This window comes from Canis lupus, chromosome 1, assembly GCF_003254725.2.
Source record: "Canis lupus dingo isolate Sandy chromosome 1, ASM325472v2, whole genome shotgun sequence".
NCBI classification, from domain to species: Eukaryota; Metazoa; Chordata; class Mammalia; order Carnivora; family Canidae; genus Canis; species Canis lupus.
The window spans coordinates 104,795,415-104,867,503 of NC_064243.1; the positions used below are offsets into that span (position 1 = coordinate 104,795,415).

Consider the following 72,089-nt stretch of genomic DNA (forward strand, 5'->3'; position numbering starts at 1 on the left):
CAGGTGAATTCATAGCTTTCTCTGATGCCTCTAAGATGTGAGGGCTCTGACTATCCTTGCCCCCACTGGCCTGGAACATGCCTGGGTGGTAGAGGTTAGGGATGGTACAGGCCTGGACTGGGCTCAGAAGAGGTGACTTGGGGCATGGGGTCAAAGCTACACATCAGGACTGGTGTCTTCCTGGGTCACTCGGGGCATCTGTTTGGATCCAAGAGAAGTGTACTGGGGAGAAGCTGAAGAGCCAGGACAGTCCCCAGACCAGATCACTGAAAACTCAGCTGGGAGATTTAGAAGAGGCTAAATCTTGCTTTCTTTGGAGGGTTCTGGCAAGTCTGGATAGCAACCTGAGGAGACTTCTTACCCGGTGCCTGGATACTGAGTTTGGAGTTCTGGCCACAATTTCCTGTGGCAGGCTGAGGGATAGCTTTTGAGTCCACATGAGGACACTTGGCTTGTGCCTGCGGGTTACATCCACAACCCAGGGCCAGTGTCTTCCTGGCGGACTGGGGAAGATCAGGTGAGAATACATCAAGCCTGCTGGCTGCCCACTTGGTAGAGAGAGGCAGGCCCCTCTCTCTACCAAGAGTGAGAGTGGAGCTCTTTAGGCCTTGGCAGGGCGAGTCCACCTCGTATCTTTGGGCGGGTTTCCAAGTACTAATTTTAGGGGCTTCACTGAGAGGACGTGTAGGGCAGAACGAATGCATATCAGGTGTCTTGTCGGGTGGCTGACTTGTGGGGACCGGGCCCAGAACAGATCGCTTCTTATTCGTTTGGATGGGCATTGGCCTGGTGGGGCGCTGTGGGAGAAGAAAGCTCCTATTAGACTCGGCAGGAGTCAGAACCAACAACAGTACTCCACACCAGACTGACACATTTAGCCGTATCATAATAGAAACCATGGAAATCAAAAAAAAAAAAAAAAAAAAAAAAAAAAAAAAAAAAAAAAAAAAAAAAAAGAAACCATGGAAATCAGAAGCACTGGGGTTCAAAGGCAAAAGAGCAGACTAATATAATAAATAGGGAGGAATAATATGCATTAGGATTTTCAGAAGGGAAAAAAGGGGGCAGCCTGGGTGGCTTAGCTGTTTAGCGCCACCTTTGGCCCAGGGCGTGACCCTGGAGACCCAGGATGGAGTCCCACGTCAGGCTCCCTGCATGGAGCCTGCTTCCCTCTGCCTCTCTCTGTCTCTCTCTGTCTCATGAATAAATAAATAAAATCTTTAAAAATAAAAAAAGGAAAAAAAGGAGCATAAACAGCACATACAAAACTAAATGTCACAGGTAAAGATGTGCAGTCATTGCACATTTGCAGAGATAAGCTCCTCCGAGATGGTCAGAGGAGACAATACCCATCTGGTTTTTGTTGCCTATCAGATACGACAATAAAATTTTCCTTATCTTGGGGCGCCTGGGTGGCTTAAGATGGTTAAGTATCTGCCTCCAGCTCAGGTTATGATCCTGGAGTCCTGGGATCGAACCCCCCCCAACCCAGTCTTCTTGCTCAGCAGGAAGCCTGCTTGTCCCTCTCCCTCGGCCCCTCACCCTACTTGTGCTCTCTCTCTATCTGTCAAATAAATAAATTCTTTTAAAAATCCCCAAAACCTGGGACGTCTGGGTGGCTCAGTGGTTGAGCGTCTGCCTTTGGGTCAGGGCATTATCCCAGAGTCCTAGGACTGAGTCCCGCATGGGGCTTCCTGCATGGAGCCTGCTTCTCCCTCTACCTATGTCTCTGCCTCTCTCTCTCTCTCTCTGTATCTCTCATGAATAAACAAATAAAAATAAAATCTTAAAAAAAAAAAACCCAAACCTTTCCTTATCTTATTTGCTGTTAAGATCCAGGGAACATACGATATGCAGAGTGTAAATGGCAACTATCCTTTTGAAGGGTAATTTGGGAGTATTTACGAAAGTTTAAAAGATGCCTCATCTTGATACGAGATTGCAGAAGGCATTTGATAGAACCCTTCGCCTGTGCACAGAAACGCCTCCGCTAGCTTCTGCCAGTTGACTTGCACCAAACAGAAGAAATATGTATTTCAAATAAAGAAACTGGAATCTGAAAAATACTCAGGACTCCTGAGGCAAGCCTGGCTTTGAACATAATCCCACAGCCCCGAGGAGCACAGAAATGTAGGGAGACACAGAGACACAAGGCAGGGAAGCCGGAGTGAGACTCACCCTCAGGGGGGCAACCCCGTCCATGGGTTCCTTGCAGCGGTTCTGCTGCTTCTGTGGTGGTCTCACAGGTGATGTCTGTGGCAGAGCTTTCCTCTCCTGCTCTTCTTGCCTGCAGAACAGATCCCGTGAACGGTCTGGATGCCCCTGACTTTCCTGCCTACACAGTGACTAGGAGACAAGAACGTTCACAGAGCCCAGTCCTCGCCCTTGTTTTCAGGGGAGGAGCATGGAAACCCCTGTGAACCTTGCAAAGGCAGCTCGTTCCATGACCTCAGAGGCAGTCCCTGCTTGCAGGAACCATCCCCTTCCCTCCAGTGGCTTCAGCCTTAAAAGCTCTCATTCAGACCCTATTGCTTCTCCACCTGCCATGCACAACACCCCCAGACATTCCTGGCCCCACTCCTCAAAACTCCCTCACACTGGAATGAGCCCTGATGTGAAGCCCAGGACTGTACGGAGCACCTACCTACTTCTCTGAGCTTCCCTGTTTGTGCCTGAGATAGCCGTGCCTAGAGAGTAGAGGCAGGGGCCCTGGGCCCTGGGGCTCCACTGCCCAAGAATCGCTCTAACCCCATGAGTCCTCACCTCTGCCTTTGCTCTTTCCTGCTGCCAGTCCCGTGGAAGGACCCTGGGGTCTGGAAGTCCTGAAGCCTCCTGGGTTCCAGGTTTTCATTCCTATTGCAGCCCAAGGGCTGGGGGGCAAGGGCCCCATCCCAACACTTCATGGGGCACATTTTGCTGCTGGCCAGGTGCCCAAAGGCCCCACAGTTCTTGCACTTCACCTGTGGACAGAGGGAGAGAATGCTCAGTGAGTCAGCAGAAATCAGGGGCAGCTGTCAGAGCGCTCAACAGGGAATAAGTTTGCTCCTTGGAGGATCTGAATGGGCCAATCCCCCAGGTTAGGACATCAGAAACAGGCCAGTCTCTGATAAGTCGGAATCCCTGGGTTACAGACACCAGGTTTCTGGGTGTAAGCTCAGTCTTTGGGATCCATGCAGATCCTCTGGTTTTGAAACACTCCAGCTTCCACTTACCCTGGCATCCTCCCCTTTTGGGGAGGAATTCCTTGGTCCTGCGGGTCCCCTCTGTAGCTTCTTCAGGTTCTGAGCCATATGGGATTTTGGGGGCTGCTGGTATATGCAATGACCTGTCATCTGCCTCACATCCTTGGGCTTCTGGTCTTTCTCCCCCAGGGATGGATTGTGGGATGCCCTACTCACAAGAAAAGGACAAAAAAATTATGTAGACATAGAGACAGAAGTCTCTCATACCCCTACTTCTCTGCCTGGATTGGATATTGGAGACTCACTGATCACTTAATGACACCCACAATGATGTGGTCTTCTCACGAACTGATGTCCCATCCTGTGCCACGTTGTGATCTTTTTCCATCATTACTTACTCCCAGAATAGGACACTGCCTGAGAAAAGGCCACTTGGTCTATAAATTGTGAAGTTAGATTTGTAGGCATGGATGCCCGTACAGGTCCTCCCTGAAAACATGAATGTAACTCAGGCAAGTGTCCTGGATTTTTGTCCTGCCTCTCCATCCAAGCTTAAAGCATCTACCCATATTTATCAAAACCAATGAGCAGGCCAACAACTATTGGTTCTTTCCCTACATATTTCCAGAAAACTCACAATTTTCATAGAACATCTTGCTGAGAAAACCTGCCACTTCCTCCGACAAAGGTTTGCAGAGATTTGATGTGAAGCTAATGAACACTTGTGAAACTGCATGCGTGAGCCCCATAACCACATGTGGGTTTTCAGGAGAGGCATGTACGAAGCCACACAGGGACACACAAGCTGAGGATGCTGTGCCAGCTCACATGTACATGCAAAGCTCACAAAGAAAAGCCTGTGTGACTGTAAGGTAGACACAAGTCAGAAGCCTCTGGGACCCACAACTCCACCCCAGAGGGAATCCCCCCATGTCCTACTCACATTACTCCCTGACATTTGTCCCACTTCTCCTCTTGGTCTTCATGTCTTTGAGAGGCTGTGAGAGGCTGGTCAACTGACGACTGATATTTCTTATTGGAGACACAGCGGGCACTTGGATCCTCTCCTGGCATCAGAGGAAACCGTAACAGAGCCTCCACAGCAGCATCAACGACCCATTTCTCTGTCATCAAGTCAATCTGACAGAGAGAAAAGAGAATCAAGACATAAAGTTCTGCACACAAGAGGAAGCCTTCAGATCATGGAATTTAGTGTGCTCTTTCCTCCAATTAAAGAGCAAGTTTGCCAATGACCTCCATGCGGGGGAGCTGTGCTTAGGGAATGCTGGCGGTCCCCAGGTGGAAACTGAGGCCACTGCAGTTGCCTACGCCATGGCCATTGATCACTGCACATCCCTGTAATTGGCCAGCGCCCAAATATCTGCGTTGCCAATCATGGGCTTTTACCTTTGGTCATGGTCATGGGAGGAGAAGCTGACCAGCACTAGACTGGGAAGCCACCTCATTCCTCCACATGACATCTACCCTACCTCTCCCACACTTACATCTCTCTGTGGAATCCCAAACTGCTTTAATAATTCTTTCCCATGCTCCATTGAAAGTCTCTTGGGGTCCATCAGGGTTGGTCTGTCCCAAGGACTCTGTTGCTCTGTATGGGATAGAAAATAAAACCATTGAACTCTGCACATCCCTGGACTTCCCCATGTGCAACACAGCCAGCTCCCACCTCTCTGCCCGCCAGTCTCCCCTTTTACCTTTTGTTCAAACCACACCTATCGTCTTCTACTAGTAACATACAAGTCTAAATGAGAAATAAGGCAATGAATTTTTAAAGAATTTCTCCACACTAACATGTTTTATATACATGAAATACAGTTTCCATAGTTAGAGACCTTATACTGTATACCATAAAACACTTGGAAAAAATGACCATGCAATTGAGTCCAACAAGAAAATTCAATATATTTGAAAACTGAATATTTTATACTCTATAGTTCTTCTTTGTCATAACTGAATGAAAGTAAATGTAACTACATTATTTAACTTCTTTATAAGATTAAGTATGTTCAAACTATTCTCTACATTTCCAGAAATTCTGAAATCAAATTCATCAAAATAAAAAATTAAATTCAAATGAAAATTATAGAGAGGGAAATAAAAGATAAAGCACTTTGTGATAAAGCTTAGGAGCAGGGTAAACCTGGTTCAGGGGGAAATTTCTTAGTCTAAATGGGTATATTATATACAAACATAAAATTTATAGGAAGTGTTCATCTTAAGATATTGCAGAAACTGGAGCAGGAAAACAAATGATTACAAAAGGAAGGAAAAAATGGAATTGGTTTATTAAAAACTAAATGAGATTAGGAGTACTGGCTGGCTCAGTTGGTAGAGCATATAGCTCTTGACCTCAGGATGGTGAATTCAAGCCCCACATAGGATACAAGGTTTACTTTAAATAAATAAATAAATAAATAAATAAATAAATAAATAAATAAATAAATAAATAGGATTTAATGGGAAAGTAGTGTAACTCTTGATCTCAGGGCGGTGAATTCAAGCCCCACATAGGACACAAGGTTTACTATAAACAAACAAACAAATAAATAAAATCTAATGGGAAAATAGAGTATAATACAGTATCTCTTTGAAAACAACAATATATTACCACAGGCTGTCATAAAAAGATAACAAAATTTATCATAATAGATTATATTAGAAGATGGAAAACACCATTTTCTCATAGAAACAGGAAGGAAAGGAATCAAGGAATGGTCTAATCTCAGGGCAAACATACTTGAAAATCTAGAATAAAATACGTTTTTCTTCAAATTTTTAAAAAATATTTTATTTATTTGCGATAGAGAGAGAGGGAAAGAGAGAGAGAGAGAGAGAGAGAGAGAGAGAGAAACCGCAAGTGCACACGATGGTGGAGGGGAGAGGGAGAAGCAGACTCCCTGATGAGGAGGGAGCCTGATGTGAGGCTCCATCTCAGGACTTGGGATCATGGCCTGAGCCGAAAGCAGATGCTTAACTAATTGAGCCACCCAGGTGCCCCTCAAATTTTTTAAAGTAAACTTTGTATCCAATGTGGGGCTGGAACTCCCCACCTCAAGGTGAAGAGTCACATACTGTACTCACTGAGTTAGGAACCCCTCCTCTTCAGATTTTAAATGACCAAAATTGAGTAGTGAGAAAGAATTTCCCAAGTACAAATTAAGGTAGAATAATTCTTGCCTTTCCATTGGACTGAGAGTTTCATAGCTACCGTGCTGCTCTGCATCATTTGTGGGTTCATGATCAGGGTTCTGAATTTCAACCAGCTCCAGTTCTAATGTATATATTGGCATAAAAGATAAATTAATAAATAACTTACAGTTTTTAAAATCTAGGTCTGGGTGATCATTCTCTGTAGTGATCTAAGAGTTAGCAATTGTCTAAAAATTAACATTTTTGATATAATTTTTGAATCAGGCTCTGCCCTAAGAAATTCTATTAAACGGTTTATGAATCTTTACTTCAATCTAAAATGGGGGACTCCTGGGTGGCTCAGTGGTTGAGCATCTGCTTTCAGCTAAGGGTATAATCCCGGGGTCCTGGGATCATGTCCCACATAGGGCTCCCTGCAGGGAGCCTACTTCTCTGCCTATGTCTCTGCCTCTCTCTCTGTGTCTCTCATGAATAAATAAAAAATCTTTTAAAAATTAAAAAAAGAAACCCAAACCCCCAAAATCTAAAATGGCCCCGCTTTCCCTATTTTCTTCTATTTCTGTGAGGGGTAAACAGAGACTCCAAATAGTCACGGAAACTAACCTGTCTGTCGTTGTCCACTCAGATATGTGGATGCTGGGCCCACTCCACTGGGCACAAAGGAGTTTCTGGGATGACTGAGAAGGCCAGGTCTTCCACCCGGCTTTTATAGTGCTCGTAATCTCCAGGAAATCCCCTCCCACTAATGCAATCATCCTAATCTAATCTTGTGTGAGCTTATCTTTGTGTGTGAGCTAATCTTTGCCTGTTTGTCCAGGATTGGAAAGGATGCTTTATTGGAAGAAATGTTTTATTGTTTACATCATCAGCTCTTAACATTGTATCTCATGTATATATATCTGAAACAATACAGTATAATTTGGTCTTTGCCATTCCCAGGGATTTTAAAAAGATAGGCATATAACTATATATTTTTAACAATATACATGATGCTGAAAATGTTTATGCATATATTGCCAATGGGAGACGTTGTGCATGCATGGGGGCATGGGTTATACATGAAATCTATGGATCTCTGCTCAAGATTGCTGTGAGCCAAAAACTTTCCCAAAGAATAAAATCTATTTTAAAAATATATTTACGCATATGCCAACATACTGGCTGATTCGTTCTGCATCTTTCTATGGATGGGATAACTTAGTAACCCTAGGCAAGGAGCTCATTGGAAAACAGGACTTTGAAAACTGAGGTGAAGAATGGCTCTGTTTATCCACAGAATCAGAGCCCAGCTCAGATGCTAAGAATGCCAGTAGAGCCAGGGCCAGATTCTGTGATTGCACAGGTGGTATGCTGCTCTTCAACCCCCAGGAGACCTGGAAGCCAGCAGGCATCCTGGGCCTGGGCAGGAAAGGGAGATGCTTTGCCATGGAGAAGGATTCCAGGATGATTGGGTATGAGGATGGAGTGGATAAAGGAGATGAGTGGAGCTCAGGAGAGTTCTCAGTGAGGACTTTCCCTGGGTGGGGTCTGCATTCCAGTGAGACTCTCCACCCACATGCCTCCTGACTCTCTTAGGACTGGGGAGAGAGGGAAAGCTCTTCACTTGGGAGTCCTTCTGCCAGTGGGTAGGGATGGCATGGGGAAGGGTATATTGATGACTGCATTTCTCAAAACACAGTTATGATTTCTAAGATAATCTCATCTGAAGATGAAGCTCAGAGATTAGGAAGAGAAAGAGGGGGTAGGAGGAGGGGAATGACTGGCTTTCAGGTAAATGTCCCATCCTAGATGGAGTACTGTGTTTTCCTCTACAAATACTGTATTTTTAGGCTTTGAAAACCTTTACTTCTCTACTTCTGATGTTCCTGCCTAATGAGTTTTGAAAATGACTTTGTTCCTTTAATTCTCATTCAAGTGATGGTCAGTTAATTCAAAAAATAAAAATAGATTATTTTTGTGATTTTATGCATTCTGATGAGAAAAGTATTTAGAATGGTTTCCAGTAAATAATAAATGGTAAAATTCTTTGTTTTTGCTCTTCTCAAGACCACTTAAACCCTATTATTTCTCTAAAATTTCTTGATTACAAAGTCATTCATTAAGTCTTTCCTCAGTCTCTTAATTCCTTGTCACTCAGAGTGTGAACTACAGATTAGCAATACAGAATCATCAAAAATCTGAAAATGGAGAATCTTGGGTCCCACTCAGCATCTCCTACATAAATGTCTGCCATTTAACAAGATCTCTATGTAATTATTGTGTACATGAAAATTGGAAAAGTGCATTTCTAAATCACTCTGTTCTCTCCTGAGAAATAGACAACATTTACTATGTATGATTAAAAACCTCTTAGGTACACATGTAGGCGGATAATAGGTAGACAGATGATAGACAATTTGTGTTGCTCCCACACCTGTATGTTTTGTGTTCTCCAAATGTATTGTACTGATAGTAGTTTAACAAATCTCATATTATCTCTTTCCATCAGTATCTAAGACTGAATTAAAGAATTTTATTTTCCAAAAAAAGCTATTTTTTGAGTCAATAAGATCATGCGTGTCAACTGAAACGGTTTATACAAACCTCTCATTTTGCCTTGGGACAAATTAAGAAGTCTTCTCTTGAGTCATTGCCAAATGTGTTTTCATCTCAGGAAATGTTGCCCTTTGGATTTTTATGTCCTGATGAAATTGAAAGTGGAAATGCTGGACTCTGTTTAATCTTAAACCAAGATGGAAACACTATGTTTGGATTTCATCCTTGAGAGCTCTGCTATGCAGAGATACATTGGGACTTTGGGTCAGAAGCCCTATCTATCCCTGTTCTCATCGAAACTTCAGCCCTGCTCACACTGCTTTGTAGAAGGACAATGTTGTAATCTGTTCTGAGAATCCCTGCCTCATGTTGTCTCCTCATCACAAGATAATTTATTATTAAGTGGGAAAAGTTAAATTCTGGCAGCTGAGAGGAGAGTGGTCTCACTTGATTATTCTGTTTTACCCAAATTCTGATTTTTTTTCAAAAAGTGATTCCTCTTAGGCAGTTGGGAAACAGAATGAGGCGCTTCACCCCACACAGGATCTGTGAAGCACTGAGTCCAGCCTCAACTCAGCTAGGGGCACAAGTCTCCTCAGACAAAACATAGCAGTCTTCTGTCTTCAGAAACACATACCTTTGGGTAGAGATGCACTAACAGTGCAGGCTGGAGACAAAAGTCTCAGGCTTGCATCACAGAGGGATGGAACAGTCACAAAGAAATTTCAAGTATAGAGGCTGGAGCAAAAAAAAAAAAAAAGTGGACCCTCCCCACACCCATCCTGGACCCAACTTGACCCCTCCCTCTTCTCCAGTCCTGAGGACTCTCCACTTCCCCTCTTGTCATATCATGCATAGTATTTTGTATGACTATTTATTCTGCATCCGACCCATACACCATAGGGGTCTACCTTCACTCCATGGAAATCTTGGTTTATGATCCCATCCTTTCCACAACCTTAAAGGTCAGGAGATCCATCAAGAGTTTTTGACAAATCTCAGGGATTAATACTCTTCATGATTTTCTCTGTTCTCAACTTAGAGTTCCTCATAAAACCCATCTTTGCCTTCTATCTACACAGACATAGAATTCAGCCCCCAACATCATCAACCCAAAAGAATCCACGTGAAGACCAAATGAATTAGTTAGCCATGTGGCCTTTATTAAAGACTCTGAAAGGGTGGTGGTGGGTGGGGAGTACTACACGTCCAGCAGCAAGTTGTGTAAAGATTTTTCATAGCAGTTGTTTAGCTATGGGCCTCTCCCCACGGGCCTCCTCGCTGTTCTGCCATGAGAGTCCTTGGTTCTTCTCCCCCAACTGTTCAGTGCCTTCACTCATGGCCCCATCTCCTTTGTAATGGGCATTCTCTTGCTCCCGGTATTTTTTTAAAGATTTTATTTTATTATTTATTCATGAGAGACAGAGAGAAAGAGAGAGAGAGAGAGAGGCAGAGATACAGGCAGAGGGAGAAGCAGGCCCCATGCAGGGAGCCTGACGTGGGACTCGATCCCGGGTCTCCAGTATCTATCCCTAGGCTGAAGGCGGGGCTAGACGGCTGAGCCACCCAGGGATCCCTTGCCCCCAGTATTTTGCACTGGTCTTCCATTTATTTTTTTCTTAAAGATTTTATTTATTTACTTGAGAGAGAGAGCACATGCACATGAGCAGGCGGGATGGGTGGAGGGAGAAGCAGACTCCCTGTTGGGCAGGGAACTCTGCTACAGGATTCAGTCTCAGGACCTAGGGATCACAAACCAAGGCAAAGGCAGGTGCTTAACTGACTGCATCCATATGCCCCTGGTTTTCCATTTGCAAAGATTTATTTATTTATTTATTTACTTATTTATTTATTTATTTGAGAGAGAGAGAGAGAGAGAGAGCACACCCAGAGGGAGAGGGAGAAACAGAATCCCCACTGAGCAGGGAGTCTGATGTGGGGCTATATCCTAGGACCCTGGGATCATACTGATCCAAAGGAAGATGCTTAACGGACTGAGCCACCCAGGTGCTCTAGGTCTTCCATTTTTAGAGAACAATTTTCTCCCAAGGTTTTTCTGCATATTGCTCACTAAATTCTTCCTGACTTAAGGATTGAGTGTGTTTTTAGCATTATCCAAACACTTAAGACAGCAATTTTTATAAGTTACTATGTACACGTACATATATATACACACATCTATATATTTCAACATATACATCCCTATAATACATGCATATACATATGTACATATTTGAGATCCTCTGGTAACTATCAAGAATGTGGAGAGTCTTCAATTTTACCCTGCTTGCAAACTAATAGATTAAGATCCCACAGAGTCATGTGCTACCAGGAGGACTCTGACTCCTGGGTTGGAAACAAGGACTTTATTACTCACAGCACAGCAAGAAACGTGAACTTCACTTTTCCAGGAGTTCCTTTGTCTCTCAAGACCTACTGACTGGCCATGCAGAAAGGCTCAGATATATCCTGCGCACACAGTGTGTTCACATCACAGCTGAGGAAACCAATATTTGAAAGGGGTCACCAAATGCAAATGTACCGCATACCGTATCTTTTTAAATATTTTTTTAGAGAGGGAGAGAGAGAGATGGAGGAGAGGGAGAGAGAAGAGAGAGAAACTTAAGCAGGGTCCATGCCCAGAGCAGAACCCGACACAGGGCTTGATTTCATGACCCTGAGATCATGGCCTGATGCAATATCCAGAGTTGAATGTTTAACTGACTGAACCATCAGGAGTCCCATACTCTTAACTTTTGAGGAAGGCTTTATATATTATAAAAAATTATATATTTTCCTGGACAGCAAATAAATCTGCTCCCTGCCATAAAAAAAGAGATACTTTCTTTATTTTCCAAGTTTATTTGCTATATGGTCTAGAATGGAAGCTGTCATTGCCTTCTCCAAAAGTTATCACAGATATGAGAAGGCCAGGGAGCTTTTCAACAATGTCCATCCTTCATTTCTACACTCTCTTGGCTTCTGACTTTCCCATGAGTACATGATCCCACTGATCACTCTGACTAATCTCACCAACAGGGGCTGAGATTAAATCCATTCCATGTTTCTTATGCAGTCTTTAAACATGACCCACTGATGTTCCTCAGGATTCTGGACATGTTCAGCCTTGCAAATTCTGTAAAAAATCAGGGTTTAACTTTGAAGGCCATATGATTATCCTTAATTTTACATCATGACATTTTCAATTGACCTAAGAAAATAATTCCACACACAGACTGATGTATTAGTGATTGCATAGACTCTGCCTGTGCCAGAAAGGAGGGCATCCAGGACACACACAATACCAGACTCCCAACACTCCAACTTTTCCACTTTGTGCCTTAACCTAGGGTAGCAATACTCACATCAATTTTTATACATTGCACATCATGATATGCTTGCTTGTAGGTGGTTGCAAAGTGGGAAGTATAAAGGTAGATTCATAAAGAGACCTGAGTTACTATCATTCTTCCGTATATGAATATGATGGCTGGATACACACACATGCTGCGTAAATGTAATTTTTGAGTGTTGATGGGACTGTGTGAGTCTGTGTGTGTCATCATAAGTGTATATGATTCTAGTTGAGAGTTTGTACATGTGGCTGGGTGTGAGTTTGTGATAGAATGTGTATGTATATGAGTATGTGAGTATATGTGACTGTACATTTTATTTATATGGGGTTGTGCCCATGTGTTTGTATGCATGTGCATTTGTGTGTGTGCTTACACACATATATAGTAGATGTTGCCCACCACTATGGATCTCATCCAGGCTTGGAAATTGAGAATCATTGGATAGTGGACCTGGATAAAATGTAGATTTGTTTGTAGGAAAATCTAAAGAGCTAATGAACTCCTGTGTTATATTTCTTCATGTATTACAAAAGCAACCAGTGCTCATTACTGAAAATACATCAAAAAGTAAGTGTGGAAGACTGTGGTAAACATCCAGTGCATTTGAATTGTGTACTTAGCATTCATTTATTTCATAGAAAAGGAACCATCTGGTGCTTAATCTAGACCTCCACATTGTGCTTGCCTTTGAGTTCCATCTTTCACATTGAAAATCCTCAGCACTAGCTTTTTGCTTGTAATTTAATGACAGTCCACTTCAGAGGTCTGAAGATTAGGAAGACATCATTTTTGGGTGGAAGAATTGTTAGTAAAGCAGATCTAGGGAGACAGCTACTTGCTGCCAGTCCCTCATGCGTCAGACTTCTGAAATTTTCTGTTCCTCTCCACATGAGTCCTGTCTGCCTTCAGGAAAAGAAAACAGCCTCTACCAGTCCCTTTGTAGATATTAACTAGAAACTTATAATTGGTTTTGGTAATTACTAACTTCAGAAAAAAAAGTTCTTCATAAATGTTCTCAGCTCCCCAGCCAGCAGTGTCACTGTTTCTAAAGGTGAGATGATAATTGTACTTCTGATGGGAGGTGAGGTCACAATCACTGCTCCATATCACAGTGTCTTGTGGCTCCCTCCCACAGGCACTAGCTCTTATGACTGTGTCCTGAGCTCACAGTCCAGACAGAGAGATATTTCTAGGGGGCTAGTTTCCACTTCAGTCTGAGAGGCAAATTCTACAAAGTATGGTCGCCTATCAGGAGTAAATGTGGGTAGGTAAGTGATGGTATACAAAAAAAGGATTGTTCTGAGTTTGAAACTGATTCAGTGCCAAAGCCCCACAGGCATGATCTGAGCTAGTAAAGAGAGGTGGGGTCCTACTCATTGTACCAATACCTGCTGGATCCTACTGGACTTAGTGTAATCCACAATGACAATGACTGCTGGTATTAAATACAGTGAAAAGGAAAACTGATTTTTAAGGTAATTAGGGCCTGTAGTTCTTTTGTTGTTGTTTTTTTAAATTATTTTTTATTTTTTATTGGAGTCCAATTTCCCAACATATAGCATAACACCCAGTGCTCATCCCGTCAAGTGCCCCCCTCAGTGCCCATCACCCAGTCACCCCCAACCCCCACCCACCTCCCTTTCCACCACCCCTTGTTCGTTTCCCAGAGTTAGGAGTCTCTCATGTTCTGTCTCCCTGTCTGATATTTCCCACTCATTTTCTCTCCTTTCCCCTTTATTCCTTTTCCCTATTTTTTATATTCCCCAAATGAATGAGACCATATAATGTTTGTCCTTCTCCGATTGACTTATTTCACTCAGCATAATACCCTCCAGTTCCATCCACGTCGAAGCAAATGGTGGGTATTTGTCGTTTCTAATGGCTGAGGAATATTCCATTGTATACATAGACCACATCTTCTGTATCCATCATCTGTCGATGGACACCGAGGCTCCTTCCACAGTTTGGCTATTGTGGACAATGCTGCTATAAACATCAGGGTGCAGGTGTCCCGGCGTTTCACTGCATCTGTATCTTTGGGGTAAATCCCCAGCAGTGCAATTGCTGGGTCATAGGGCAGATCTATTTTTAACTCTTTGAGAAATCTCCACACAGTTTTCCAGAGTGGCTGCACCAGTTCACATTCCCACCAACAATGCAAGAGGGTTCCCCTTTCTCCACATCCTCTCCAACATTTGTTGTTTCCTGCCTTGTTAATTTTTCCCATTCTTACTGGTGTGAGGTGGTATCTCATTGTGGTTTTGATTTGTATTTCCCCGATGGCCAGTGATGCGGAGCATTTCCTCATGTGCTTGTTGGCCATGTCTATGTCTTCCTCTGTGAGATTTCTCTTCATGTTTTTTGCCTATTTCATGATTGGATTGTTTGTTTCTTTGCTTTTGAGTTTAATAAGTTCTTTATAGATCTTGGATACTAGTCCTTTATCTGATATGTCATTTGCAAATATCTTCTCCCATTCTGTAGGTTGTCTTTTAGTTTTGTTGACTGTTTCTTTTGCTGTGCAAAAGCTTCTTATCTTGATGAAGTCCCAATAGTTCGTTTTTGCTTTTGTTTCTCTTGCCTTCATGGATGTATGTTGCAAGAAGTTCCTGTGGCCAAAGGGCCTGTAGTTCTGAAACCAATTGCTTGCAGCCTCCCTTACAGGAATTTGTAGAATTACTAGAGGTGTGCCTGGAATACCTCCATGTTTATATAATAAGGACTAGGATAAATAAATGTGTAGGAATCATGTGATCTTGTGAAGAAACAGTATATCCCAATGACAATTGCTAGAATAGAAAAATTTTCTCTAACTCTGAGTATGATGTGCTTAATGGAGACAGTTGTGTCTCTACTGAAAACATCACTGTCTGTTGATTATGGTGAGATTTTCTCTCTTGAAGCTACTGGAAGCAGCATTGAAGGAAAAAGACAATTTTATAATAATGGGTTTCAGAGAGCAGCTGTTAGGCTCAAATGTATCCTGTGATACTTTCTCTAATATCAATTGCAATTCTGTAAGATCAACTTATGAAGCACACGATATTCTTGTATTAGAGTTTTCAATTTGCATATGTCATGTTTTAATATATTTCAGAAAACTTACCACATGGGTAATAGTTTCTAATCCGGTATTAATAGATAAGTATATGATCTAAAATTACTAATTCTTTAATATTTGCCTTACACTATATTATCCCATATTAGCATTCAATGTCCCATATGTCAGGGCAAGACATGAAATTATGAGGTGTTCTTATACTTTCATCCCTGAAATAAAGTCAAATGCCCCCAAATGTTTTTTTCTTCCTGTTTCCAACCACTATTCTATCTTGCTTTCGTTAAATTCAGCTTATCATGGACAGGTTCCTATATAATACAAAACTGCAATCAGTGCAGCTACATTTTCTTAAATCTCTAAGGCTTTATTCATTCTGATATTGGCTTACAGAATAAACCTTTACAAATCATGAAAAGTTATTACAACAAAAATCATAACGTAATATACTATCTAGCTAAAATAAAATGGTAAGGCTAAAACCAAACTATATAGATTATTCAAAGAACACAACAGCTATCCAGCTTACTTAGCACAATATAGAGGTTAAATGCGCTGTCTTTGCAAAAATTCAGCCAGACTCAAGTCCACACTTTGCCCTCAGTTGGATATGAATTTAAGTAAATCACCTAGTCTGTCTCTCTGTGTTTTCCTTGTCTTTAAAATGAAAGTAATAGTAGTGATGACGCATAGTTTTGTTTAAAAATGGTGAGGTGCCTAGCTGGCTCAGTTGGTTAAGCATCTGACTCTTGATATCGGCTCAGGTCTCAATCTCAGGGTTATGAGTTCAAGCCTTGCGTTAGGTTTCAAACCCAGTGGAGCCTACTTCAAAAAAGAAAAGAGAAAAGAAAAAAAGAAAAAAAGAAAAGAAAAGAAAAGAAAAGAAAAGAAAAGAAAAGAAAAGAAAAGAAAAAAGTAAGCTACTACATGTATGAGCTTCATAGCAATGATCCAATGATTGTTGAGTGCTCTTTAAAGATAATAAACTTAACTCTTGAAAGTCTCTTAGAATTAATTTCTCTTGCTAAACTTTATTAATATATAGTTGATATACTAAAAATCGCACATATTTAATGTATACATTTTGACAAGTTTGGAAATCTGCATACCTCTGTGATAACACCACCACAATCAAGGTACTAAAATATCCATCACTTCCAAAAAATTCCTTGTCTTCCTCTGTATGTGCTCAGAACTCTTAACATAAAATATATCCTCTTTTCATAATTTAAAGTGCACAATACTGTACTACTAGCCATAGTCACTATATTGTACAACAGATCTCTATGACTCTTTCATCTTGTATAACTGAAATCTTATACACATTGCACAACAATGCCCCCCTCCCCCTCCCTCCAGCCTCTGGCAACCAATATTCTATTCTCTGCTTCAATGAATTTGACTTTCAGATTCTTCATATAAGTTAAACCATACAGTATTTAATTAACCCTGTTGTGGTATTCATTTTGCCATATATATGTGTATCAAATCATCATATTGTATACCTTAAACTTACACAATGTTACAGGTCAAGTAGATCTCAATAAAACTGGGAGGAAAAAAGACTCATTGCCCTCATGCTGCTTCCTCAAGATGTTAGAATCCCTTCCATATTGTGGGAGGCTGCCAATTGTTTTGCTTCTTTCTCTTTTTCTTAATTGGAATATTCCTGCCTGGCACTGCAAACCTTGTGCACACTGTGACACCCAGCATGGCAATGAAAGTGGAGTCCTGGCCAAAATGCTTGGGTGCAGAATGGGGCCCATCAATAAGTCCATCTCCCATCCTAAGGCTGGTCCATGAGGTAAGAAGGAATTCAGTTGAAATCTTAAGATGGGGGATCCCTGGGTGGCGCAGCGGTTTGGCGCCTGCCTTTGGCCCAGGGCGCGATCCTGGAGACCCGGAATCGAATCCCACGTCGGGCTCCCGGTGCATGGAGCCTGCTTCTCCCTCTGCCTGTGTCTCTGCCTCTCTCTCTCTCTCTCTCTGTGACTATCATAAATAAATAAGAATTAAAAAATAAAATCTTTAAAAAAAAAAAAAAAAAAAAAAAAAAAAAAAAAAAGAAATCTTAAGATGGAAGACTGGATGGATCCACATGGATGGATTTCATCTCAGATTTCTTGACAGGTGGAGAACTTGTGAGAATAGATCCAGGACAGGACTATGCTTGGGTATGCGGATGGGCATCAACCTCGGTAGGATGTTGTAGAAAAAACACCATTCAAATAAAATATGCTTTACTCCCAATGAAGCATAAAAAGACAACTCAAATAAAGAAAAAAAACCTAGAACCTATGGAAACATTTTACAGTAAAGGAAATGCAAATGGTCATTTCACATATAAAGAGGTATCCATCCTCAATGATGATCGGAGAAAAGTAAATTACAAGATATCATATGTTTGTTGTATCACTGCCAGCTTGTTAAGTTAAAGGTTTGCGAGGGCACCTGAGTGGCTCTGTTAAGTGTCTGACTCTTGATTTTGGCTCAGGTGTTGAGCTCAGGGTCATGAGTTCTAGCCCCACATTGGGTTCCATGCTCGGTGTGAAGCCTACTTGTAAAGAAAGGAAGGAACAGAAGGAAGGAAGGAGGGAAGGAAGGAAGGAAGGAAGGAAGGAAGGAAGGAAGGAAGGAAGGAAGGAAGGGAGGAGAAAGAAAGAGAGAGGGAGAGAAAGAAGAAAGAAAGAAAGAAAGAAAGAAAGAAAGAAAGAAAGAAAGAGAGAAAGAAAGAGAGAAAGAAAGAGAGAAAGAAAGAGAGAAAGAAGAGAAAAAAGAAGTTTGCTGATGTGATCTGTTTCGGAGGTCAGTGGAAATATGCCATTTCATGCATGCATGTAGGGAATATCAATGGTCAATGACTTTTTGAGAGACAATTAGGAAATCTTTATCAAAAGTTGAAAGATGCATATTCTTTGGGCACCTGAGTGGCTCAATCAGTTAAGCACCTGCCCTCAGCTCAGGTCATGATCCTGGGGTCCTGGGATGGAGCTCCACATTGGGCTCTTTGCTCAGCAGGGAGAAGTCTGCTTCTCCCTCTGCCCCTCCTCTCCACTTGGACTCTCTCTCTCTCTCAAATAAATAAATAAAATCTTAAAAATAAAGATGTGTATTCTTGCATATAAGATTCTATCCACTGGAAGACACTTGAAAATGTGTTCAGAAATGACCCCAGAGATGTTAGTGGTGAACATGCAAATAAAAGCACAAAAACAAAGAAAAATAGATGTATATCAGGGATCCCCTTGGGTCATCCTGGACTTTTAAGATAATCCCTCTACATGAGTGATAGAAGTAAAAGAAATCAGGAGGTCTGTGAAGGGCAACAGAACTGGGCAATAGAGGAGGAAATATCCTCCGAGTCACAAGGTTCTATCATTTCCTTCCTTGTTGTTGCTTCTCTGGAAGTCTCCTGGGAATCTTCTGGTATCAAATCATCCTCTGCATCTCTTCTTACTTACTGAAGAAACTATTTTAAGTGTTGGAAGGAAGCTGGGGCTTCCTGTCCTTACCTGGGCCCTGGGAAGCATGGGCACAGTCCTTATTCATTTTTTGGGGTGAGAGAGGCACTAAAGGTCCTATGAACTTTGCCAAGGATTCTTCTTCCCTCATGTCAGATCCAGCCCCCAACTCCAGGCAGCTCTTCGTAGTTTCTTGAGGTACAATGAAGAGATGAAGTACTTCCATGTAGACTCTTTTGCTATTCTGTCCAAGGTATGCAGTTTCAAGATTTCCCTATACATCTCTAGATGTATGACCTAGATGACCCTCCAGGACTACAATGAATGAATGTTTGTCTTTCTTAAGCATTGAAGAAATTTTAACATATATATACTAAATGTTATAACTTTATCTTACATATAAAATATATAAGAATATATAAAATTTCAAATGTATGTTAAATATATAACAAAATGCTTATTACAAAATTTAAAACCACATATTTTTATATATTTACATAACAGAAATTACATTTAGATATATGTCTAAATGTTTATATATTGTTATATTATATATTATCATATATCATTTTGTGCTCCTCAGTGAGGAACCCTGAAAGATATTGAGCTCTTTGTATGTTTCTGTTGCATTTTTCTGCCTGAGCTTGGAGAAGGCTCTGCATGGAGGATAAAGAAAAAGTATCCATGGATTTTAGTTTTTTTTTTAATTTTTATTTACTTATTTATGATAGTCACACAGTGAGAGAGAGAGAGGCAGAGACACAGGCAGAGGGAGAAGCAGGCTCCATGCACCGGGAGCCCGACGTGGGACTCGATCCCGAGGCCCCAGGATCGCGCCCTGGGCCAAAGGCAGGCGCTAAACCGTTGTACCACCCAGGGATCCTGGGTTTTAGTTCTAAGGATAGCTTCAACCACACAGATTCCTCACCTTTGTCTTTGTCCCTTCTGTCAGTCTTCCTAAAATGCCTGAGGTCTGGAATTGCTGAGACTTCCTTTGTCCCAGGCTCTCCTCCTCATCTGAGCTCAAGGGCTGGGAGGCTGGGAGACAAGCCCCCCCCGCCCCGCCTCCATCATGGGACACCTCCTAGTCCTCCCCATGTGTCAAAGGCCTGTCAACAGTCCTTGCACATTATCTATGGGTCGAAGAGGAAGGTGGGCAGTGAGTGAACATCCATCACGGGCAGCTTTCAAAGGTTATACGTCTTGACGTATTTTTTGATTTGGCAATTGGTTTTTCTGGAGGAGACAGAGACATGTGGCCGGTTAACTGTCTGGAAATTCATGATGCAATCAACAACCCATTTTAAATAGGGGCAAATAGGGAAAAGATTAAAAGGTCTTAAGATGATGAGAATGATTCAGCTGTCCTTATCAGCGCAGATTGTGGATGCTGAGCAAATTCCATGGGGCACAATGGAGGATCCATTATTCAAGATAATGGAGGAGGGATGAGGATGAAGGAAAGCTTCCCCCTCCAGCTGGCCTTTATATTGCAGGAGGAGGCCGCTATCAAGCGTTGGCAATAACTTAATCACCTCAACTCAGTCAACTTTGCTTGAAACATCCACACCCTCCCAAGATATAAAGAGATTATTTATTTCCTGTTTACTTTTCCTCTGCATTTTTATTTTACTAACATGTATATCTGATATCAACTATAATTGATAAGTCTCATTTCCAGGCCTTTAATAAATTCTAACATATATGTATATACTGTAAAGAAACTTCAATTCCCCACATCACTGCTAAACCCGGTAATGTCTGTATGTATGTGAAATGGTGGTGGTTTTATTTTCATTTTCTTTATTATCAGCAATACTATATGTAACATAATATTTATCACAGGTTTACTAATTGATTGTCTTTTTGAATTTTTTCCCCAACTAATTGTGGATTATTTCCCTTTCCTTTTAATGGATAGACATTAGTTTTTTCTGGATATATTGTTGCGCGATGTTAATTGCAAGTATGTGCTTCCCTTTTGTAACTGATCTTAAATTATATTTTCAGACAGGAGGTACCAGTTGTAATGATATAGTAAGTAACAGTAATGTAGGAACTTTGTTTAGATAATGGTTCAAAAAAACAAAAAAATGCATTAAAAAAAAACGTGTTGGAGTTATTCAGGAGAATGTGAATATCAACTGAGTATTAGGTGATATTAAGACATTTAAAAATAGGGGCACCTGGCTGGCTCAGTCAGTAGAATGTGTGACTTCTGATCATGGGGTTTTTAAGTTTAAGCCCCACATTGGGTACAGAGATTACTTAAAACCTTTAAAATAAAAATAGGGACTCCTGGGTGGCTCAGCGGTTGAGCTTCTGCCTTTGGCTCAGGGTGTGATCCCAGTGCTGGGATCAAGTCCCACATTGGGCTCCCTGAGAGGAGCCTGCTTCTCCCTCTGCCTCTGTCTCTGTCTCTCTCTGTGTGTCTCTCATGAATAAATAAAATCTTTTAAAAAATAAATTAAAAAATAATTTTGTGTTGTGCTAGTCTAGGAGGCTTTTAAAAAATATATTTTATTGAATTTCGATTTGCCATCATATAGTATAACACCGAGTGCTCATCCCATCAAGTGCCCTCCTTGGAGCCCATCACCCAGTCACCCCATCCCCCACCCAGCTCCCCTTCCACTTCCCCTTGTTCATTTCCCAGAGTTAGGAGTCTCTCATGTTTTGTCATGCCTGGGAGTCTTTTTATTATCTTTTATATCCTTGAGTAATTATTTATTAGAGATCAATCTTATAGCTCACAACTTGATTATTGGAGAAATACAGAATTCTAGGATTTGTATCAAAGTATTCCAACTCCATTTCCCACCCAACCCCCATCACAAAGGAACAGTTTTGAGTGGATCATCTAAGATTGGCAAAATGCTGACATATTTTGGGGCACCTGAGCAACATAGTGATTGAGCATCTGCTTTTGGCTCAGGTGATCCTGGGGTCCTGGGATTGAGTTCCCCATCTAGTTCCCTGCAGGAAGTCTACTTCTCCTTCTGCCTATGTCTCTGCCTCTCTGTCTCTCATGAATAAATAAATAAAATTTTTAAAAAAGATGACATATGTTGAAGTGATCTTAAGTGTAAACAAAGATTCTCTTTATTTTCCTTTATTGTGTGAATGCTTGAAATTTCCATATTAAAAGCTTTAAAGAAGATAAATCAATACTGGGCAACTATCTTCACCATTAATACTTTTTAGTTCATTGCTGCCTTCATTTTTATACAAAGATGTATTCGTCAGATGTACTAATAGGTAAGATTGACGTGTAAATTTTCCTACGGTGATATCCAGTCAGTCCTTAAAGATCTAGGGCATCTTTTGGCAAGATGGGAACATGGGAGAGAAATACTCCACTTGCATAATGGGTCTGATAGACATTTTTTTTTAAGTCTGATTTTCCTGTGACTTACATAGAATGAAATTATCAGTGAGAAGGATACTGAAAACATGTTTTTCACCGATATGGAAGAAACCCTTCTGATGAGCCTACGTAATCCTCTTGCCCTTCCTTGGGCAGCACTCGCTTCTCATTTCACCAGGGAAGAAGCCACAGAATCTAGCAGGGTCTTAAATACTTGTGACTGGGAGTTGGGCCAGAAAAAAGGGAAGAGTCTTCTCCATCTTCTATCCCTCTGCCCCTAGTTTTGCTGTCCTGCTTTTTTGACACCATGACAGGACCCTGCAAAGGACCCTTAGCTGTGTGAGGCTCCGCAGCGGAAGTACAACCCCCAACGTCCCTCCTCTCAGACCAGTCCAGGTTCTGAAAGGTGATAAGAAGATGGAATATTTCCAGCCAATCAGAGCAAGCCACGCCCTTGGGGGGGGGCTATAAAAGGCAGGTCCTAGCAACCAGTCCACAGTTCGGTGTCCGAACGTCACAGAGGGAGGATCGTCCCTGTAGACTTTAAGATGCACTTGGGAATTGAAGGCATAGACGCCCACAGCCCCTCCACGCAACACCCCACAGACCAAACGCCCTGCCAGCAGAACTCTAAAGAAAGAGGCTCAGATGTGGAGGAGAAATCACTCGAAGGAAAAGAGGAGACGTTCTCTTCCCTGTTAAGACAGGGTTGCACCCAAGGGCAAGGTAGGAATCTCGGTGGTTTGTGTATGGGGGCTGGAAGGGGGGGTTAGGGGTCAGGATTTTATTTTGAGATAGGGGATAGGAAGTGTCACCCAGCGCTCAGGGGGGCCTTGGGAAACATGGCAATGAACCCCTGGAACCATATTGTTCTGGTTCACCTTTGACACTGGTTGAACAACCTCGGTTGAGAGAACTGTCCACAAATTAGGATCAGGGATGGACTAGGGAGTTCTGTGGACCTTGCCTGAGGCCAGTCACCTAAATTATTTCCTCCAGGGTCAGAGCCAGAGACAGATGAGGAGAACTCCAAGGAAACTGAGCTTAAAAGACACAGCAGTAGCTCTGGATCAGGTAAGAATTCGTTTTCCTGGGGAGGAGGGACAGGACATGGGTTGACTCAGTCTCAGGGAGACTCAGGGAGACTCTTGCAGACTCTGGATCCTAGGAACAGATGGGGATGTAGTTTTGGTTGCCAGCATTGATCCTTGTGTGTCCAGGATGGACTCGTGTGTCCTGGGTGTCCTGTTGCAGACAGTCACAAAACTCTTTGTCTACAGAATTGGAAGGCTGCTCCAGTTGGGAGGGCTCCAGGAAGAGAAAAATCAGTTCCAGCGACAGCACCTGTGATGGAGCAGGTAGGATCTTGTTTTGGGCTGGGAGGTGTATGGACAGGAAAGCAGGTGAGATATGGAGGGCGTCGGCATGGAGGGGGTTGTTGGGTGGTTGAAACGAGTTAGGAAACTGGAATCAGGGGAGCATTTGGGGACCCATGATGGGCATCAAGGAGATGGGGCCGAACAGAGTAGGAGACTGGTGGAATTCACCCAAGGGAATGGGGGTCTACTCTTGCAAGTCGTTCATCCACATGCTTCCTCTGCAGGGGCCTCTCCAGCAGATGAGGGCAGTGTGACTCCGGGAAAGAAGAAACGGAGGGCGTCTGACCATGGCCGCAGCAGCGAGAGCCAGGGGACCGCGCCCGCCCGCCCCGGGAGACGCTGGGCGCGGGGCTCGGGGCGCAGCAGGCGGGGCAGACACAGCCCTCGGGGAGACCGGCCGCCTCCACTTCGGAAGGCACTGGTGACCACCCTGCGCGCCCTGTCTGAGGCCATCTATCAGGACGTCGCTCAGGTGTGCGAGCTGCAGAAGCATTCCCCGCTGACCTGGGAGGAGCAATTCGGACTCGGGCAGCTCTGGGGGCCTCTGTACTCGGCTTTGCAGACCGTCTACACCATGGCCAACCAGGCGGCCTACGCCTTCCCGGCCGAGAGCTGGCTGCTCCCAGGCCCGCCGCAGGACCCCGGGCCCCAGGTTCCAGCTGCGGATGGACGAGAAGCCCTGGGCTCCCCGGGGGAGAGACGCGGGCCCACCCCTCCCCGGGGCCAGAGCTAGGCTGCCGCAGCTCGCAGCTCGGTTAGGGTCGCAGAGCCGTGCGTGCAGCTCTTGCAGCTCCGGGGGTGAGCACACAATCCTGCTACCGCTCAGAGTCCCAGAAACCAGCAGGGCGTGTTTTAGACACAGGGTGTCAGTAAGTGATAGAACTTGGGGTCCTAGGAAAGGTACTCGAAACATGGACTCAGAACGGGGAGATGATGAAGTTTCAATTTCATGTTAGACATTTTCCTGTATTTTGAGAATCTTAAGACAGCCAAGCGCTATTTTATGAGAACAAAGATCAGGGTGCAATTCATATGTATTTGCGTATTCTAAGTGTAGTGAAGTAAGCATGCTTATTATATCCTCCCCTTTGATCCTGAAAAGGCTGTAAGTCTTCCCATTCCAGGAGTGGAGGCCACAGGCTGGGGTAACATTCTGTGTGGAGAAGATGGCTGTATTTATTGTTCAGTTTGATGAACTCATGGTGAAGTCACCATGTTCAGTTATTTTATATAAAATCTGAGTCAAGATATATTGTTAATGACCATATGTATTTATTCCTACAGCTGGCTCATATTATATGCCTAATTTAAAATTTTCTTCTATTTTATAAATTTCAAGTTATCCTGCTTATGAGAGGATATTAAAACTAATGTAGATACTCATTTTTTATAGATTTTATTTTACATGGTTTCCTATTTGTATTTTACACTGAGATCATGCAGTCTTTCATCAAATAAATATATATAATTTTATGTAAGAAAATAAACATTTTTGGGTATTATGTTTGGTTCATGATTTCCCTATTACAAGTGATGAAATAAAAATGCTTTTCATGTATTCTGTTTATCCAAATGGAGTTTGTCTTATGGCAGGTGTGGGTTAGGAGGCTGCTTTCTTTTTACGTCTACTTTATTTCCACCTTGACTTTTCTCTGCCTCGTAGCTCTTATTATAGGAAGGGAATAGCAGTTAATCATCCCAATGAGTGGGGCAATTCAATGATAGTATATTACAAATCAATTTGAACCCATGACATGGCTTCAAATTATATGAAACAAATGCCCACATATGTACAAAAATTACAATTTGCAAGTTATATTTGGGGGTTGGGGATATAGTTACAAAAGGATCAGAAAAATAAAATTTTATTTTATTTATTTTTTTTTTAGAAAAATAAAATTTTAAATAATTACAACAAAATAAAATATCTGAGAATAAATCCAATAAAAATGTATCAAATGTGTATAAGAAACCATGTAAAATTTCTGAAATATATGAAAATAGACAAAAATAAAATCACATCACTGTTCTTGGGTAGGAAAATTCCATATTATCAAACATCAATCCCTAAGCTAATTATATAAATTTAATTTGGTCCTGATACAGATACCATCAGTTACTCATTGGAGCTAGGCATGTTATTGCAAAAAAAAAAAAAAAAAAAAAAAAAAAAATCTTACAGATGAAAATACAAATAAGGATAGGCAAAAAAAAAATCTGAAAAAAAATGAGGATAAAGTTTTAGTTAGGCAAGATGAATAAAATCCAGAGCTATACAATATGTATAATATTGTACATATAATCACCAGTGTATTGTACACCTAATCCATTAAGATGGTAGGTCTCGTGTTAAGTGTTCTGAAAAATAAAAAAGAGGAAAAAAAGGATAGCTAGCTCTATGAAACATGTTGTTTCCTAAATTATGCAGATCAGTAGAGATAAAAATTCAAAAATAGGTCAAAGTATTTGAGAAAGTTAATAAGCAATAAAATATGGGGGATGACATTATTAATACTTAGGGTTTGGGAACTTGATATTACCATCACAAAGTAAGAAATTGATTTACTCTTCACATCCTATAACAAGGTAAAGATTCAATGAGAAATACAACCATATGGCAAAAAAAAAAAAAGTCTCTTTTCAATATAGACTCTGCCTATTAAATTGAAATAGAAAATATAGGGATGCCTGGGTGGCTCAGTGGTTGAGCCTGCTTCTCCCTATGCCTATGTCTCTGCCTCTCTTTCTATCTTACATGAATAAATAAAATCTTAAAAAAAAAAAGAAATAGAAAATACACACTGACTCATTCCTGCTGCCAGGACAGTGGGCTCCATGTAAATGTCATGGCAGCCAGTACACATGGGAGGGAGGCAACCAGATCCTAAGCTACGGGTTTGTGGTTCTGTGAACTCTCCTCTCCTCAGTACTGCAATAATCATTTCACCTGTCGTGGCAGGGAGAGATCAAGCTTGGGGAACTGAGAATATTGTTAAAAAAAAAATTTTCGCCTCACTTGCCACTTGCCAAAAAACAATTACAAATTCCCAGTTAGCATCTCTTGAGTGCTTGGGAGAGGCTCTCTCTTCCACAAGCCCTGGTGTTAAACAAGTGTTCAGGAGGAGGGCAGAAAATGCTGAGGTCTGATAGGTGAGGGGCTGTTAGTGAAACACCTGAATTTCACTGAATTCTCTGCTTCGCTGAGAAATTCTACTCATAATAGGGTTCTTTTTAAAAATATTCAGATCACTGAGGTGCTGTTATCATTTGAAGTTATAAGCACAGAAATGAAATAAAAGTGCCTGAAAAGGATTTACAGGGTTACAATCAAAGAGAATGAACAGTAATTTACGTTAGGAATCATTGTACTCATTTGCACAAGTCATGGCCAATCTATTTGGAAGTGTAGATAATATGGAAATTTGTTAGGAAAATATGCTTTACTAATATTGATCTTCCTAGTGGTAACAGGAAGTCTAAACAGAAAAGTGTCTACAAAAAGGAAGTTTATGAGACCCTCACAAATGAAAGCACCAGGATCAGATGGTTAACATGGGCAGATTCTAACATTCCTTTAACTTTCATATGAGCCAATACTCATTTAAATAGCATTGGGTTCTTACCACATCTTTCCACAGTTGTGTTTTTGCTGAGTTTTCAGTGTTGAGCTCTGATTGCTTTTATTATAAATCAAGAAACAGGAGGTCAAATTAATCCTTTGTTTTCCCTACACACAAATTCACAATTTGATCCATGCCTACTATCTAATACTCTGCATACCCAAGTCAGAGATTAGAGCCATAATGGTGGACAACTTTTAGTTCACAGACACACAAATACACAAACATTACACACAGAGGCAAACACACATGCCTATGTACAAAATACACTCAAATGCACAGCCATATACCCTCACACGCTTACACACACTCCACAGCAAACTCACACTCATGGACACGTTCATCAAAAATAAGCATACACTCACATTTACACACATCGCCCCCACTCTCCCGTTCCCAGTCCCATGGATGTAATCACATTCATACAGTCAGCATGCACACATGTATCTCAGTAACGTGCTCATATGTGGAAGAATACAAGAACCTCTTGACCTTCACTGGCTGAAAGTGGAAGGAGAGGAGCTCTTTCCACCTTTTTCACTTCTCCCACCCCTGCAACAATCCATGAAGATGATATTTACCATGTGCAACATTTTAAAGTGCTGTGAGCATTGCTGCTGTAGGTCTGGGTAAGCGGGACAGAGTGGAATAGATAGAGCAGGTGGGCAATAGAGCAGGGTACAAATGAGGACAGGGGGAGGGGGTTATAGCGGTGTGCAGAGAGCATGGGAGTATGGAGGAATAGAGGAAAACTTTTCAAAGGTGTGTCATGCTATAATACTTGATAAATACAGATAGTACAGAAAAGTAAGGCGGAGGCTAAAATGAACCCTAAAGTACTGGATCAGAGTCAGGGACATATGAACATATATTTAGCTGTAGATACGCAAGTAGACAGGTAGATAAAGAGAAAACTATGGATATATGTGTAAACAGAGATTTCCTAGGTCAGTCTACTCAGAGGGCCTAATAGCAATGATATGCTAGGAGCAAGGAGTACACCCAGCACCCATATCTCATTTCTTTTCTTTTCTTTTTTTTAAGATTTCATTTATTCATGAGAGACACACAGAGAGAGGCAGAGACATAGAGGAAAAAGCAGGCTCACCATAGCGAGACCGATGCAGGACTCGATCCCAGGACCCCAGAATCATGACCTGAGCCAAAGGCAGACCCTCAACCACTGAGCCACCCCATGTCCCCTCCTATCTCCTTTCTAACACTGCTTGCTAATCAAAGGCTCCTTGGAGATAAGGCTGTTCCATGGCAGGAGCAAGGAGAATACAAGATGAGCCTGAAGGATCTTGCAGTGACAAAACGTTAAGAGTAAGGAAGTGCTCAAAAAACAAAAAACTGGGGGGTGGGACACCTGGGAGGCTCAGGTGGAGGATCTCAGGGTCTTGGGATCAGCCCCACCTCTGGCTCCCTGCTCAGTGGGGAGTCTGCTTCTCCCTCAGCCTCTGCCCCACCCCCACTGTGCTCTCTCTCTCAAACAAACAAACAAACAAACAAATAAATAAAATCTTTTAACAACAACAACAACTGGGGACATATCAAAGGGACATAGTAGCCAAACCTGAAAGGTCTCCTACACCCTGTCACCAACTGTTTGATACCAGTGGGTGGGGGGGTCCTGCAATTCCACATAATTTTTTAAAATTTACTTATTAATGAGAGACACAGAGAGAGAGGTAGAGACACAGGCAGAGGGAGAAGCAGGCATCATGCAGGGAGCCCGATGCAGGACTTGATCCCAGGACCCCGGTATCACTCCCTGAGTTGAAGGCAGACGTTCAACCACTGAGCCACCCAGGTGCCCCCAATTCAATGTAATTCTGACATTATCTGGTTAGTACAGACCCCACAAGTTAAGGGCAAAGTCGTTTCCGAGACTGCCCTCAGTGACAAGCCACCACTCACAAGGCAGGCTTTCCCAAACCTCCAGTGCATCTGCCAGCGAGCTACAGATTCAAGGCTTCCCACAACATGCCCCACCCCCTCCGCCCCCAGTTGGATATTTGCTGGGAAGACTCACAGAACCCCGAAAAATGCTATACCTATGAGGATCCTTGATTAAGTTAATTTGTATATTGGGACCCACAAAACAGAGGTCACCGCAGTGGCCCAACCCACATCACAAATCTAAACCTAAGTCAGCCTGCTCTTCTGTGAAACGCCCAGCAAGGAAACCTCACACACACCAACCAACCACAATCCTCTCTCTCTCTCTCTCTCTCTCTCTCTCATATATAGAACATAGACACACACATTTTTATTATACCATGGCTCCCAATGACCAAAACTAGAACAATTTTTTTAAGCGACCATCAACTTTATTTTTTTTGTATATATATTTTTATTGGAGTTCAATTTGCCAACATCTAGCATAACACCCAGTGCTCATCCTGTCAAGTGCTCCCCTCAGTGCCTGTCACCCAGTCACCCCATAAAACTAGAACAATTTAAGCAACAAAATAAATTACATAGCAGTGAATTATAGCACAAAGTATAAGTCTAAATCAGTTGAAGAAACAAATAAATGAGGGCGAAATGACCCAGCTTCTACACAGAATGGCAAATAATATATGGGGTTACTTAGCTCTCCAGGAAGTGACGCTTAATTCAACACCCCACACCTACCTCCAAGCACCCCCCTTCTTCCACTACACTTGACTGTGGGTTGTGCTTACAGTATCCCAAAGAATAGAGTACAGCAAGGCATGCAGAGTCATTTTTCAGTGGAGAAGCCTAAACACTAACTAACAGATAAAGATTAACATCATCCAAGATAACCCATGTTAACTGCGTGAACCTCTCAGGTGGGATGCTGTGATGAGATGTGATATTCTTCTCCAAACCCATAAACCAAGTCTATCCATGAGAAACACTTCAGACAAATTCAACTTCAGAGGCATTCTAAAATGTATGGGACCAGTACTCTTCACACCTGATGATAAACAAGGAAAGTCTGAGAAAATGTCACAGAGCAGAAAAGACAGGGGGACACAGGATGACTACATATAAGGTAATGTCCTGGACTGGATCCTGACACAGAAAAATGACCATGTTAAAACAGTTGAAATGTAAATAATGTCTGGAGTTTAGGTAATAGTAACATACTAATGTTGGTTCCTTAGTTTTGACAAATGAACTATGGTAAAGTTAAGATGGTAACATTTGGGGTACTATGGGAGAGACATTTTGGAACTCTCCATGTTACCTTTACAAATTTTCTGCAAATCTAAAGTTATTCCAAAACAAAATGTTTACTTTAAAAATTGCAAATGTTTATGATTTAATAAGAGGCTTACATTACAATATTTCTTTTTAAAAATATTTTATTTTGGGGCAGCCTGGATGGCTCAGTGATTTAGTACCATCTTTGGCCCAGGGTGTGATCTTAGAGGCCTGGGATCGGGTCCCGCATTGGGTTCCCTGCATGGGGCCTGCTTCTCCCTCTGCCTGTGTCTCTGCCTCTCTCTCTCTCTCTGTGTGTGTGTCTCTCATGAATAAATAAATAAAATATTTAAAAAATATTTTATTTTTAAGTAATCTCTGTACCCAATGCGGGGCTTGAACTCATGATCCTGAGGTTAAGAGTCGCATGCTCTACCCCCTGAGCCAGTCAGACACCCCTAAAATATTTCTATGTTTGAGTTAATATCCTTTTATTTTTCCTTTCAAGTGTGTCCATTTTGCTCTGGTGGCAATTTCAAAAGTGCTAATACTCCTTGTTAAACCAAAATATATTCATATCTTCAGCTTTAAATTGCTACTCATCTACTGTGCCAAGCTTGACGAAATGCTCCTCCGTAACCGCTGGTATCTTCAAGTTGGAAAAGCAGAAGTCCATTTTGAAGTCCTTTTTGCCAATATCATCAACCGCCATCAAGATTTATCATAGAACAATCTACTTTCTAAACATCCCCAAAGTCTGTTCAATCTCTTCCTACACACTCAGTTTACTGGCTGCCTCCCACCTGCACACTTTGTAAAATTCAGCTGACACATCTTCCTATGTTCCTCTTCATTCTCTGCAGTTTACTCTTCAAATGGTGACTTGAAAATATTTTGATATGCTCATCTTTCTCCGTAAGCATTATCATATTTCAAATGTCCCCAATTTCTCTTAGGATGTAAAGCACAATATTCGCAACACAGCCTTCAAAGCCAGTAATAAGTAAAACCTGATTTTTCCCTCCAGCTTCACCCCAGGCCATTTGCATAAAAAATCAGGACCCCTGCTCCCACTCCCAGTTTCTGGACAGAGTTACCCACATGCTACTCCTTCTTATCCAACTGTCTTTACAATTCCAAGCTCAGGTACATCTTAGGAAAATTTAATATCTCAATTTGAAAGTTACACATTCAAAGATATTTCCAGTATTTTCACATTATTTCAGGACTGTTCTATGGAATCTTAGCTTCTCTACTTTAACCATTAATACAAATGCATATATAAGTACACACATGTTAATTACAAAGGGTCCATGTTCTGTGCTATTGTTATTTACTATTTTATACTAGGCCCCTTTCATTCTGTTTCACTCACCCCTCTCTCTGTTCTTAACATGCCTTGAGGTCTGAATGCATCCATGACTGAACAGGTGGAGGATAATTCATATTTCTCTGATGAGATGAGGGAATTATGTATTTCTTCCAAAGCAGACACAGTAGAGCCTGGATGTGCTGGGGTCTTGGCTCATGAGAAAAAAAGGACTAACAGTTGGAAAACCTGCAGTGATTAGTACAGCAGTGGTCATCAGCCACCAACTGTACTCATCAGAGAGAGCCAAGTAAACATAAATGATGGAGGAGAGAGAATAAAATGATACAAAGGTGCTCACCAAAACAAGGATGCTCTGGGTGGCTCTGGACTCAGGGGAGGGTCTCAGGGGGAGCTTGTTCCTATCAATGTGTTGGACCCTCTGCCTGTGCCTGTGAAGGAGGAAGACCATGGAGCTGCTGGCCAAGGTCATGAGTCCCAAGCACAAAATGTTATGGAAAGATGTAACTATGACATACACTAAGTCTGTGATCTTGGCACGATACTGTGAAGCAGAACAATATCCCAAAGCTCTTTTCTTTGTAATGTTTTTGTTTCTCCATTTACCAGTCATATAAATAGGAAAGAACATATTTACCACCATGTGGAGCACCCAGCAGAGGATACTGGAGGGACCAATGTACTTTGGAACTTTCACTTTAAGCTCTGCCCATCTGGAGTTCCCAGGGTGGATCATGATAGCCTGTAAGACATTCAAGAGGCAGGTGGAGTAAATGGACATACCTCTGGCTACTCTGTGAACATACAAAAAAATGGAGCATGCATAATAATTGTTGAAATATTTCAACCCTAAAGCTGCCATGGTTTCTGGGACTCCTCCGGAGAGAATGACCAAGGAATTGGCTACAGTCAGGTGCCTAAGAATCAAATCTGTGGATCTTGGCTTGCATCTGCTGATGTAAAGGGACGTGTAATGATATAAGAGTGAGGAATTGCTCAGGAACTAAAAGACAACCTACAGAATGGGAGAAGAAGATATTTGCAAATGACGTATCAGATAAAGGGCTAGTTTCCAAGATCTATAAAGAACTTATTAAACTCAACAGCAAAGAAACAAACAATCCAATTATGAAACGGGCCAAAGACATGAAGAGAAATCTCACAGAGGAAGACATAGACATGGCCAACAAGCACATGAGAAAATGCTCCGCATCATTTGCCATCAGGGAAATACAAATCAAAACCACAATGAAATATCACCTCACACCAGTGAGAATGGTGAAAATTAACAAGACAGGAAACAACAAATGTTGGAGAGGTTGCGGAGAAAAGGGAACCCTCTTGCACTGTTGGTGGGAATGTGAACTGGCACAGCCACTCTGGAAAACTGTGTGGAGGTTCCTCAAAGAGTTAAAAATAGACCTGCCCTACGACCCAGTAATTGCACTGCTGGGGATTTACCCCAAAGATACAGATGCAATGAAACGCCGGGACACCTGCACCCTGATGTCTCTAGCAGCAATGTCCACAATAGGCAAACTGTGGAAGGAGCCTGGGTGTCCATCGAAAGATGAATGGATAAAGAAGATATGGTTTATGTATACAATGGAATATTACTCAGCCATTAGAAAAGACAAATACCCACCATTTGCTTCGACGTGGATGGAACTGGAGGGTATTATACTGAGTGAAGTAAGTCAATCGGAGAAGGACAAACATTATATGTTCTCATTCATTTGGGGAATATAAATAATAGTGAAAGGGATTAGAAGGGAAGGGAGAAGAAATGGGTAGGAAATATCAGAAGGGGAGACAGAACATAAAGACTCCTAACTCTGGGAAACGAACTAGGGGTGGTGGAAGGGGAGAATGGCAGGGGGTGGGGGTGAATGGGTGACGGGCACTGAGGGGGGCACTTGATGGGATGAGCACTGGGTTAAGTTTAAGCTTTTAAAAAATAAGTTAAGGGATCCCTGGGTGGTGCAGCGGATTGGCGCCTGCCTTTGGCCCAGGGCACGATCCTGGACACCCGGGATCGAATCCCACGTCGGGCTCCCGGTGCATGGAGCCTGCTTCTCCCTCTGCCTGTGTCTCTGCCTCTCTCTCTCTCTGTGTGACTATCATAAATAAATAAAAGTTTAAAAAAAAATCCATTTCCTTTTAAAAAAAATAAGTTAGTTTTGGAAATTGAGACACATTACTAATACTGTAGGAATTGGTGAGGCCTTGACTTAAAACTTTCTTTGTACTGTGATTTCCTTTTGGGTGTATTTTGCTAAGTGAAACTTGTTAAGTTTTTTTGTTAACTAATTTTTTTTCTTAAAATAAAGATTTTTTCACAATGAAAAAAAATGTATGTTGGCAAACTGAACACCAATAAAAATAAATTTATTATTAAAAAACAAAAAAAATAACATGATAAACAAGTGAAATTTATGTCTAGAATTCAAGAATGATTCACTATTAGAAAATTCATTAATATTGTTCATCATATTTATTAAGAGAAATCAAGAAATCTTACTTGTAGTTACAAAAACATTATTTGGGAGAATTAAACATGTATGGATGTTAAAACACTAGAAATTAGGGGCAACCTGGGTGGCTCAGTGGTGGAGCATCTGCCTTTGGCTCAGGTCATGACCCTGGGGTCCTAGGATTGAGTCTTGCATAGGGCTCCCCTCAGGGAGCCTACTTCTCCCTCTGTGTCTCTCATGAATAAATAAAATCTTTAACCCCCACCCCCACCCCCCCCCACCCCGCCCCACACACGCACACACTTGAAATTAGGAATTGATGGATCTTTCCCAACTTGACAAAATGAAATCTTCGTCTTGCTGGTAGGGAAGCAGTAGACATATTCCACTAAGGCCAGAAACCACACTAAAAAAGCACATGATCACCTGTTCTACTCATTTATCATTGTGCTGGAGGTTTAGCTGGGGCAATTTAAAATGGCATAATAATTAGAAACAAAGATGTAAAACTATGTTTGCAGATGATACAAGTGTAAGTCTGGAAACACGAAGAAACTGGTAGAAAAAATTCAGTAAGCTAATAGGATATAATATTGTTATACAAAAACAACAATCTTTTTTGTACATAGGCTATTTTATTTTTAAGTAATCTCTATACCCAATGTGGGATTCGAGCTCATGACTTGTATATTTCACATTAATAATTACTAAGTGTATATAGGATGCTACTGGAATGTGAAAAAAGTTTTACTATTTCCTTGTATTGGTCACATAAAGAACACACATCCTTATCACATGTCTCTGGAAGTACTTCCAAACTAATATTTCATCAGTACCAGGAAGAGTTAAATTTATCTGTAAAAGAGTGCACCTTTCGCAAATCTCCTTATCTGCACTTGACACAAAGCATTCAGAAACAGAAAACGAAAAGATCAGTTAAAATACCTAATCTTCAAGTTAAAAATACTCTTCCAAAGTAACTGAGAATGAAGATTTTTTAGGAAATTGAAATTGCAACCATATTTAGTAATTAATACAAAACTGCACATTCCCCACAGAGCAGCTCTGCATTCCGCATTCTAGCTTCCATCAACCCCCATGGACCACTGGCTTTTGCTCAATTAAGGAGCATCTGGGTTGCTCAGCGGTTAAGCGCTTGCCTCCGGCCCAGGGCGTGATCCTGGAGTCCCACATAGGGCTCCCAGCATGGAGCCTGCTTCTCCCTCTGCCTTTGTCTCTGCCTCTCTGTGTGTATGTGTGTTTCTCATGAATAAATAAATAAAATCTTTAAAAAAAATAAATTAGGAGCTGTCTCTGTCATCTCGGTCGCTTCGTGTTCAGTTTCTTAAATACTGCAGGTTCCAATAAAACCAGCTCGCACTTCCCTAATGTACCCAGCCTGGCTCCAAGGGACCCCAATCGGTACTCAAAGGAATTCTGCAGCAGCACCTGAATCCCCCCGGGAAGGAGCGAAAAAGGGAGGGAAAGAAGTACAGAAAAGTAAACGCCCGGACGCCACGCGCGCAGGCGCAGACCGGCCCGGCTCCCGCCCGGCGGCGGAAGCGCACACGCACGCGCACGCGCACGCCCGCCTTCCTGCAGACCCGGAAGCGGATCGCGCGGAGCAACGGGTGCTCGGGTGAGTGAGTCTCCATTTTTCTGGTTCGTGCCGCGGGCGCGCTCATAAGGCCCCTCCTCCCTACCCAGTTTCGGGGTCGCCTGGTAAGGTAAAATCCTTGAACCCACTCGTTCCTGTCGCTGGGAGGGCGTCCCTTTCGCCTGTCACAGCGTCGCCGTAGGACGTTTCCGAGTCCTGTCGGTCGGCGCGGGACCCGGGAGTCTGCGTTCGTTTCCAGTTGAAATCGCTCTGAGGCAGGTACCGGGCCCAGCCTTGCTGCCGTCGGTCCTTGTAGACACCGATCGCTCTTCTGGTCGCTTTCCTGCTCAGAACGTTGCTCCGATCTCCGATTCTGCCCCCCCGCCCCGTCCCCACCCCCAACTGCGTCGGTATGGTGGTCGCTCGGGAGGTGGATGCAGGCCCTTCGCCCCGCTCCAGGGAGGGCAGAGGGGCAACGCAGATGGCGGGGAAGAGGCAGGAATCGGCGGAGTTAGGGGGCTATCGGAAAGTCTGGGGAGGAAGAACCGCAGGGATCGAAAGAGGTTGCAGCAGAGTGGGGTCAGGCTGTTGGAGGCCGAGTAAGTAGGGAGGGAAACAGAAGGATGCGGAAACAGAGAGGGAAACACAGATGGACAAAAGGAGAGAAGAGAAACAAGGACAAAGAGACACACAGAACAAAACACATAGTGGTCTCGGAGAAAGCCCAGGACCCAAACCCAGGTGAGTATTGAATTGACTGGATGTAGACTATAGAGTTGTGAAGTGCTGATTTGTGCCTCTGTAATTAAAATTTATTGAATTGTCTCAATTATGCAGAAGAGAATGAGAATGTGAAACCAAGTGTTTGAGGCATCTGCATGTTCTAATGATTGCATCAGAGGATGAGTCCATTTGCAAGCCCTATTCCTCTAGAGGGCAGAGGCCTAGCTCAGTCAGATCCAGGTCATCTTCTTCCGTTTCAAGAAATGGGGGAAGACTTTATGTCACCACATGTTTTTTCAAAATGACCTTTTTTTTTTTAAAGATTAATTAATTAATTAATTTATTTATTTATTTATGATAGAGAGAGAGAGAGAGGCAGAGACACAGGCAGAGGGAGAAGCAGGTTCCATGCCGGGAACCTGACGCGGGACTCGATCCTGGAGCCAGGATCACGCCCTGGGCCAAAGGCTAACGCTAAACCGCTGAGCCCCCCAGGGATCCCTCAAAATGACCATTATTAAGAGTACTGTTTCTTTCTCCTTTATCCTGTGGCTCATTCTTTTCTAAATTTGATGTATCCTCACACTTGTTTCAATTTTGATCTCAGAATCCACTGGATATCTTTAATTTCCAAATTATTTGCTGCCTTAATTTTTTGTTAATATTACGAGTTTTAAATGCTTTCTATTTATTATTGTTTGATGTCTGGTAAATAACTTTATAGTAGTTCATTATGCATCTGGTAGGGATGTTGATAATCTTTTAACACTCAAAATCTACTTTAGCCAGTTAGTTTAATATTCAGCAGTTCCCTTCTTCCCTTAAGTGGTCTGATTAATGACTGAACTCTGAACAGAAATCTCCCAACTAAGTAGATGTTTCCCTCAAGTTCCCCTTGCATTTTGTATGCAGATGTTAGAAAGGTGGGCTGGATTGATGTGGAACTTTATTCCAACAGAGCCCATCTGTTTATGATGCAGAGATTGTTCAGATTTCATCTCCACAGGTGACCCTTTTTCATGTTTTTCAGGGCTAGTAACCATTGTCCATTTCATTTATTTTTATTGTATTTTTTTTCTGGAAAAGAGGAATTAAATGCTTGGTTTTGATTAAACCCATGAAAGAGAACATGAAAGGTAATGTGGAATTAGGACAAGTTCTTTCCCCTTAAACCTTTCCAGGCTACCATTTCAGAATTTACTTCTACCCATTTCTGCTCACTCAATTCAGACCTCTTAAGGGTAACTTGGTAAAAATACTCCCTCTGAGACATAGTGCACACAACTGTGACATGAAGATGATAGACCAGAAATTCTGAATTTGAGCTAATAAGATCGCTGAAATGATTTTCAAAATTGGGGATGTGTTTGTCTTTGGAGGTTTCTGGGAGAGTGTGCCCTGTTACAGAGTTTAAAATGTGATAATGAACACCACTAAAAAAGAGGCAGGAGCATAGTCTTAAGAGACCAAGGCATGCTCCTCTCAGCTCCTATTCTCTCTCTGTATTGTAACTAAATCTTAAATTTGATTGTGTCATCTCGATATTAAATCTGCTTATAGGTTCCCATCACCATTAGGACAAAAATCTAAACTCTTGCTATCGCTTCCAGGTAGCTCCAGAGTGGGGGTAGCCTTAAGAGTTTGTCCAAATTGATGGAATGGACAGGCTTCTGTATTTCCAATCAACCATTCATTGGATGCTGCCTGCCCAGGGAGAAGCCAGGAACTTGAATGATGCAGTTCCTCTGGCTAAGTGGACAAAGGATGATGCAGTTGCAGTAGAATATATGGGTTTCAGCAGGAGAGGAGGGCTTTCTGAAGAAATGGCTGAAAAATGCACTTATTGCCTTCCATATAGGAATTACTGTTCCTGCATCCCTCCTGTTGCAGTAAGGAGCAAAGGACTGTCTTTCTCCCATATTAAGGTTCTCCCAGTATGTATATTGTGGCAGAGGAAGGGGTTATGTTGATTCTGAGCATTAACATACTTTTTGTTACACAGAATAATCTTACCTGAGATAGAAGCCTGGAAGAAGAGAGAAAAAGGGAGGAATGGCTCTTTCCCAGGTAAAAGTCAGATTTTAGTTGATTGTTCTCCTTCCTAAAATGTTACATTTTGTTTTTGTTTTTTAATTTTTTTTAATTTATGATAGTCACAGAGAAAGAGAGAGAGAGAGAGAGAGAGGCAGAGACATAGGCAGAGGGAGAAGCAGGCTCCATGCACCGGGAGCCCGACGTGGGATTCGATCCCGGGTCTCCAGGATCGCACCCTGGGCCAAAGGCAGGCGCCAAACCACTGCGCCACCCAGGGATCCCTAAAATGTTACATTTTGGACTTGTTAATCTTTCCTGTCTCCAGAGTGTCTTGCCTAAAATGTTTACTCACAGCCAGGGCCTTCTCCCAATCTCATCTCTATGCAGATTCCATCTCACTATGACCTAGGACATAGAACTTGAGAAGAGGCTCCTTTTAGGTGGTCATCTTGTGAAGGATCTTCTGTGCAGGCATTGACTGGAGATAGGGTATAGGCTCTGTGGTGTCAGTGAGGTTGGGCATTAAGAATTCTTCAGAAACTCCTGGATGCCTTTTCGGTTCATGTAAATCAAGATTAAAGAGATTACATGTGTAAGTGATGAATTAATGTGCACAAATACCTGAGAAACTCTGGAAAGAATGATGGGGGATATTTGCTTTGTCTAATTTTATAAATGTCTTTTGACATTAAACAAGGAAATCAGTATATTTCTGACTCCAGGATATTAATACTTTGAAATATAATGGGAAGTTCAAAGTAGGAATAAGGAATAGGGAGGGTGTTTTATTAACAATTCATTTTAAAATATAGGGGATCCCTGGGTGGCGCAGTGGTTTAGCGCCTGCCTTTGGCCCAGGGCGCAATTCTGGAGACCTGGGATCGAATCCCACGTCGGGCTCCCGGTGCATGGAGCCTGCTTCTCCCTCTGCCTGTGTCTCTGCCTCTCTCTCTCTCTCACTGTGTGGCTATCATAAATAAATAAAATAAAATAAAAATTAAAATATAGAATCAACCTATTTGTCTAATGGTAAACGTTCTTTAAATGATTCATAGCACACGCATCTCATAAAGACCATAATGTTCATTTACAAACTCTTGCACAGTAGATCTTTTAGATAAAAATGTTTATAATTTAGCCAAGATATAGGACCAGAACTTTGTCATCAGAGAGGCTGGAGCTGGGCAGCCCGTGTGGTTCAGCGGTTTAGCGCCGCCTTCAGCCCAGGGCCTGATCCTGGAGACCTAGGATCGAGTTCCACATCGGGCTCCCTGCATGGGGCCTGCTTCTCCCTCTGCCTGTGTCTCTGCCTCTCTCTCTCTCTCTCTCTCTCTCTCTCTCTCTCTGTCTCTCATGAATAAATAAATAAATAAAATCTTAAAAAAAAAAAGAAACTTTAAAAAAAAAAAAGAGAGGCTAGAGCTAAGTTTTGATATTACTAATTGTTAAATTTTTGGGGTTTTTGGTGTTGTGTTTTGTTTTCTGTATTAAACCTTTATGGTGTATATTTTTTGTGGTTCGGTTCCACATAGTGATACAGTTCAGAAACTAAGAAGTAAACTATCTCTTTCCCTGTCACATCTTCTACCATCACTGATTGTCTTTATCAGGAACCAATGTTCTCTGCAGTGCAAGTCTTACAAAAATGCATTTATATATTGTAATGTGATTTTAGAGAATATTCTTCAGTAAATGTTTAATTGTATTTTAATCTGCAAATTTAAATATTTACATACCATGCTTAGAGTTGTTTTCATATTAGTAAATATAGAAATAACTGCTTTTTTAGATCCTCATTGGAGCATTCTCTAAATGATACATGGGTCCTTTACAATTTCTTAGTGTTACAAAGAATGCCATAGTGACCACTTCTGAGCGGACTGACTTCACTACAGATATCTAAGGATATCTCCAGATTGTACATTTTAAGCATGATTAACAGGTTAATGATGGTGTTCCTGAGGAGGCACAGACATTCTGCTTAATAAGTAAAGGTTTTAAATCACCAGTCTTCAACATATTCAGCTAAAGGAAGCCATTGAAAAGAACTAAGAAGCAGGAGAATAATGTTTAAATAAATAGAAAACATCAATAAAGAGACAAATTATGGTAAAGGAATGGAATAGAAATTCTGGAGCTAAAAAGTATAATAACCAAAATTGAAAATTCATTAGAGGGCTCAGTAGCAGATTGACAAGAAGAATAAAGAATTGGTGAACTTGGGATCCCTGGGTGGCGCAGCGGTTTAGCCCCTGCCTTTGGCCCAGGGCACGATCCTGGAGACCCGGGATCGAATCCCACGTCGGGCTCCCGGTGCATGGAGCCTGCTTCTCCCTCTGCCTGTGTCTCTGCCTCTCTCTCTCTCTGTATGTGACTATCATAAATAAATAAAAATTTAAAAAAAAAAAAAAAAAAAAAGAATTGGTGAACTTAAACAGAGGTTAATTGAAATTATCCAGCATGAGCAGAAGAAAGGGGAAAAAGAAGAAAAGAGAAAAAAGAAAAATGAACAGATTAAGAAACCTTTGGGACACTATAGACAATATCAAGAATACTGATACAGGGGCACCTGGATTGGGGTAGTTTAGTCTGTTGAGAGTCTGACTCTTAACTGCCACTCAGGTCATGATCTTGTGGTCCTGGGATTGAGCCCTGCATTGGGTACCAGACTCAGTGGGAATTCGGCTTCATGATATTCATTCTCTTTCTCTCTCTCTCCCTCTCCCTCCCTCTTCCCCTCCCCCTCTTCCTTCCCCTCTCCCCACATGTGCATACCCCCCTAAAATAAATAAATAAAACTTTAAAAAATACAGATATACACATTATAGGAGTCCTATCAGGAAAGAACAAGAAAGGGCAGAAAGAATATTTGTGTTTTTTTTTTTTTTTTTTTAAAGATTTTATTTATTTATTCATGATAGAGAGAGAGAGGCGGGGGGGCGGGCAGAGACACAGGCAGAGAGAGAAGCAGGCTCCATGCACCGGAAGCCCGACGTGGGATTCGATCCCGGGTCTCCAGGATCGCGCCCTGGGCCAAAGGCAGGCGCCAAACCGCTGCGCCACCCAGGGATCCCCAGAAAGAATATTTGAAGAAATAAGAGCTGAAAACCTCCCCAGGTTCACCAAAAACAATAACTTACACATCCAAGAAACTCAGTGAACTTCAACTATGATAAATGCATAGAGATCCCTGGCAAGCACATAATCAACTTTGAGACAAAAAGAGAATGTGGAAAGTAGCAAGACAGAAACAACTTCTCATCTACAAGGATTCTCTTTAAGTTTAACAGCACTTTTATCAGAAACTGGAGGCAGGGAGCAATCTCATGAGATCTTTTTAAAAAAATCTACCAGGAACTCTAATCAGGCAAACTATTCTTCAAAATTGATAGTGAAATTAAGAGACTCCTAGATAAACAAAAGGTGAGGGGGACGCCTGGGTGGCTCAGCAGTTGAACGTCTGCCTTTGGCTCAGGATGTGATCTTGGTCCTGGGATCGAGTCCCACATTGGGCTCCCTGCGAGGAGACTGCCTCTCTCTGTGTCTCTTATGAATAAATAAATCTTTAAGAAAAAAAAAAAAAAAGCTGAGGAAGTTCACACTAACGGCCTTAGCCTTACATGACCTACCAAATGGAGTTCTTCATACTGAAATGAATGGAAACTAGTGGTACCTCAGAGCCATGGTAACAAATAAAGAACACTAGTAAAGGTGACTACATAGGTAAATACATAAGCCAGTATTATTATATTTTTGTTTTGTAATTAATTTTTTCTGCATGACCTAAAAGACAAATGTATAAAACAATCATAAAAATCTGCTTTTGAGTGTATTAAACATTTATTCACATCTGTTATAAAGAAGTAGTTTTTGACAATAAGAACATAAAGGGAGACTGTATAGGAGCAGTTGTATGCTATTAAAGCTAAGTTAATATCAACTGAAATTCACATGTTAGTTTAATAATGTAAACTGTAATCCTCAGGGTAACCTCTCAGAAAATAACAAATACACAGAAAAATAAATACAAAGAGAATCAAGATGATGTGTACACACAGACACACAAAGAAGGGAGGAATCATGATATAAAATATAGACATACAGAAAGCAAATAGCTGGCAGCCCCGGTGGCTCAGTGGTTTAGCTCTGCCTTCAGCCCAGGGCGTGATCCTGGAGACCTGGGATTGAGTCCCACGTCGGGCTCCCTGAATGGAGCCTGCTTCTCCCTCTGCCTGTGTCTCTGCCTCTCTCTCTTTCTGTGTCTCTCATGAATAAATAAATAAAATCTTAAAAAAAAAAAACAAATAGCTAAATGTCAGAAGTAATTCTTATCAGTAGTAACTTGAAATGTAAGTTGATTAAACTCTTTATTAAAAGACAAAAGAATTTTTAAAAATGATTTCTCTATATTTACAAAACTCTTGCTTTTCAACAAAGCTTTCACAAAGTGAAAGGATGGAAAAATATAACTTCATGTAAATAGTAATGAGACCTAGCTGGGAAGTTACACAAATATCCAGTCAAATAGACTAAGTTGTAAAATTGTTACCAAAGCTGTTGAAGGACATATTTTGAAAAAGTGGTCAATGCGTCAAGATGATAAAAGGACTATGAACAATATGTATATAATAGCAAAGTCCCCAGTTTTTTGAAGCAGAAGTTGAGGAAATAGTTCCAGTATAATAGTTGAAGACCTCAGTACTCCCCTTTTAATGGATAGAATAACTGGACATAATATCAATAAGGAAATAAAGGACTGAGCAACAGTATAAGCCAACTAGACTTAGGGCAGACATGTACAGAACACTTCAACAAAAACAGGGCACTAAAAAAAATAAGGAATATAAGGGAACTTCCTCAGCCTGAAAAAAGGGTATTCTTAAAATTCCGCAGCTTAAAAAAAAAAAAAAATTCCACAGCTAATATCATACTTATTGGTGAAAGACTCAAAACTTATATCCTAATAGCAAGAACAAAACAAGGGTGTACCATTTTGTCACCACAGTTTAACACTGTACTGGAATTCTTACCAGAGAAAAGAGAGAGGAACAATAAATGTGTCAAAATTGGAAAAGGAATCAAACTAGGTCTATTCACAGAACACATGATCTTATATTTAGAAATAAAAATTCCTCAAAAGAACTATTAGATAATAAATTCATTGAAGCTACAGAATACAATATCAACATTTAAAACTCAGTTGTATTTTTTTACACTGGCAGTCAACAAATTGAAAGTAAGTGGGAATAACTAAGGAAATGGAAGATTTATACACATTGAAAACTACAAAGTTGCTGAGAGAAATGAAAACCTAAATAGATGTCAAGATAGCCTGTGTTTGTGGATTGGAAGAGGTGGCAGTATCTCATAAAATGATAAAAAGAGTAATGTAATCCCTAGCAAAATCCCAATAATCTTTTTTTGCACTCATTGAATTGGTAAGGATCCCAAATAACCAAAATAAACATGAGAAAGAACAAAGTTGGAGGACTTAGAATTCCAACATCAAACCTTGCTTGAGTAATCAATCAAAACTATAATTCCAGCAGAAGCTAGAAGTGTAGATCAAAGTGACAGAACTGAGCATCCAAAAATAAACCCATACATCTAATCCATTCCTTTTTTACAAAGGTGCCAAAACCAGTCAGCGGAAAAAGAATAATTTATTAAATGGTGCTGGCACAGCTAGATAGCCATGTGAGAGAGAATAAAATTCAAACTACCTTGTACCATATTAAATGATTCAGAATTAAAGACTAAATGCAAGAGCTAAAACTATAAAACTCTTAAATGAAAACAGGGGTAAATCTGCATGACCTTGGGGTTGGCAGTGAATTTTATATAGGATATCAAAAACAGAAGAGACAAAATAGATAGGGATCCCTGGGTGGTGCAGCGGTTTGGCGCCTGCCTTTGGCCCAGGGCGCGATCCTGGAGACCCGGGATCGATTACCACGTCGGGCTCCCGGTGCATGGAGCCTGCTTCTCCCTCTGCCTGTGTCTCTGCCTCTCTCTTTCTCTCTGTGACTATCATAAATAAATAAAAATTAAAAAAAATAGATAAACTGATCACCATCAAAATTAATAATGTTTGTGCACTGAAGGACATTATCACATAAGTGAAATATAATCTATCAAATGGGAGGAATAATTTGCAAATTACATATCTAGTAAGGGCGTAGAATATATGAAGAACATCTAGGGGCACCTGGGTGGCTCAGTCAGTTAAGCGTCTGTCTACCTTTGGCTCAGATCATGATCTTAAGGTCCTGGGATCAAGCCTACTTTTCCCTCTCCCTGTACTTCCCCCTGCTTGTGCACACTTCTCTGCCAAATAAATTAATAAAATCTTAAAAAAAAAGAACCCAATTGAAAAGGTCAAAGGATTTTAATAGACATTTCTTCATAGAAGATAAATGAAACAGGCACATGAAGAGATGTTCAGTGAAATTAGTCATTAGTAAAATGCAAAATCAACCGCAGTGAGATACCATTTCACACCCACTAGGATGAGTATAGTAAAACAAAAAAATGTTGGTAAACATGGGGAGAAATTAGAATCATAACACATTCTGTTAAAATATTGTAGCTGCTATGGAAAACTGGCAGATTCTTGATAAACTAAACACTGTGACCCAGTAATTCCGCTCCTAAGTATATAACCAAAAGAACTGAAGACAGGTATCCAAACTTACTTGTACTTGAAAGTTCATAGCAATATTAATAACATTAGGCAAAGGTGATAACAACTGAATGCCCATCAATAGATGAGTCTAGTCCTACAGGGAAATACTATTCAGCATAAAAAAGGCATGTGCTGATGCTACATACATTCATCATGGGTTATGATGATGATCACATTATTCTAAGTGAAAGGAGCCAGATGCAAAAAGTCACATTTATACCATTCCTTTTACGTGAAAAATCCAAAATAGGTAAGTCCATAGAGACAAAGCATTAGTGGTTGCCAAGGGACTGGGGAAGAAAGGGTGAATAGGGAGCACCTGCTTAATGGGTAAAGAATTTCCACTGGAGAGGATAAAAATATTTTTGATCTAGACTGAGGTGATGTTTGTAACAACACTATGAGTGTACTAAATGCCACCGAATGGGACTTTAAAATGTCTAATTTTATGTGAGTTTCACTTAATTTGAAGAAAATTAGAGAACTTGCTCAGAATTATTTTACACAAATCAGTCAGAACACTCACTCCAGCCAAGTCAGCCTTTACACATTTCTGCTGCTTTTATTTTGTGTCAAAATCAGAACTCTCCCTGTCCTCTTGGTGAAATGTGTTTTCATTTCAGAGACGGTTGACATTCAGGGATGTGGCCATAGAATTCTCTGAGGAGGAGTGGGAGTGCCTGGACCCTGCTCAGCAGGCCTTGTACAGGGATGTGATGTTGGAGAACTACAGGAACCTAGTCTCCCTGGGTGAGGATAATTTCCCTCCAGAAGTTGGTAATTACTTTTATATGTCTTTGCATTTTCTCTTGAGAGCCCCTGACTTGATTGTATGAGTTTTAAATCCCTGTTCTTAAGGGAGTGATTGAAGCTGTTTTAATTGAGAATGGAAAAGCTTTATAATGTGGCAAGTAGACTCTAACTTCCCTTATCTTCAGAAAGTTTGCATTCATGCTTCCTTAGGTGGTTGCAGAGCATCAGAAGTCAGAAAACCTTAGAGTGAAATTTTTAAAAGTCTGATTCTGTGGTCTTACCCTTGTGCCTTTGATTCAGTAGTTCTTGGAAAAGAACTAGATATTTGTATTCATAAAATAACATGTAAGCATTCAGAAGGAGGCAGTCAATTGACTCAGTTTTGAAATTCTTTTTCTACACCTCATGTAATGAACGTTCTCTCTTCTTCACGGAACAGAGAGGTAGGAATGTATTCTGGAAGAGCAAAGCTCTTGTATCATGTTCTTTTTTTTCTTTATAATTTGAAGTCTCTTGAGAGCTGAATATCATCTCCATTTTGGAACAAGGGGAAATGCCCTGGACTGTGCAAAGTGAAGTGAAAATAGGGGGAAATGCAGACAGGTAGGAATGTATTGAGATGGGAACATAAGAGCTCAGATAGGCAGAGTAAACTGTTCCATATTAAATATTTTTTGGAAAAGATCTATGGAAAAATAAGTTTATTTCTTGTGAGCTCTCAAAGGAAATCTCCTCCCCCCTTAATCTGTTATTCAGATGTGTAAATCAAATGTATAAGTTTAGATTCCCATTGTGATGACCCACAACACTCTTACCTGACCATACTGGTGTCATGGTTTGAGAGGGACTGATATGACTGTCTCTAAGGAGTCTTTCCCGTTGATCTCTCTCGGTTCTCACACCATACACATTAGCGCTGAGGCCTCTGTAGTGCTGACTACATTCAGTTTCTGTTTCCATTTTATATCCTTGGGAGAACTTCGCAGGAGACAAACACAATGGCTGCCCTTCCATGGTATCCATGAGGCTTCATGTACTTGTGCCAAGCCCTCTCTGCCTGTTCAGGTCCCTCAGCCATTTCTTCAGTTCTCATTTTGCCATTCGTGTATAAAAAATAGGGTGGGACTTTCTGAGATTGTGGCCCAACAGTAATATAAAGACGAGATACTGGGATCCTCTCTGATCCCCACTGCCAGATGGGCATTCACCTTACAGTCTGGGTAGAGCACATGGCCCCTTTCAAAAAACCCCACAATTTTGACCCTCCTGTTTTCTTCCCATATCTTGTATTTTTCTCCCTCGTCTGCTCTTTACTTAGTCCTGGAACATAAAAGACCCTGGTCTGCTGGTTTCTTAGTCTCCTCTAAGATTCTCTTCCTGAAACTTGGTTTTGAAATAGAATCCCAAGGGTCTAAAGTTTCATCTTCTTTTCCTGTTGTAATAACCCGCCCTTAGGTGGCAGCTTCACAGTGGACTCTCCCAAGGAGGAAGTTTACTGGGTAACAAAATTCTTGAAGAAAAACATTGATTAGTATGTTACAGTCTCATCTTGCTGCATAAAGAAGTGCTTCTTGAAGCCACTGTGTAGAGTGGCCAGCGTGTCCCAGGATACTAAGATAGAAGGTATCAGGAGATCCTGAGTGATAAGTGCCTGTTTGACCTAATTATTTGTAGTTACAGTGCTTCCCTAGGGCAGTGACAGGGTTGATCAGACATGGTATGATCATCATCTCTGAGCCAGCAAGAAAATAGTCCCCTCACCCTCTCTCCTAACCCCTGCAAACATGGATCTCTTTACTGTCTCCGTAGTTTTGCCCTTCCCAGGATGTCATACATTTGGAATCAAACAGTATATACAGCCTTTTCAGATTGTCATGCATTTAAGTTTCCTCCATGTCTTTTCCTGGCTTGACAGCTCATTTCTTTTTAGTACTAAATCATATTTCCATTGTCTGAATGGAATAGACCATTTATCCACTGAAAGACACCTTGCTGGCTTTCAGGTTTTGGCCATTACAGATAGAACTGCTATAAATATTCATATGCAGGGTTTGTGTTTTTTAGGGGTTTGTAGCACTTCATTCCTTTTTATTGCTACATAATATTCCATGTATGAATACCACATTTTGTTTATCCATTCATACATTGATGGACATTTGGGTTATTTCTGCCTTTTGGCTATACGAATAATGCTGCTATAAACATTTTTGTACAAGTTTTTGTGTGGACATAAAATTTTCATTTTCTTTAGCATCTAGCTAGCAGTGGAACTGCTGGGTCATATGCTAATTCTCTTTAATCTTTTGAGGAATCAGCAGTCTATTTTTCAAAGTACCATTGCTAGGAATGTATGAGCATTCCAATTTCTCCACATCCTTATCAATACTTTTTTTTTTTTATCCTTATCAATACTTGTAATCTGTTTCCTTGATTATAGCCATCTTTGGAATGTGGAGTTGTATCTTATTCTGGTTTTGATTTACATTTCCCTAATGACTAATGATGTTAGACATCTTTTTGTGTGCTTATTGGCCATTTTTCTATTTTTTTGAAAAGTCTATTCAGATTTTTTGTCCATTTTAAAATTGGATTTTTGTTGTTAAGTTTAAAGAGTTCTTTATATATTCTAGATACAAATCCCTTCTCAGATGATTGGCAAATGTTTTCTTTCATTCTGGGGGTTCTCTTTTGACTTTCTTGGCTGAATTTTAAAGGCTGCAGGAGATAATTTTTACTGATTTTGTTTGTAAACTAGGTTCCTGTGGTGTCTATAATAAAAATGGATTTTCATGACTGGGAAGACTTGAGGTTAAATGCTAAAAATTTCTTGATCTTAACTTTCCAAATGGAGTGTTTTTGTTTCAACTCAGATCAATTCCAATCTGCAGCCTCTGAGAACTATACTTACACAAATAGTCATGTGGGACACAACACCCACACTGTTGCCCTTGGGCCCTCGCCCCCCCCTCCCCCCCATCACTGCTGCTCTTTACTGGCCATGTTCTTCCCATTTCAACATTTATCTCTTCCTGCTTGCTAAGGTAAATTTCAATATGTAAGATCTTATTACCTGTTTCAACCAAGGCAGAAATGTGTCACCACTGACAACCTTGGTCTAGAGGACACAGAGTCACTTCATTTGACAAAGAAGCTGCCTTCCATTAACCCTCTGGGAAGATGATAATGTCTTAGTTGATCCTTTTCCTAGTAATAATCTAATAAAGTAGAGCTTTATTTGCTGATACTTTCTCCCATTCAGTAGGTTGCCTTTTTCATTTTCTTGGTTTCCTTTGCTGTGCAGAAATTTTTTAGTTTGTTGTAAATCCCACTTATTTTTGCTTTTCTTGATTTTACTTTTGATGTCAAGAGTGACCTGTGTCAAGTTTATTACTTGTGTCAAGTTTATTACCTCCTATCTTTTCTTTTAGGAGTTTTATGGTTTTAGGTGTTTGGTTCAAGTGTTTAATGTACTTTGAGTTAACTTTTGTATATGGTGTCAGGTAGTGGTTCAGTTCCATTCTTTTCTATGTGGCTGTCCAGTTTTCCCAATACTCTTGAAGAGCTTGTTCTTTCCCCATTGTATATTCATGTCCCCTTTGTCGTAAATTAATTGACTGTGTGTGGGTTTATTTCTGGGTTCTGTTCTGTTGATCTGTGTGTCTACTTTTATGCTAATACCATACTGTTTTAATTACCACAGCTTTGTAATGAAGGAGTTTGAAATTAGAGAATGTGATGCCTCTAACTTTGTTCTTTCTCAAGATGCTTTGGCCGTGCATGGCATGGTCTTTTGTGGTTCCATATAGATTTTAGGATTTTTCTTCTATTTCATGTCCAGGTTTTTATGTGGACATAAATTTTCAACTTGTGTAAATACCAAGGAGTTTGGTTGCTAGATCATACTTAAGAGTATATTTAACTCTGTAAGAAACTGCAAACTGTCTTCCAAAGTGTTGTACCATTCTGCATTCTCACCAGCAGTGAGTGAGAGTTCTTATTGCTCTACATCCTCAGTGGTATTTGGTGTTTCAGTGTTCTGAATTTGGACATTCTCATAAGTGTGTAATGGTATCTCATTGTTTTAACACAAATTTTCCTCAGTTAAATATGGCATTTTTTTAAACTGAGAATCTGTGATATCTTGAGGACATACCTTTTTTTAAGTTACTGCCTTAGTCACAGAAATACCATTCAATTGACTTGCCATAGGTTTTTGTACAAGATACATTTCAGTTAACCCATGAAACCTCCTTTGTGCCTGTCCTCATTTTCAGCTGAATTCCATACAAGAGTCACCTGGTCCTTGTTGATATACATCCCATTGCTGACTTGTTTTTCCATTATTGGCTGCCTATGTTGCTAACTACATCTGTGCCATCTATGCATGTAGACCTCTGCCATGGATCACTGTGAAACTGCCAAAAAATGTTTCTATGTTTAAATATTGCTATTAACACTGTCCTTCCATAGAAATATTCTATGTTCTAGATCATTTAGTAATGCTCCTTAGGGGCACTATTTCCTGATGATGTTTTTGAAGTCGGGTTATATAACTACACACACACACACACGCACATATCTAGTAAGAGCACTTCTCATCTGATGTCTCTTATATGTCTGGGATTGTAATGGTAAAAGAAGATATGATTTAAAATTCCAGAAAAAGACACCGTTATTTTTCTGTAACAAGCAAGGACATTTGGATTAAAAATGTCTTACTATAAATTGAGGTTTCTATTTTAAAAATATATATAATTTATTTAATGCACTTTTTATTTATTTTTTATTTATTTTATTTTTTAAAATTTTTATTTATTTATGATAGTCACACACAGAGAGAGAGAGAGAGGCAGAGACACAGGCAGAGGGAGAAGCAGGCTCCATGCACCGGGAGCCCGATGTGGGATTTGATCCCGGGTCTCCAGGATTGCGCCCTGGGCCAAAGGCAGGCGCTAAACCGCTGCGCCACCTAGGGATCCCTAATACACTTTTTTAAAAAAACAAAATATAATAATATCCCCAAGGAATTTAAACCTTGGCAAAAGCTTCTTGCTAACTTTTTCCTACCATATAACTTTTGTGCCCCCAGCCAGGAGATTGTTGCCTATTACCCATGGTCATCTTCCATTGCTACTTTTCAGACGGTTTTATCATATCTACATGTGTTTATATGTGAATTTATCCATTCTCTTCTGGATGGCCATTTCCAGGTTTTTGCTTTTTGGAGGTCCTTTTTAGAACATTCTTATATGTTTAGAACATTCTCATATGTCTGGAACATATGCATGTCTTTGTGTGTGTGTGTATAATACATATCTGTCTAGACTGTATACCTAGAAATGGAATTGTGGGATTTTCAGTTTGATTTTTTTAGAGTGTGTGAGTGGGGGTAGAGAGGTGGGGAGAGGGGTAAAAGGAGAGAGAGAATCCCAAGCAGACTCCATGCTAAGTGCAGAGCCCAACTCATGGCTCAATTCCATGACCCTGAGATCATGACCTGAACCAAAATCAAGAGTTGGACACTTAACCAACTGAGCTACCCAGGCACCCCACAGTTTGGTAATTTTTAGAGCAAATACTAAAATAACTGCAAGCCTACAATTTTCCTTTACCATATTATCTCTCTGTTGAATGTCTTCCACTTTCACATCACACCCATAATATAAGTTTTTACAGAATGAGTCCATATTATGCCTGTTGCCAAATCAGCTCCTCTCTTTTTTCAAGGTCAGGCTTTTAACTGTTAAAACAATCATATTACCATAGATATTGCAAGCACAAGTACTACTCCCACATTTCCTGTTATTCCTTGTGCTTCACTCTTTTCTGAATCCAAGTCCTGACCTTTGCTCAGATTTTTCATTGATCTAAACAAACTATACTGGTATTTCCTGATATATTAATTTTGAGCACCAAAGCACCTCAGTTTCCATAGGACCTGCCCTTCCCCACACTGCATTACCAATATAAGGAAAGACCCCTGTTTATACACAGTTTAGCTTGCTCAGGACAGCAGCTTGATCTGGTGTTTAATAATGTGTGGGCATATGACAAAGATATTTTAAGGTATCTGTATATTACAATTAAACAATTGATAAATCTAGTAGGTTAAGTAACCACAGTTACACAAAATAAAAGTCTCTGGATTTCTAAAGAATCCTTCCTTGAGAACTAAAGAAAGAATTTACATTCCATAAGGAACACACACTAGGAGAAATGAAACGTTGAGAACCACTGAATTATGAGATATCAGGTTCAGGTAAACACATTTTTATAAAAACTAAGAATTAGGGAAGGCTGAGATCTCAATTATGATTTCATGTACAGTTATATAATAGTATGTAGATCAGCTCCCTAATCATGAAGTATCATCTAATTATCCAGTTATATGGCAAAAGAATATGTATATAATGTATGTTTAAAAAACATTTGAAGATCAGAGAAAATATTAATATGGAAAAATATATTTAAAAAAACTTAGAAACACTATATTACAATAGTGTTTGGAGACTGCTTGAGAAAATTCCTATGTTCATTATAAGTATTATTTTTGGTGTAATTACATAGTTCAGTATAAAATATTTATTTACCTTCTATTTGTTAGGAAGCCTTTCTGCTGGATTTGCAACCAAGGAATTATCACCAATAGAGGACATTAATAAAGGAGAATTATACCACTTAGTGATATTGGAGAGAAACAAAAGTGATGACATCAAGAATTTTGATCTCAAGGAAGTCTGGGAAAATGTGCATGAGTTTGAAAGTCAGTGGGGATATGATGCAAGAAATTACAAAGAAGCGCCTTTGACCCATAACAAAAATCTCACTCATAGAAAAGATGAAGAACTTAATAAATCCTCAGTTACTTTTCCACAAAAACAGACTATTTCTATAAGAAATAATACATACCAATGTTTTATGCATGCCGAGCCATTTATAAGGAATTTGTTAAAACTGGAAAACAACGTAGGTGATGCTGGAAACCAGGACATAAACTGTTTGGAAAATAGAATTGGATTAAGTTTGCAGGGACACCTGGCTGAACTGCAGAGATTTCATACTGAGGGAAAAATCTATAAATGTAATCAAGTGGAGAAGTCTGTCAACAATGGTTCCTCTGTTTCACCACTTCACAGGATTCCTCCTACTATCAGAAACATTTGGAATAAATATAGGAAGATATTAAAATATCCCTTGTTATCTGCACAATACAGGAGAGCATACACTAGAGGAAAATCTTACAAATGTAATAACTGTGGGAAGGCTTTTAGCAAAAGCTCAAACCTCATGAGTCATGAGAGAATTCATTCAGGACAGAGACCTTACAAATGTAATGAGTGTGGCAAAGCCTTTACAGAGCGTTCACATCTTACCCAACATAAGAAAATCCATACTGGAGAGAAACCTTACAAATGTAACGAGTGTGGTAAAGCCTTTAATCAGTGTTCAAACCTCACGAGACATCACAGAGTCCATACAGGAGAGAAACCATATAAATGTAACATATGTGGCAAGGTCTGTAGTCAAAATTCAAACCTTGCAAATCATCAGAGAATGCATACTGGAGAGAAACCTTACAAATGTAATGAATGTGGTAAGGCTTTTATCCAACGTTCACATCTTTGGAGTCATGAGAGAATTCATACTGGTGAGAAACCTTACAAATGTAACGAATGCAGCAAAGCCTTTGCTGAACGTTCAAGCCTTACTCAACATAAGAAAATCCATACTGGAGAGAAACCGTACAAATGTAATGAGTGTGGCAAAGCTTTTAAGCAGTGCTCACACCTCATTAGACATCAGAATACACATCCTGGAGAGAAACCACACAAATGTGATATATGTGGCAAGGCTTTTATCCAAAGCTCTAGCCTAATAGAACATCAGAGAATTCATACTGGAGAAAAACCTTATAAATGTAATAAATGTGATAAGGCTTTTATTAGACGATCACACCTATGGGGTCATGAGAGAACTCATACTGGAGAGAAACCTTACAAATGTACTGAGTGTGGCAAAGCTTTTGCTGAGCGTTCAAATCTTACCCAACATAGAAAAATCCATACTGGAGAGAAACCTTATAAATGTAATGAGTGTGGCAAAGCTTTTACCCAGTTTGCAAACCTTACTAGGCATCAGAAAATACACACTGGAGAGAAACCACACAAATGTGATGTGTGTGACAAGGCTTTTATACAAAGTTCAAGCCTCATGGAACATCAGAGAATTCATACAGGAGAAAAACCTTATAAATGTAATATATGTGATAAGGCTTTTATTAAGCATTCTCACCTTTGGGGTCACGAGAGAACTCATACTGGAGAGAAACCTTATAAATGTAATGAATGTGGCAAAGCCTTTACTGAGCGTTCACATCTTACTCAGCATAAGAAAATCCATACTGGAGAGAAACCTTATAAATGTAATGAGTGTGGCAAAGCTTTTACCCAATTTGCAAAACTTACAAGGCATCAGAAAATACATAATGAAAAACATTATAAACCTAATATGTGTGGCAGTGATTTTATTCAAAGCTCAAGCTTTGGGGATCATCAAAGAACTCCTAGTAGAAAGAAACCTTACAAATAAAATGAGTAAGCAAGTTATTCAACATCAGAGATTCCATCATGGAGAGGAACCATATGAAACTAATGTATGTGGCAAAGCTTATAGCCAAGGCTTATACCTCACTTGATATCAGAATGTAAATCTCCAAAAGAAAGCAGACAAATGTAATGTATGGCAAGGCTTATCCAAAGTTTATACCTTGTGAACAAAACAGTTTTTAGTAGGTAGAAGCCTTACAATGTAATGAGTGATCAGCTTTATAAAAAATGTACAGCTTTTAGTGGGGTTAGGGGTGGGTGGGTGGGTAAAATAGGCGAATGGGATAAGAGGTACAAATTTCCAGTGATTAAAAAGTACTACTCTGTGGTCATGAAAGAAATTATATGAGATGGAAACTGTACAAATGTGTCAAGGTCTTTACTCTGGAAACACCAAAGAATTCCTACTAGATAGAAACATTACAAGTGTAATGAAGGTGAGAATTTGTTTAGCCAATTCTCTCAATGGACTACAATAAAATTCATACTGGGGGGAAGTAGGTCTGTTTTTGAGGATTAGCCAATCTTGGATAATTCCACAGAAAATTAAAATTATTTAAAACTCATGAGATGATGTATATCAATGGAATAAGGCTATCTGTGGAAAGACCTAATTCTCTTTAGCTTATAAATTTTTAAAAAACGTTTTTTCAAAATTTTAGTTTTTAGTAATCTCAACACCCAATATGGAATTCAAACTCATGACTCTGAGATTGTCACATGGCTTTCCTGACTGAGCCAGCCAGAAGCCCCTGTAAATTTTTCTTTATTACTTGAGGTTTCTTGAGTTGCATTGTTATTGAAGACTTACAACCTGAAGTCTGGAATGCATTGATGTTACACTTTCATTACATGCATTTCATTTGTCACCATAACAGTCTCAGAAGGGATTAGTAAGGTCAAAGGGCCTACTTAGATGGGGCTTCTTCATATCCATGAAACCTGGAAAAACTAGAATGCTAATTTTAAGATATAGTATGGTATAAATTTGAGAGCATAGGCAGTGTCAGAGAATAGTGTAAATCTATTATCTAAGCTGCTATGTTTTCTGTGGTCATGGCCTCTTCTCTAGATTGGTATGATTGAGGGCCTTTGTAATTGATTACAGTAAAGGATGATCATGAAACAGAGCATGAGATTTTCATGTGAGTAGGACAGGTTACTAGGGATGGCATATGTGGTAGAAAAAATGGAGAGGGAATGATAGTCTCTCCCTTTTTTGAAAGGTAATAGCTGAAAAAAAAAAGGTAATAGCTGTTATATGTTCATTGGTTAGTAAAAATTAGTCTTATTTTTGGAAACTGAAGAGAAAGTTCTAGAGGACTTTTTTTTTTTTTCCTAGAGGACTTTTTAAAGAAAAGAACCAGAGTAGTATGTTTGTGAAGGATTCAAATTTGGCCACTGAAATTTCATTCTGATGTTTTATTTAGGATATCCTATTTCTCATATCTAAGTAAGTAAAATATAAACCTTTTTTTGTAACTCTGAGTGAATTGTGCCTTTCATTAGGTCAAGTGCATCCCACCTCATTAGGGCATTTCATAATAAACACTGCATCCTTGGGCTCTCTAGGTTGAATATCATCCATAACAATTTTTTCCATGTTAGATTCAAATAACTTATGGGTTTGGAAATATATACTCATAATTTGAGAGTTATTTGCATTCAGTCCATTGCATGTCCCATTGCAGTCCATTGCATGTCCCAAATGATTTCTGTGGCTATAATGAAGATACCATAGTGATGCAATTTCAAGCTCTCACCCTCTAAAACCTGCCTCCCTGTTCATGAACATACACCATATGATTATATTTCTACATACCTTTTGTGCTGAAATGAGACCCATAGGATTGTACCTTTACATGAAATGAAAATAGAAAAATAGTAAGTGTATGAAAAGTATCAGGAAATGAAAAAAAATTCAGAAATAAGGATAGTGAACAATCTCTTTTGTACTAGAGTGCTCAGGGAAATGATTTGAAAAATCAGTGTTCATGAGTTTACTCCTTTTTAAATATTTTATTTATTTATTCATGAGAGAGACCTAGGCAGAGGGAGAAGCAGGTTCCAGGGACCCCGATGTGGGACTTGATCCTGGTACTCCAGGGTCACGCCCTGAGCCCAAGGCAGACACTCAATCACTGAGCCACCCAGGTGTCGTCCCCATGAGTTTACTCTCAAGATTGAATGTACACAATGGGAATCTTGACAACTAGCAATCTTCTATATTTGCCCTCTAAAACATTTTTTGCTAGTTCACATTTGTGGTTACTCCACTGAAACAGGATGTTTGGATGTCAATTACTCCATACAATAGTGTTATGAGAGATACTGTATGGGGCTGGGATAATGGTAATTTACTCAGGGTATGAACTTACAGCTAATACTAAGGGAAGGGCACTTGGGCTTTATTGTTAGCTTGCCCTGCCCACATGGGTAGAATAGCAAGAGGTTATATTAACAGGTATCATTAGTCAGGGATCAAAAATGGAGTCAGACTCTAATATAAAACTGGATGTTTACTCCTGACTTGGTCGGGAAGGACCACAATCTTCCTCATGCTAACCTACTACCGTCCTTTTCCTAGTGCACATATAGAACCCTTTGCACAATATGATTGTTGAAATGGTTGTGAAGTACTGTTTAGATAAATTACCTATGATATTTTACACTTAGGATGTCACAATTGTATTTCTACTAAGTTCTAGTCTAATCAAAATACATGTGGAAGTGATAGAAACTATGAGCTTTTTTTAGATCTCTCACTTTAAGGTAGAATAGAATGAATGGAATCTCAAAATCAGTCCTTCTATTTTTCTACCCAGATACAAGAATCAGAATATCTGCATGGAAACTTGGCAAATTATTTTAGTTTTGATCAAGAGAAATAAAAAAATAAATTCAAAGGAAATAAATCCTTAAGTTAGAAAACCCTAAGGACTAATAATTTTTGACTCTCATTTGGAACACCTAGCAGCAAGCTGTTCATGGGTTACATGGAACATACTCTCAAGGAACAAAGTCTACTGATAAAATCTGTCTCTTCCCACAGTTCCCCTTGACTACCTTGTCAATAAGAGTTATTTTACTTTGGTCTGCAAAATGTTTTCTCTGACATCTTTTTCTTTTCCCTTCTGTTGTTTAGGCATGAATATGAAATTTGAAAAAATCCCTCATATCTTTATTGAAATCACACTATTAAAATTACTAGCTAATTGGAAAAACTTCCCAGGATTATTATTTACACATAAACAAGACATAACTAATCATGAAAAGGGCTATACCCCTCACCATTCACCATTCTTGGTCATACAGTGTCCATCCTGCTGTAAGGAGAGAAGGTTGCTGACAGGTAGAGCAGGCAGAGAATTGCCAAGAGGACTGGCCACATCCCATACTACAACTCTGCACTTCATGTTATGTAGGAATGATAAGCCACCTGTTTGTTTCAGCCACTGTTTTCCAGGAGGTCTGTCACAAAAACTGTCCTATCTGAGAAATAGGATTAACATTTTGTATTTAGATTAGAATGGAGCATTTGAGGGAATTCTTGAATTTAGAATTTTGTAGCTTAGAAAAGCTTTATTAGGACATCCCTTAAGGGGTGCTGGGGTGGCTCAGTCTTTTAAGCATTTGTCTTCAGCTCAGGTCATGATCCCAGGGTTCTGGGATTGAGCCCCCACATTAGGCTCCCTGCTCAGCAGGGAATCTGCTTCTCCCTCTCCTGCAGAGCTTATGCACTGCAGTAACTTTCTACTTTGCACTGATGAAATACATTCACTCATTCTATTAATCAGGAACTATTCTAATCACTGGTATTAGCAGGAAACAAAATTACCTGCTTTCAGGTAGCTTGTATTCTATAAGGGCAAGTCCATAAGGATAATATATGATAATAAGTATCATAAGTGTGTTCATGTACAGTGAGAGACTTATAGGATTTCCTAATTTAAACAATGTTTCCAGGCAATGCCCACATGATGAGGTGGTATTTGAGCAGAACCAATGAAGGTATATCCTGCAAATACAAATAAGGAAGAGCAAGTGAGGGGAGGAAACAAGGAGATTTAAAATAAAGTAAAATTTGGGACTCTAAGGATGCCTGAGTGGCTCAGTGGTTGAGTGTCTGCCTTTGGCTCAGGATGTGATCCTGGAGTCCTGGGCTGCCTGCATGGAGCCTGCTTCTCCCTCTGCCTGTGTCTCTGCCTCTCTCTCACTGTGTCTCATGAATAAATAAATCTTAAAAAAAAATAGGACTCTATAGTTAGAATTTTTAAAGTTTTAATAATCCCCAGCGTACTTAAGATGATATATAATAGATCCAAAATTATGATGATCTGTTTGGAGAATACAAAGACATATTTATGGCAGCCTTGCCACTATCAAGGGAACATAGCAGTGAGGTGGGTTAATGAATTAATGGAAAGGTAGCAAATACCATTTGTCAAAATTGCCTGGAGATTTGATTCCAGGACTTGTAAAGATACATACTTTTCCTATTTACTCCTGCAGCATGGGTATACTACTACTTCCATTTTTGGAAATGTATATCAAGTAAAACTGGTGGGTCTTTTATGCCTCAGTAGTTATATCTTCAATGTCAATATCATAAATATTTTTTTTAATTTTTTTTTATTTATTTATGATAGTCACAGAGAGAGAGAGAGAGGCAGAGACATAGGCAGAGGGAGAAGCAGGCTCCATGCACCGGGAGCCCGATGTGGGATTCGATCCCGGGTCTCCAGGATCGCGCCCTGGGCCAAAGGCAGGAGCCAAACCGCTGCGCCACCCAGGGATCCCATAAATATTTTTATATCATAAAATATTGTACTTTCAAATCGAATAGTAACAAAATTGCATATTTCCTAGGTTTTCCTCATGATTACAAGACCTACTGACTCCCAGTTATTTCCACTTTTACACTTCCAATTGAGATCAATCTTGTGTCATCAGTGCCTAATATTTGGCTACAAAATTGACTTTTCAATATGTTTCACATCCCAAATTTTATACTAATTCAGATGTGGTAAGAATGTGACTCTATGTGCAACATCACCAAACTTTTTATATAAGGAGCAGATAGTAAATATTTTATTCTTTGTAGGCCATACTGTTTGTTTAAGATTTTAGTAATATAAATATTCACTTAATTGAGAGAGAAAGAGCACAAGCAGGGGCAGAGGCAGAGGGAGAAGCAGACTTCAGCTGAGCAGGGAGCCTGATAACAGAAGTCAATCCTGGGACCCCGGGATCATGACCTGAGCCAAAGGCAGTTGCTCAACTAACTGAGCCATCCAGGTACTTCTAGACCATACTGTTTCTGTTACAACTATTCCAGTTGGATCAAAGGTGTGGCTACATTCCACTTCCACTTCCACTTCACTTAAAAACAGATGGTAGGGGCAGCCCGGGTGGCTTAGTGGTTTAGTGCCACCTTCAGTCCAGGGCCTGATCCTGGAGACCCAGGATTGAGTCCCATGTCAGGCTCCTTGCATGGAGCCTGCTTCTCCTCTGCCTGTGTCTCTGCCCCTCTCTCCCTCTGTCTCTGTGTGTCTCTCATGAATAAATAAATAAATTTTTTTTTAAAGTTAAAAAAAAAAAAAAACAGATGGTAGGCTATATTTGACTCCTGTAGGTTGCAGCCTTCTGATCTACACAAAGGAATTAAGAGCACCAGAAATAGTAAATATATGGGTAAATTTAAGATGTTTTCCTATTATTTATTTATGATAGTCACACAGAGAGAGAGAGAGAGAGAGGCAGAGACACAGGCAGAGGGAGAAACAGGCTCCATGCACCAGGAGCCTGACGTGGGATTCGATCCCGGGTCTCCAGGATCGTGCTCTGGGCCAAAGGCAGGCGCTAAACTGCTGCGCCACCCAGGGATCCCCTGTTTTCCTATTTTTAAATCTCTTTAAAATATAGTAGATTATTTAAGAAATGAACGGTCTCATACATATGTTTATAACATATGTAAAAGTAAACCTATAAATAATGATAGCACAGGGCAGGACTAGAGAAATGGAAGTAAATGTGGAAAGTAAGGCCTGGTGCTCTGTATGAAGAAGTATCAAGTCACATGAAGGTAGACTGATAAGTCATAAAGCAAATGCTTAAACAATTTAGTTATAGCTAACACCAGTAAACAACAACAAATTAGAATGAAACCCCCTATAAAATTCAGTTATTTTAAAGAAGACAGAAAAAGGGAAAAGAACGAAGACATGTAACCAATAGCAAGATAATTTAAAGGATATGGCCTAAAGATCCCAGTGCAAAGCAAAAATTGTCAATTGTATTTTTAAAAGACAGATAATATGTTTCCTACAAGAAATTCACTTCAAAAATTAAAGGACACACCAAGTAAAATCATGAAAAAAAGGTAAACATATTACTATTAAACTATTAAAAATAGAATAGGTATATTAAGATCAAAGTTAATTAAAGAGCATATTTCATTATCCCTATCCCATGACCAGGGATAATGAAATCTATTTCATAATTGTAAAGGGATAAATTCACCACAATGACATGAGAATCCTAAACCATGCACCCAGCAATGGAACTGCAAAACCTCTGAAAATACCAATGGGATGGCAATGACAGATTAATCCACATAGTCAAGAAATTTCCATGTCCCTTCTCTCCATAATAGAACAAGTAGACAGAAATAAGTATCTAGACAATTGTAACATGAAAGTCAAGGAAACTGACCTGACATTCACAGAACTGTGAGATAATAAAAAATGCATATTTTGGTCTCTGCCTCTAATTCCTGCACAGAGCTCCTAAAACCTTTATATTTTCCTAAGTGATAAGAGCACTAGGAATAGCTTTTGTTATAATGAGGCAACTCTGGGTGAGCTCCTGGTTGGGGCTGATCACCAGAATAAGCCATAATTAGAACTTGGGATTTTCAGCCCCATCCCCTCATAGAGAGAGGGGCCTCATCCCCTCCAGAGAGAGGAGAGGGGCTTGAAGTGGAGTTAATGACTGGTCATGCGTATGTGAGGAAGTCTCCTTAAAATCCCAATAGTTGAAGGTTTGGAGAGCTTCCAGGCTGCCGAACAGTCACACCAGGTGACACATCCCAACTCTGTGGAGACAGAAGCTTCTGCACTGAGGATCTTCCCAGACCTCATCCTATGTATCTCGTCATCTGATTATTCATCCATATCCTTTCTCATATCCCTTAATAAACTGGTAAATGTGTTTCCCTGACTTCTGTGAGCTGTTTTGGCAAATTAATCAAAGCCAATGGGGGGATTGTTGGAACCTCTGATCTATAGCCAGTAGTTAGAAGCAGAGATGTCAACCTGGACTTGCAACTAGTGTCTAAAAGTGTGTTTTGTGTGTGTGTGTGTGTGTGTGTGTGTGTGTGTGTGGTAATCCAGGTAGATAGTATCAGAGTTGAGGTGAATTGTAGGCACCAGAGACTGACCTGTTGATTTGGGAGAAAACCTCCACATGTTTGTGACCAGAAGTGTCACAAGTGAAGTGTTCTGTGTGAATTGTAGGACAGACCCAGAGGAAGGCAGCACACAGTAGGGAAGAACCGTATTTCTCCCTACACTGGAGGAGGAAAACTTTTTCCTTTATAAGAACATTCCACCTAACAAGGGAATTATATACAATCTTTAAAGTACACACAGCACTTTACCAAGAGAAACCATATTTTGAGCCATCAAACTGGTCTTGCTGAATTTTAAAAGAATTCACATCACACAAAATATGTCTGTGCCACAGTGGAATTATGATAGAAATCGATAACAACAACAAAAAAAAAAAAAAAGAAAAAGAAAAAAAAGAAAAATTGATAACAGAAAAATCTCTGGAAAATCCACAAATTTTTGGAAAATAATTACCTCCTTGTGACTATCCCTGGGACAAAGAAGAAATTAGAAATTAGAATGTATCCTAAACTGAATGAAAGTGAAAGCAGAACATTTATAATTTGCCACCACAGTAGGAGAAATTGAAAAACAGCCCTGGAAAAGAGACAGCAACAGAACACCTGTAAGTCCGAGGGTTCTTTGATTTTTTTGTTTGTTTGTTTATTTGTTTGTTTGCGTGGGGTGTTTGACCAATCAATGTGAACCTCCTGCTTATAATGCAACGTAAGTTGATAAGTGAAATCATCCAGTTCTGAGACTTGCTTATTAGTCAGGTGAAGGCAGCACAGTGAAAGAAGGCAAATTTCTTGAGGTTTAATTATAAATATTTGGTTATGATAAACCAGTTGAGAAGGTTATAACAGAATACACTCTACTGGGGGTAGTTAGATGATGAAAGGCAATGTGTTTATATATGAATTAAAAATAAATGGATATTATAAAAATGAAGTAGAGAACATAAAATGGAAGGAATGAGGGAGATAATACAGTAAGGGTATTACTGAAAATATGACTTCAAAGGTGGTACAATTACTGGAGATAATGACTTTGGGAGGTTCAGATGGGTAAAGAGAAAAGAGAAAGTACCAGTCAACTTTCTAGAAGCTTTTCTGTAGTATAAATAAAATAAATTCCCTGCATTCTCATGGTCTTAAAACAACAAACATTTATTTCTTCCTCATGTCACATCCACCATTATTCACCTCTTGCTTGGTTCTGTCATTACTCTGGGATTTAGAGTAAAACCAGTGTATGTGGGACATACCATTCTTGCACCAGAGAGAAGGAACGGTTGAAGGAGCAGACAAAGCTTTTAAAACCTACATTGACAATTAAAATATGCCATTATACTTATACCAAATCAGCCAAGCTGGCTATAAATTGGGCAAGAAGTGTAACCACCTCAAAGAGAAGGGTTGCCTAAGTCAAAGAGCAGGCATGCAAACTCTCACAAGAGGGTGATAATTAATTGGAAATGATATTACAATTTACAGTAGTACAGCTTCTATCAGAAATAATTTTTCCTTTGTTCACACAAAATACATTTACCTTTGTCCTGAAAGGAAAAAAAAAATCTACCAAAACATGACTTCAGTGACATATGAGGGTGTTGTAATAATCTCGTGAGATTCCTCTTGGTTGAGAGCCTTATGTAGAGTCCTCACTCATAACACATTATGGCAGAACAGAGAAATACCTCAATAAACCCTCCCATTCGGAAAAGAAAAGGAAAGGAGGGATCCAGCAGTCTCTGGTCCACAGAAATCATGAGAGGAATGAGGAATGATCCTTTCCTCAGATCCTGCTTTCCTCCTGAGAGTAGCTGTCCAGTCCTTTGTACTTGGTGTTACACTGTTCTTGACTTCACCTAGTTACATCTGCTAGAGTATTAGAAACTCTGCCTACCTTGTACAACACTTCCTCAGCTACTTCCTATCAAATTGTATAGTCCTAAAGATTTGTGTACATTGACAATATCACAGTTTCGTTACAGTACAAACTTGGTGCACCGTCAACAGCAGGGTATTTTTTAATAGCACTTTATGTGATACCAAACAGCTACATTTTCCATTAGCTACAATGACCAGGTTTTGCAAGACATGCTAAACTCTTTAGATTTCTTTCAGGGTCTTTGAGCTTCTCAGAGCCCTCTAGCAGAGCCATACCTGTGCTCTCTATCCACTAAACCATCTTGTCCAAAAGGAGCAATTCCACAGGAGAGACTTTAATCAACTGCAGGTTACTTCAAAGGACATTAGGCCATGTCGTTCGTTTAGACATTGCCATGATTTTGCATTTTAACTTGCCCTGGACCTTCAGAGAATTTTTTAAAGATTTATTTCTTTATCTGAGAGAGAGCATGAATAGGAGGGGCAGAGGAAGAGGGAGACAGACTCTCAAGTAGGCTCCGTGCTGAGCACAGAGACCAACCCAGGACTCAATCTCACAACCCTGAGATCATGATCTGAGCTAAAACCAAGAATGGATATTGAACTGACTATGCCACCCAGGGGCCCAGACCCTCAAAGCATTTCTTAATGGCAAGTTTTACCAACTGGAGATGAGACACAGTTACATCCTTAAATCCTGCTTACAAATTGGCTTGTTCATTTTTGATGTTAGGTTTTTATTGTAATACTATGTTAAGTGGCATGTTAGTGTCTTTGCTTTCCTGATCTCTATATTGGTGGAGATTGTATATAGGGGTGATAATATTTGCAAAGGAAAAATTTGCCAAGTTCCGGAGGTCTTTTTTATGTCATAATTGTGGTGCTTCTACTCGTCTGGTACAGTGGGTACAGGCCAGTGATGCTGCTAAATATCCTACACTGCACAGTACAGCTTTACACATAAAAAAATTATCTGACTCACAATGTCAACAGCATAGTACAACTTATACCATGTAAATATCAATCAAAAGAAAGCAGGACATCTATATTAGTATCAGATTTCAGAGAAAATAAATTTACTGAGTAAAAAGGGGGAAAGTAAATAATGATAAAAGGGTCAATCAAACAAGGTGATTTGGCAATCCTGAGTGTATGTGCACCAATGAACAGCTGCAAAATATGTGAAGCAACAATTGAAAGGAGAAACAGACACATTTGCAGTTACAGCCCAAGACTTCAGGACATCTCTCTTAATAACTGATAGAATGATCACAGAAAATCAGCAGGACACTGATGAATTTTATGCCACCATCAAGTCACAGGATCTAATCAGCATTTTTGCTATACTACCCAAACACAGGAGATTACACATTTTTAAAATAACATATGCCAAGACAGATCATATTCTGGGTCATAAAACACCCCTTAACAAATTTAAAAGAACAGAATCATAGAGTGTGTTCATTGCCCGCAAAAGAATCCAACTATAAATCAAAACCAGAAAGTTAACAGGAAAATCTCTGAACATTTGGAAATGAAATAACATAACTTCAAATAATCCACAGGCCAAAGAGGAAGACTCATGGAAAAACACACATGCTGAAAGAAAATGAAAATACAATATGTCATAATCTGTGAGGTGTCTCTAAAGCAGTACTGAGAGGGAAATTGATAGCACTTAATGTTTACACTAAAAAAGAGGAAAAATATCCAGGAATAATCTAAATTGCAGTTCAGAGTGGAGAAAAAATAAACAAAAACCAAGCAGAAAGAAGGAAATAGTAAAGGCAAAAGCAAAAATAAGTAAAATTGAAAACAGGAAAATGATAAAAAATAAAAGAGCTGCTTCACTGAAAAGATCAATGAAATTCACAATTCACTAGCAAAACTATCAAAGAAAAGAAGAGAAAACACAAATTACTCATAACAAATTAAACAGGGAGTATTACTCCAGAACCTGCAGACATTAAAAGGATAGTAAGGGACAAATAAAAAACTCTGCACATATATACTTGAAAACTTAGGTGAAATGGATCAATTCCTCTACATGAACACCCTACCACAAATCACCCATGTGAAATAGATAATAGGTATACTTTGAATTGCCAAGTAAATTAGTAATTTTAAAATGCCCTCCCCAAAAAGAAGCCTTGTTGAGAGTTCAGTTAATATTGGTGCTTTATCCTCCATTCTGTGTGGCCACGTGGCCTGCATGGACCTTGAGCTGATACTGGCTCCTCACTTGAGCACATGCCCTAGATTCTAAGAGACCACAGAGTCCTAGGCAAATGTTGGTTGATACAACTCTCCCAACCATTCCTATGATAAGCGTTCTCCTCCACCTCCCAGGGCTTTCCCTTTGGCCTCTTTAGATAAGACACCTTGAACCCTAAAAGCTTACCACAACCCTGCTCTGTTTGGTTTGGTTTGAATTGACCAATGTGGCCTTAGCCCAGAACCCCAAAACATTCCATTGAAGGATACTAATAAAGGCATGTGCCTTTAGGTCCTGCCCTAAGATTTCTGCCTGTACCCTGCCTTAGCCTCCTCACATGACCCCTGTAGGGGTGCAGAATACTTCTCCCAGATCTGTAATATCTGTAATAAACTTCTCTACTTCATTTTCCCCTATAGTCTTTTGTTGAATCATGGCTCACTATCTGACATCTAAGGCTCTATGTAACAAATGTTAATACAACAAAGTCACAACAGCAACACTAGACAATTATTTCAAACTTACAAAGAATCAACAGAAATTCTACACAATTTCTTTCAGAAGATTGAATGGGAGGCAGTACTTTTCCCAACTAAATTTATGTTGCCATTATTAGCATAATGCCCAAACTACACTAAAACATTAAGGGAGAAAAAAGATAACCACCAACTAAATCCCAAATGAAGAGGTAAAAATTCTTAGCAAAATATTACCAGTAGAAATCAACAATACAGGGATCCCTGGGTGGTGTAGCGGTTTGGCGCCTGCCTTTGGCCCAGGGCGCGATCCTGGGGACCCGGGATCGAATCCCACGTCCGGCTCCCGGTGCATGGAGCCTGCTTCTCCCTCTGCCTGTGTCTCTGCCTCTCTCTCTTTCTCTCTCTGTGACTATCATAAATAAAAAAAAAAGAAATCAACAATACACAGAAAGAATTTTTAAAAAAGAAAGAAAGAATTGTGCACCATGACCGAATGGGTTCGAGGGACAGAAGGCTGTTTCAAACTCCAGTCAGTATAATAGACCATGTTAAGAGGCCGAAGAAGAAAAATCATGGGATCCTGTCAACTGATATAGAAAAAGCATTTGCGCTCTGTGTGTGTGTGTGTGTGTATGTGTCTCATTAATAAATAGATGAGATCTTTTTAAAAAGGGCGGGGGGGCAACCCAGGTGGCTCAGTGGTTTAGCGCCTCCTTCAGCCCAGGGTGTGATCCTGGAGACCCTGGATCAAGTCCCGTGTCGGGCTTCCTGCATGGAGCCTGCTTCTCCCTCTGCCTGTGTCTGTTTCTCTCTTCTCTCTCTCTAATGAATAAATAGATGAAATATTTTTTAAAAAAGGCATTTGACAAAATTCAACACCCATTTACTATATAACCTTTTGGAAAACTAGGAACAGATTTCAAATAATCTTGGAACAGAAGGGCATTTCGTCAACTCAGTCAAGAACTCCTATAAAAAACTTAGAGCAAACATAATTAATGGTGAAAGACTGGATGCTTTATCCCCAGATATTGGGAACAAGGTGCAGATGTCCACTTTCACCACTGGTATTTGACATGTTATTAGAAGTTCTACCCAGTGAAGCAAAGGAAGAGGAATAAACAAAAGTGATAGAGAAAAGGAAGTTAATATTGTACCCGTTTGCAGAAGACATCGTGGTTGCGCTAAGCTGAATAATGCCCCACCCCAAAGGAGAGCCACATCCTCATGCCTGTAGCATGGGAGTGTTACCATAAATGTTATAAGGGAATTTGCAGATGTGCTCTGGTGAAGATCGTGAGGTGGGAGATTATCCTGGATGATCTGGTAAATGTGGTAAGGTCCTGAGGATCCTTATAGGAAGGATGCAGGTAGGGACACCTGGGTGGCTCAGCGGTTAAGCGTCTGCCTTCGGCTCTGGAGTTCCAGGATTGAGTCCCAAATTGGCTCCCTGCATGGAGCCTGCTTCTCCCTTTGCCTGTGACTCTGCCTCTCTCTGTTCATGAAAAAATAAATAAAATTTTTTTAAAAAAGGATGCAGGTAGAATTAGTCATGTAGAAGCTGGTGAAGTGATGGAAGCCAAGAGGAAGAGTTAAACAAGTTTTAAGACGCTATCTTGCTGGCTTTTAAAAATGGAGGAAGGGGACTATCAGGCAGAGGATATAAGCAGCCTCTGGATGTGGGAAGGTAAGAAAACAAATTGGATCCATTTACACATGTGGCCTCCAGAATTGTAAGAGAATACATATTAGTTGAAGTCATTCAGTTTGTGGTAATTTTTCACTGCATCACCAGGAACATTTTTGAAGATGTATATATAGAGAATCCAAAGGAATGTACAATTCCTAGGAAAAGTAAAATTTACAAGATGTTAGAATACAAAAGCATGTAAAAATCTATTGCATTTCTACATACTAACAATTTACACCTGAAAACTGAAATTTAAAATATGTGTCGGGGCACCTGGATGGCTCAGTGGTTGAGACTGTGATCCCAGGACCCTGGGATCAAGTCCCACATCAGGCTGCTTCTCTCTCTGCCTATGTCTCTCCCTCTCTGTGTCTCCCATGAATAAATACATAAAAATATTTTAAAAATATATCATGTATGATTGCTCAAAAAGGAAAAAGTAGAAGAAATATGAGCCCATGTTTCAGTGCAGGGTCCTCTGGATCTGAAAGGTATCAGTTACTGGGAAATGGCAGAGTGACTCCAGGAATTTATAATGCAGATTATCGCCTTGTCAGAAACTACAGTTGGAATCTCAGTGACTTTCTATCTTATTCGTCATTATATTTTCATTTACTTCACTGTGTGGTTGTTAACCTCCACACACTTGATTTTCAAGCCCCTGACCACAACCAACTATCACATGAGATTTCAGTTAACCATCTGGCCATTCAAGTCACGTCACTGAAGACCTGAAGGAACTCCATATTTTGTACCTACTTTGTACAAAATTATGTGCCTTATGTGCATTTTCATGTCACAAAAGTCTCAAAACAACCCATGGGTTTATGTACCGCTTGTTATAAAACGGGGAAAATGTAAACTAAACATACCACCTGGGTCACAATGTGTGAAAGGAAAAATATCACAGTAAAGAAAAACTATATTAAGTTTTTTTTTTTTTACTACATTTGAAAACAGATCAGGTAACATAGATCTTAAGATCATAGTTTGAAATTAATCTTTTATATCCTTTTAAAAAAAGATTTTATTTATTTATTCATGACACACACACACACACACACACACACACGAGGCAGAGACACAGGCAGAGGGAGAAGCAGGCTCCATGTAGGGAGCCTGACGTGGGACTTGACCCCGGGTCTCCAGGATCAGGCCCTGGACTGAAGGCAATGCTAAACTGCTGAACCACCCGGGCTGCTCCTCCACTGCTATTTTGTATTCAGGTTTGGGTATTTGTTCACCAACATTAAACCTCAGGATAGAAGATGTGACACAGCAGGACTCCTTCCATGGCATGAGTCCTTTGCTGACTTGAGAGGTGGCAGTGGGAGCCAATGTGGAAAACACATTGGAACTTTTCCTTGGAACTGGGCTGTGATGAGAAGTGCCTGCCAGGAGCATCATCATCTTTTCCTTTACCCTTCCTCTAGTTTCTGAAGATATAGCAGAAAGTAATCTTTGAAGATACTGGTGACAATTCCAGAAGACAAAACACATGCCACCAATGTGCTGTGCTTTTAAATATTCTGGGTTTAATTCAGTTGCTGAATGAGCTGATTGATGCATTCACCTTGATAGCCAGGTAAACCCACCTCCTTGAGGAAAGCCCACTCGATTCTTGGTGGCATGATGGGCCACTGAGAGATGGAAAGACGTAAGAATTCAGAGTTCCCCAGAAAGGCAATTTCATGAATGGTCTTCCAAGCAAATAACACCATACTTCCCCAGGTGCTCCTCAATCACTGTGTTGTCTGTCAAAGGGATGGACTTATTCTTGACCTTGGCTTGTCCACATTTCAAGATGAGGTCCCGGACAGACTTCAGATTTGGAAATCCCAGGTCACATAAGATTCCACTATCCTCAGCATCTTCATGGTCTGGGGGGTTACTCTGAAAAAGACACGACTGAAAATCTGCAGACACAGCCCTGCAATGGTCCTCTGCACCAGTGAACTCACCCCATTAATCCTTTGGATATGTACAACGAAGGCCAAGGAATGTTTATCTGGCACTTCCAAGCCACAAGGTTTCACTTCCAGTTGTCTAAGGTGCACCCTGTCACACTGCTGCCACCAAGTATCATTTAGGAACCATTACAGTTGCTTAAACTTGAGTTCTTTTCCTTTCTTCTACTCCTTCTTGTCCAAGTCTGCTTTGTTTGAGTGGCTTTAAGGGCCTGAGAAGCCTTCCTCTTTTTCAGATTTTCTGGAACCAAAGGAATTTTTTTTCTTCGCTATTGCTCTGCCCTGTTTTCAGAGATGCAGCTACTTGAAATTGATCTTTTAAAATCCTTTGGAGATTTGCTTCTAGTAGTAGTTTTTTTATCTAATAAACATTTCCAAACAACTTGCATTAAACTAGTGTAAAAATATCTTAGGGCAATTTATCTAAATAGCATTTAAAAAAATTTTTTTAAATTTATTTATGATAGTCACAGAGAGAGAGAGAGAGGCAGAGACATAGGCAGAGGGAGAAGCAGGCTCCATGCACCGGGAGCCCCACGTGGGATTCGATCCCGGGTCTCCAGGATCGCGCCCTGGGCCAAAGGCAGGCGCCAAACCACTGCGCCACCCAGGGATCCCTAAATAGCATTTAATAAGCATTTTCAACAACCATACCATACAACGGAAACTATGTGAACAGGAGGAAAAGGAATAAATTATTGGCATGAAGAAAATTTTGTTTTTCCCAACCAAGAAATCAGGAATTTTGTGGGTATACATTCAGTGTTTTTACTAAAGAGTATCCAGTTTTGATGGTTGACTACGGACAACTTTTAAGGCTCATTACAACCTCTATTCTGCCTATCTGGGCAAGCTGATAATAAAAGCTTGGGTGCTTCCTCCTTGAAACCAGCTGGAAGTTCAAACCACAATGGGCACCCTTCCCGACAGCTCCACCCATTAACCACTTTAGCACTCCAAATCAGTCACCATTTCCTGTTCCCTCAAGTCATTTTTGGACCAGTTTGGAAGTTTCCTGTGCTAACCCTAGAACTTTTCATTAGGTAACCAATGTTCTCATAACACTTTTAGTGCATGGCATCACCAGTCTTGATATCCAAACCCAACTTTGTTTAGGGTTCCACCTGTTCAAGTGGATGGCCACAGTGCAAAAGAACAAAAGATGTCTTGGAGGGTGTATATATGAAATTCCTAATTTATCTATTAAATAAACAAATGTTCTCCCTGTATCTATAAAATAAACAAATGTTCTCACTGTATACTGTTCATCCTAAATTACTTCATGACTGCTCCAAGCTCAATTTTTAGCTTATTTTTGAAATTATTTTATTTCTGAATTTTTCATGCTATGTTCCTTTCTTTTTTTTTTTTAAGATTTTATGGGATCCCTGAGTGGCCCAGTGGGTTTTGTGCCTGCCTTCAGCCCGGGGCATGATCCTGGAGTCCCAGGATCAAGTCCCACGTCGGGCTCCCTGCATGGAGCCTGCGTCTTCCTGTGCCTGTGTCTCTGCCTCTCTCTCATAAATAAATAAAATCTTTAAAAAAATAAATAAAAATAAAAAAGATTTTATTTATTCATGAGAGACACAGAGAGGCAGACATAGGCAGAAGGAGAAGCAGGCTCCACACAGGGAGCCTGATGTGGGACTTGATCCTGGTACTCTGGGGTCACGCCCTGAGCCAAAGGCAGATGCTCAATCACTGAGCCACCCAGCCATCCCTATTTTTGCTTTATTTAAATCAAGGTGCATACCATGAGTTTTTATTTGGGCACAAAACACATTAAGAAATATAATTCCATGGTGCATATTCATGGATGGGGGGCAGGTTTTAGGGGAGCAGAGTCTTGAACTTGCATTGCTATGGCATTTTTCATTATTGCAACATAAATATCCTGGGGCAGAATATGGAGAGAATAATTCAGGTGCAAAGGGTAAGTATATAATC

The 72,089-nt window shown here is 40.3% G+C and overlaps 3 protein-coding genes and 2 pseudogenes across 3 annotated transcripts; 2 read left to right on the plus strand and 3 right to left on the minus strand.

Moving 5' to 3' along the window:
* Positions 1-22,401: 22,401 nt before the first annotated feature.
* LOC112643399 (protein FRG2-like-1) lies at positions 22,402-24,912 on the plus strand. The gene is made up of 4 exons (XM_025421432.3): positions 22,402-22,856; positions 23,130-23,204; positions 23,411-23,488; positions 23,734-24,912. Exons 1-4 carry the CDS (start codon positions 22,679-22,681, stop codon positions 24,240-24,242), a joined length of 840 nt encoding a protein of 279 aa, XP_025277217.1. The 5' UTR covers positions 22,402-22,678; the 3' UTR covers positions 24,243-24,912.
* A 6,421-nt stretch (positions 24,913-31,333) lies between these two features.
* Positions 31,334-35,795, minus strand: LOC118350903 (vomeronasal type-1 receptor 2-like). Its single transcript, XM_049109117.1, has 2 exons — positions 35,505-35,795; positions 31,334-32,639 (listed from the first exon to the last, which is right to left on the minus strand). Exons 1-2 carry the CDS (start codon positions 35,793-35,795, stop codon positions 31,776-31,778), a joined length of 1,155 nt encoding a protein of 384 aa, XP_048965074.1. The 3' UTR covers positions 31,334-31,775.
* On the plus strand, positions 35,756-54,758 carry LOC112643369 (zinc finger protein 677). The gene is given in 5 exon segments (XM_049108254.1): positions 35,756-35,982; positions 38,433-38,497; positions 45,773-45,926; positions 52,507-54,487; positions 54,489-54,758. Coding segments are annotated over 4 exon segments (2,259 nt in total). The 5' UTR covers positions 35,756-35,982; positions 38,433-38,482; the 3' UTR covers positions 54,598-54,758.
* A 13,635-nt stretch (positions 54,759-68,393) lies between these two features.
* Positions 68,394-70,531, minus strand: LOC112643401 (60S ribosomal protein L7-like 1; annotated as a pseudogene).
* Positions 70,532-70,581: 50 nt separating this feature from the next.
* Positions 70,582-72,089, minus strand: part of LOC112643416 (zinc finger protein 347-like) — a 13,763-nt pseudogene continuing 12,255 nt past the window's right edge.

What these genes read in the sequence shown, in the direction of transcription:
- LOC112643399 (XM_025421432.3), top strand. Translation starts at nt 22,679, where the DNA reads ATGCACTTGGGAATTGAAGGCATAGACGCCCACAGCCCCTCCACGCAA. An exon ending in GGGTTGCACCCAAGGGCAAG is followed by an intron (nt 22,857 to 23,129) that starts GTAGGAATCTCG and finishes TATTTCCTCCAG; the next exon opens with GGTCAGAGCCAGAGACAGAT. An exon ending in CAGCAGTAGCTCTGGATCAG is followed by an intron (nt 23,205 to 23,410) that starts GTAAGAATTCGT and finishes CTTTGTCTACAG; the next exon opens with AATTGGAAGGCTGCTCCAGT.
- LOC118350903 (XM_049109117.1), bottom strand. Translation starts at nt 35,795, where the DNA reads ATGAGCGCGCCCGCGGCACGAACCAGAAAAATGGAGACTCACTCACCC. An exon ending in GTCCCTTGGAGCCAGGCTGG is followed by an intron (nt 32,640 to 35,504) that starts GTACATTAGGGA and finishes GTTGTCTTTTAG; the next exon opens with TTCCTGAGCAATTCCTCACT.